At 38.8% G+C, this 72,089-nt stretch overlaps 1 non-coding gene and 1 pseudogene across 1 annotated transcript; one reads left to right on the top strand and one right to left on the bottom strand.

Moving 5' to 3' along the window:
- Positions 1-54,117: 54,117 nt before the first annotated feature.
- On the top strand, positions 54,118-59,515 carry LOC142846876 (glutamine synthetase-like; annotated as a pseudogene).
- Positions 59,516-62,352: 2,837 nt separating this feature from the next.
- Positions 62,353-62,456, bottom strand: LOC142847396 (U6 spliceosomal RNA). The gene has a single exon (XR_012910161.1). It is a non-coding gene; the product is annotated as a U6 spliceosomal RNA (small nuclear RNA).
- Between the last annotated feature and the right edge of the window lie 9,633 nt (positions 62,457-72,089).

Genomic DNA, 72,089 nt, shown 5'->3' with positions numbered 1-72,089 from the left:
GGATCTAAATCTAAATTTTTTAACATATGCATTAAACCCAAACATTTTACAGCGTATGTCAAACTTTTCCCAACATCTATAAGCAGTTATAAGTATCATTAGATCAATTGCAGTAAGAGCACAATGATATATACATTGTTGTTATCAAATACCACCAGTTCCAGTCTCTGAGCAACAGTGACAGGAACCCTAATCTTTCCCCTTCTTAAGTGAAGAAGCATTAATATTTTAATTAAAATGAGTTCTGTGTCCCAAAGATTAAAACTCTCTGATGTTTAGTCCGCATCTTAGTTTCAAAGCAAACCAGAATTCAAACTGCAGAGGCAGTTTAGCATTTGTGCTTTAGGGCAGGTGGGATTCCTGAGTGAGGTGAGCTGGATTCAGCTATCTGAAGCACATCCTGGCACTCATCTCAGGCGGGTCTCCCTGGACTCTCTAGGGGCAGAATTGACACCCTGCAGAGTGGTGCAGCAGCTTGTGTTATCAGTCACTCCTCTCCTTGGGGGCAGGAAAGGCCGGACCAAGGACCTCTCCCCAGTCTCCTCTGGAACTCCTCTGTGGGATGTCTCCAGCCTCGACAGCATCAGATCCAGCTTTTATTTTCTTTCTGTGAAAAAAGCATAAACATATCCTCGACCCCAAATATAAATAGGCCAGGTTTTTTCATAATGCATTGCAAGGGCTTTTCCACCTTGCCCTAGCAAAGGTTAGCTTGGTGCTATCACGCCAGATCCATTTGCATCAGGATCTGCTGGCAACTTTTATGAGTTGCTTTCAAGGAGCCTTGTTACGCTCCACAATTTCTTTTTTTTTATTAGCCATATATGCAGCTCTTCCATTGGAAAAGCCATTTGTAAAATTTAGCATAAAATCCTTTAAGGGATTTTTTTGCTATAACATTAGCAAAATACAGTTGTATGAATTGTAGCAATGATCTTGGAAAAGATTATTGTTTTTGCCTTTGAATTGAGCAAAGGCAATTGTCTAGGAATCAGTCTTAAAATTATCAATGAATCTATTATTTAGTATAAGAAGCATTGATCATAGTCAATATTTTGTAAAGCCATTTTCCAGCTTTTATCCTGCCCTTTTGTATGAGACAGGCCACTGTTTTAAATTAAGAGTTTAATATCTTAACTGGCAAAACTGAGAAGGTTTAGCCATAAACAGCATTTTTTATAAAACTCTTGTAGAATAAATTTTACATTTAATATATACACTTGTCATAGCTGAATTATAATTAATATACTGCATTTGTTGATTATTGTATACTTTACCTGTTGATTTATATTTTACCTGCTTGAATACCTGTTAGGCAGCTTGTTTAAGCTTTCTATTGGAAACTGTTTTTTGTAAGAATTTTACCTAGCAGCTCAAGGTCTTCCATAGAATATTATAACTAGGGCTTTAACCATTGGACATCCAACCAAAAGTTTGTAAGCTATCCTACTAAGTTTTAAGTCTGCCTTGCAGATAGGAAAATGGAAAAAGGAAGCATTTTTTTGACTAATAATGCTGGCCTCATTAGACACCAACATGTAGAAAAATGAAAATAAATCTATATCCATCTCCATGTACAAAACTTAAGTTTAAATGAGCCAAAGGCCTCAGCATATAAAAATTATGCTGAATCTCACAGAGAAAAATTTTTGAAGCACATTTTGCCACATCTCAAACATAGCCTCAGTGGCATAAACATTTGGAGAAACCATAAATCTCCTGAACTGAGAAACTTTTGTATAACAAGGCTATATAGTGGGAAAAGATCTTTATTTATCATAAATCCATTCCAAAAATATATGAAGAACTCAGGAAATTAGTTATTAAAAATTTTAATCCAAAAAATATTTGTTATAGACCTAAACTGAAAACTCTCAAATGAACTTAAAAATGACTGAGAGACACTCAAAAAACTTTCAAACATAACATCCTTTAGCCATCAGAGAAATGCAAAACAAAACTCTGAGATTTTATCTTATCCTTGTAAAAATGACCAAGATTAAAAATTATTGTTAACAATTTATGCTTAAGAAAATGTGGGTAAAGAAAAAACTCCATTGCTGGAAGTGCAAACCGACATAGCCATCTTTGGATCACACATCATATTGAAAAACCTGGATGAATCCAGACTCTCCCAGAAGGAAGAAAAGAATCAAAAATCCAGGGCTAGCCGCTTCAGCCCTAGGAACCAGCTGAAGACAAAGCCAGACCTTAACCTGGAAAAACAGGTTTTCCAGCTGCAATTCTCACAGTACTGCTTTAGGAACTAGGGGATTACAACCTTGGGAGTGGTCCCGAGGCAGGAGAGCTGTCCTCCTGCAACCACCACAGGATTTTTGGAATTTATGACCCTCCCGGACCACTGCGGTGTGGCCCCTTTCCTCAAAAAATTCTTTTTCCTGGTCATTGGGGGTCGAACTCCTCCCCCACCAACCAAGGCCACGTGTGCGACCTCAGCAAGGATGGTCTCCGGGCCCTTGCCATCCAGAGACCCAAGTGAGAGTCTCCCCAGCATTGAGGGACCCTCATTTTGTCTATTTTTTAAAATTAGGCAAATATCTACCTCAAAACTTAGCAATACCCCTTTTGGGCCTAAATACAAAGATGTTTGACCAAACCACAAGGACACGTGCTCAGCCATGCCCATAGCAGAACTACCCTATCATAGCCTAGAATCTGAAAATAACCCAGATGTACCTCTTTTACATCTAGGATAAATGAGACATCATCCTTTTAAATATCCATGAATACCACAAAATATCTTGGAGTAACTCCAAGCAAGCAGGACAGACGTTTTGGGTCCTGTCATCTCTGCCTATGAAGGCGGAAATGTTTTTATTTTTAACCATTATCATTTGTTAGAGTATAACTCTGGCCCTTGATAAAGTTAATTAAGAGGCCTGAGTCTCAGCATTCCACCTTGAAGCCACACCTAGCAGCAGGGAAGGACCTCAAGCTGAAACAATACGACTCCCACCCAAGAGCGGGCCGTACAGATGGAAAAACTTGTAGGATAAGAACTTTAAATCTTGAAAGATCCCCTACTTTCTTGCGAAAGCAGAAGAAACACAGCAAAAATGACAATTTTACTGAAAGCAGTTTACAGATTCAGTGTAAATGTCCATTAAAAATTATAGCAACATTCCTCACAGAATTTATACACAGATTTAATGTAAATGTTCATTAAAATTATAGCAAAACTTTTCACAGAACTCGAAAGAACAATATAGAACTCAAAAAAACAATCTCCAACCTTATACGAAAGAAATAAAAACTCAGGATAGCCTAAACAATTCTAAAAATCCTCTGAATATATTATAATCTTTGATTTTAAAACTTTCCTACAGAAACACAGTACTGAAATTAATCTACCTTAGATATAAACTTTTATACCTACAAACTAAAGATTTTTGACCAAGAAGCAAGATTTTTAAAATGGAAAAGAAGCATATTTACTGTCCTAAATGAAGCTGTAGCTTTTTGAGTCTAGATTCCTGTATAGCAAACCTGCCTGTCAGCTTTTGCTCCATATGGCAGGGGGTTAAAGACATAGGCTCTCTAGCCCTAGCAGCCAGCCTGCTTGGCAGGCGTAGCTGTGTGGATTGTACCCTAACTTCTCGCATCTCGAGGGACTCCCTTTTGAGTCCGCAAGCAAACACATAAAGCAAACATATGAATCTCTGTTTTTGACTCTTACTCCTCTCTCCCTGAGTGATTGATTAAATTCCTGTATAAATTTCTCTTCCCTTGAAAGTCCCATATCTTTTTGGACGACGGTGATCCTGCGCCTACCTTGTCCTGCAGATCTGTCCGAGTTCTACAGCCGCAGAACCTTCTGTTTTCTTCTTGTTGTCCCAGGACTGCGCGTTGTCGTCCGATAGTTGACCGTGCTCCGAGTCGCTGGTTCGGGCGCCACTGTCGATTGCCTTGGCGGGCCACTTAGTCTAGGGTTAGTAGCCCGCCTGGCAGGTCAGTTATTCCAGGGTCACGGAGAGGCACTACCTGGAAGATATGGGCTAGGAGACAGGAAGAAGGCCATGCAAAGTTTGTCAGAGCCTCCGTTTATTAGGGACGAGATACAACCTTTTATAGGGTAAGGAGTTGGGGGATGGGCACAGGGTTCTGGGCTCTTGCCGCGTGGTTCACGTTGGTCACATGGTCCTCGTTGGTCACGTAGGCAGGAGGTTATCTTCGGTCAAGTCACAGTAGGCCTGGAAGTTGCAACTAGGAGATGACACACCTAGTTCTCTAGATAATTTGGAATGCGGGGTGGGTTCCGCTAACAGATAGCTCTCATTAACAACCAATTTGGGTGTGGGGTAGGCTCTGTCAATAGAACCATTCTTAACACAATTAGGGGTGTGGGGTTCTCTGCAGACTCCCCAGGGTGATGGTTCCTGTAATGATTTTAGGAGGAAATTGGCTCCTGACAGAACCCGACATATTTTTTTAAGAATAACACCAAACATTTTCTAACAAAGCAAACTAAAAATTATAAAGAAAACTGTTATGCCCAGATCTGTAAAATCCCCCCAAAACTAACTTTAATATTTTTTTAAAAAAAAATGCTGCAAGATCCCCAGCAGCAGTAGGCAGCAGAAATTTTGTAGGTCCCAAATGGTGATAGCAGGCCATGTGGAGGCAGACAGGGGGCCCTGGGAGCAGCCAGTCCCAGGCAGAGATGGCTGCTGGTCTCTGAGCAATGGCTGGTCTCAGGCAGGGAGACACATGGCGGGTAGGCAGAAGAAGACAGAAACATGGATAGACACGACTTGCAGGGTGAGGTTGAATATTTATTCAGGGGGTTGTGGAAGGGAAAGGGTGAAGGGGGGACAGAGAGAGAGAGAGAGAGAGAGAGAGAGAGAGAGAGAGAGAGAAGAGGAGAAAGAGACAGAGAAGGGGGAAGCAGAGAAGTGGGGAGAGAGGCAGAAGCGAAGCTGCCTCTCTGAGAGGAAGATGGAAGAGAGAGCGAGCTCAGGCCAGAAACTAAAGATCAGCCTACCTCAGCGGATGGGGGAGGGAGTGAACGTGGCTTGTCTCTTAAAGAGACAGAAAACCGTAACACTAACAAGGAGACCAAGTTCCATACATAAAAGCAAAGAAACTTTATTTTATATAAGTTTTCAAACTCAGTCTCTCCATAAGTTCAATGTATTGGAATAATCAGAGAGCCCAGAGCTCAGTTAGAGTTAGTTTTTGTTAGTAGTAAAGGTGAGGGTGACAGATTTTTAAGGTTCACAACCCCCAATTGGCTAACATTTATATAGGGGTGTCATGGTGAGTGTTCTGGCAAGTGATACTATCCACAATGATTGGAACCATTTAAGCATTTCCTTTGGATGATCTGTTCTGGGTGGTGCTCAGGTAATAACAGTTTGTGGTTCTTCTTGCAACCAGGTATTGCTTCAGGTTAAACTACTGAGACTCAGGCCTCCATTAAACTTATCAATGGCTGAAGTGATAATGGTTGGAAGTCTAGAACTTCCTTTGTGTGGTCTGTTTCTATTTAGCTTATAATGGCTGGCTCCTACACTTCCCCCTTTACAAGCACTGATGACAGGACCCAATCTTGCATCCTGTTTGCCCATGGTTTTAAAAAGGTATTATTGGGATCTAAGAACTACTTAAGTTAATAAATCCATTAATTAACAACCCTTGCCTATTTTTCTGGTTTAGCAGTGGGCACTATAGGTAGTTATTTTGTCCCCCATGCCAGGGAGTTTCCCATTGTCTCAGCCTTTCAATCTATCCTGGGCAGGGAGCATGTGATGATGTGTTCCTTTCTGTAACTACTACAAGCTGACACTGGGGTGTTGTTATCAGGGTCCAAGCAGGCTGAGAGGCCAGTGAAAGGTAAAGAGGAAATTCAGGCAATGGGGCACTCATCAGACTCTGTTGAAGAGACATGGAGCATTCATATCAGCTTGACTGGTCCACATCAGCTTTCAGGAATTCAAGGCCTCGCAGCCATTCAGAGCAGGTTAGATGCTTAGATGCATCTGCCAGCCTAGAAGAAGCCTATTGGGATAAGTTTAAACTAGGAACAGAAATTAAAATTTATGTACTTAAAGAAAAATCCATTTTGTAGAAAAAGAGCAGATAACAGGTATCTGTAAATAGAAGGAATAGACTCTTACCTTTGAGTTCTAGCAAATGTACAGGTTTTGGTTAGAAGCATGTATGTTTTTCTGCTGTCCAGAGAACCATATACGGTTTGGAAAGTGATGCCTTTGGCCCAATGAACAACACCTTTTAGTTCATATATAAATGGCAACTAGAATAAATCTAAAATTTTGAGCTTATTATCCAAACAGTAAGTAGTCACTGCTTTATCAACTTATGATAACTATACCACAGAGGGGGGAAGAAATCAGAAACCTTTTCCATATTAACCTGTATTTACATCCTAAATCATTTTTAGACCCTCAAAGTTTATCAGATTTTATATTCTCAGAACTTAAAACATTTTTAAGTGATCTAGTTGCCTTAGAATGAGCTAACAAGTTAACTATAGCTTTGTGGAAAAATCTGGATACGTTTTACTTCTAAACTGACATTATAACTGCCCTAACCATCAATCCTATCAGAGATCCCAGAAGTATATGTAAAGTATACCTGAGCACAGACCAAGTAGTTTCTGAAACTATTAAAATGACAGGAACAAATATATTCATAAAAAAGAGAGATCCCTTAGGTGATTATTGAAATGAAAAGTAAACAAAGTCCTATTAGTCTCTATCAATGTTCATCAAACACTATCATTCCCTAGAAAACTATTCCTTCTTCCCTGCAGCTCTAACTTCATGGAAATAGCCTTTCTTTACCTATTAGTACGCTAATGGATTTCTATTGTCTCAGGACTTGGAAACACTCTAGAGAACTGTCAGAACAAGTCTGCATGCCTAACTTTCTTGGGATAAATAAGAACTCCAAGAGCAATAAAGAAACTTCCATCCATTCTCTCAGGAAAATCCCTTCAATTCCTGCCACATGAAAATGAGGACTCCTTTTCTTCCAGCATTTTCCAAGACTGGACAGGAATAAAAGTGTCTCCTCTAGGCAAGGAAGCCTCCATTCAGGGAGGTGCTTGGTGTCCTGCCTCAACTTGATCTCCTTGCTTTGTTGACTTCCTTGGGAGGACAGAGACTTTCTGAATAGAGACAGGGAAAGAGTGGTTGGGAGGGTAGTTGGGAGGTGAGACGAATGAATGGGAGGAGAGGAGGGAGGGGGAAATGTGATTCATTTGCAAAATAAATGAAAATGTTAAGAATACTAGAAAAAGCCCCTAAAGAAGACCAACAACCACGTGTGCAATAACAAGTGTGTTTTATTAATTCCAACGTTGGGGTGGAAAAGGGGGGACCTCTATAAAAGGTCATAAGATCCTTTTAAGTGGAGTTAGGGGAATTCCAAAGAGGAGGGACTAATCTGGGGATGATTGGTGGAGGAAAGATTAGTATGGGGGCTGATTGGTGGAATGTCCTAGTGGTTAGGGACCTTCCAACAGCAGAGTAGGGAACTCTTTAGCCTGCAGAAGTATCGGGGTGGGGTGGGACATCTGCTGAGCTAGCAGAGGGCTTTTGGGACCTGCTGATCAAGCAGAAGGGCTTATGGGTATGCTTGCTGCTGTTCACCCATAAGTTGTGGTTTTCATGAGACCTTCCTGCTCTGCTCTGTCCCAATTCTATTAAAATGTAACTAAGGTTAGTCTCTGTCTGCCACCTCCCCTACTTCCAGCCTTTTTAGAAAAAAAATTATAAAAATATTTAGTGTATCTCCTCTGCCAGTTGTTATGTCTGAGTTTCTGTGGGTACAGGCATGGTGAGACTGCCATTCATCTTTTGTAGGTGGATCTCAGGTTTGCCTTCTGCCTCAATTTGTAGACACAGAAATTCTAAGAGTTTTGTGATCTGCTTATCTGACTAAGAGTTTTGTCTCCCTTATCTTTTGTTCTAATGAGATCACTATGGGCTCCTAGAGAGCTCTGTGATGACAGCTAGTTGCTAAGGAACCAAATATTTGATTAGAGGATTGGAATTTTAATCCTCAACTTCTAACCTCCATGTAGGGAAGTGGGTCTGCTGCTTCCTGATCATGAACAGCCAACAATTTACCCTCCACCCTTGCTGAGGACTCAAGTTTCTGAAGGACAATGTCCTCTGAAAAAACTCCCTGCTCTATTCCATTTCTGTCACTTTGCCACAAACACTAACCTCAGCCTTTGTTATAACATTTATAATAAACCATTGAACATAAGTGGGTTCCTCTGTCCTCAGACTAACTCTTTCATTTTAATTAAATCATAGGAGAAAGACATTTACAACACAGATTTCAATCTACCATTTGTATCTGGCAGAAGAGAGGAGGAAATTTATGAAACAAAGACCTTATTCTGTGGGATGTGACCCTAATTTCAGGTACATAGTGCCAGAATTGAATTTAATTATAACATATACTTACAGCTATATATGTATCTGTATATATATTTTACTTTCTACACACACACACACACACACACACACACACACACACACACACACTGGTGGCTTTCTCTTACAGACTATTTTGTTCCTGTCATTGCCAAAGTGTTAGTTAATCAATAATCTCACTCCCTTGATAGATGATCACTTTCTGCATCTGTTTTACATTCTCCATCCTCCACAGTCCTCCATATCTCCCCTGATTTTCTTCATTAGGAATCTTCTTAATCAGTTTAAACCAGAAACAGCCTTTCATTTGCTGATTCTCATAATCATTTTTTATCTAATCACTGCAGCCTAATCCTTATCTGTGAGTCCTCATTTTCCCAGGCTGCATTCTGAGGACAACTTGGTTTTTCTCCCACATTGTTCCACTACTATGGACTCAAGGTCTGACCCAGGGACTAGACACTCTTCCTTTCTGTTTCTTAACAAATAGCATTACACAAGTTTTTCTTTGACATACATGATGGTAAGGTTATTTCCTGGAGCCAACAACAGTTCACTGTGCAGAAAGGCACTATTTGTGCTATTTGTGTGATTTCTGTTCAATTCTAGCCAATTTTAGTAGCTATAGACTACTTTATAAAGCTGATTTTTTAAGATTAAACTAATAAAGGCTCATTAGTTTATCTTGACAATTGGGAATGCCAAAATCAATGACTACTTAAACAGAATAAGTGGCACTTTAAATCACTTCAGGAACACTTCAAGTAAACCAGAATTGGGTCACAAGGTACATCCTAGAACCAAAACAAGCAGCATTGAAGATGGGTAAAACTTGGTGATAACTGACCTCCTGACTTGTACAGTCCATTGCCATTAACATGAAAGTATTCTTTCATTTATTCTTCTCCTCTGTGGTAACAATTCATTTTTTCATTGGTCATCCCCTGGTGTCATGTGATTTTTTTTTTTCCAAATTGAAGCACTTTCTCCAGGAGTATAGCATGAGGGTCAGGAGGCAGGCAAACTTCACACATCTAAAAAACTGAACCTTTCAAGATTCAGGCCATTATGGTTATGAAAGTAGTAAACAATTGCGGGAAGAGAAGATCTGACTATCCAAACTGTGTAACCGCCCAGCGGGTCAGTTATTCCAGGGTTGTAACCCGCCTGGCAGGTCAGTTATTCCAGGGTCCTGAAGAGGCACTATCTGAAAAGACATGGGCAGGAAAGAGGAAGGAGACCAAGCAGAGTTCTTGTCAAGGTCTCAGTTTATTAGCATAATGGCAGCAGCTTATATAACCCTTGGATGAAGAATTTGGCTTGGGATGGGGGCAGGGGCATGGTAAGGGAAGGAAGGGATCTTGCCGGGACAGGCAATGGTCACAAGTCATCAGTCAGGATGTCACGAGACGACACACCTAGTGTTCTCTATGCAAGCGGAATCGTTCCTTTTGTGATTCCAACCACAAACAGTTCTCTAGATAGTTGGAATGTGGGGCGGGTTCCACTAACAGATAGCTCTCAAGATAGTTGGGTGTGGGGTGGACTCCACCAACAAACAGTTCTCAATACAGTTGGGGTGTGGGGCTCTCCACAAACATCCCCAGGACAATAGTCCCTGCAATACTTTTTGATGAAATGGCTCCTGACAAAACTGTCTAGAGGAGATTTTTTTCAGACCTATTTAGTTGCCTTCAAGGTGTTCAAATTTGCAATTGCATTTGAGTCATTCCTACTTTTCTAACTAACCCCAGTAATAATTTATTGGTTCACAAAGTCTTTGGTGTAACCATTACTTTGGTCAGTTCTGGGTTGTGTCTCTCCAAAAACAGTCTGTCACATAGTATCTTGACTGAGTTTTGCTGTATTCTTAGTGTCTTTTTAAAACAGCTTCAGACAAGGACACAGAGAAAGGGAAAGAGGGAAAGACAGAGAGAGACAGAGAGACATAGACACACAGAGAGAGACAGAGAGAAACATAAGATTTTATTAAAAGCAATGCCTAAAAGAAGAGCCTGGACTCTGAGTGATATTCTAAAGACTCTGGGTTACTATTTGGAGTTTGTTTTCATAGGTTCAAAAGGAAATGATGTTGGGTGAGAAGAGATGGTTTCCTGTTTAGGCTTGAGTTAGGTAAGGCCTTGTTCATAGGGCATGGTGTTTTCCTTGGTGCATCTGATTTTGATCAAATACACTCCCATAGATGTAGTATATTTCATAGAGATTTTTCCCTAAAATTTTACACAGAGAGCACAGTTTGCTTTACTGAGCACACACGCAAAACTAGTTTTGTTATGGTTTCCATCTCTTTAAGATACAAGCCACACCCACTCCCAGCGACCCCTGCTCCTCCCTCCTCACCATCTTGGATCTCTTACTGTTCCTTCTTCGTGAGTGCATGTCTCCCTGCTTCTCTTCTTCTCTGTCTCTTTCCTCCTCTTCTTCTCTTCTCCCTCTTCCCCCCACTCTCTCTCTTCTTTAAGTAATAAATATCCAATTCTATTTCTGTACACTGTGTTTATGTGCCTTCTACCTGCAGCCTGCTCACACCCGCCCCACATGGCGGGACCAGCCTGTTCAGCCCCTAACCACTCAGGTGGCTCTCTTGGGACCCACTGCAAGCTGCTCCGGAAACCGGCAGCCTTCTCTGTCTGGGACTGGCTGCTCCTGGAGCCTGCTGCCTGTGGGTCTCTGTTTTGGGATTGGCTGCGTATTGCTGCTGGGAACCCGCCAGCATTTCCTGTATCTAGCTTCTTGGGAATCTGCCCTGGGGACCTTGGGTGGGCCACTCTGGAACTGCCCAGGGATTCTGCAGCATTTTTAAAAAGTCTAGTATTATATATACTAGTATTATATATATTTATATATATATATATATATATATATATATATATATATATATATATATATATATATATACTATAGAAGCAGTTAATACTTCTATTTTGTAAGGATCTGAGATCAGAAAAGTCAATTAACTTTTCTCAAATGTACACAGTAAGTTAATTTGAATGCAGATGTAACTTTTATATTAAAAATAGATTTTTTTTCATAAAATACATTGATTTTGGTTTCTCCTCACATGTCTCCTCCAAGATTTTTTGCATTTCTCCACGCACCCAAATCCACAACACTTCTTTCTCTCTCTCATTAGAATAAAAACAGATACCTAAAACAATGATAATAATAATAATAATAAATAAAAATAAACAAAATCAAACATACCAGAAAAAGTCAGCAAAGACATAAGAAGAACATACAAATTCTAAGGCACATCTTTTTGTATACACAGAAAACCCAATAAAGACAGATTCATAAATCATAAGAAATAAGCAAATGAGCTTCAAGGGTTTTCTTTTAAACAAAATGCCTAGACAAACATCATGAGACAAAAAAAGCCTCCAAAAATACCAGAATTTGTTTGTGTTGGTCATTTACTAATGGGAATAAGGCTCTCCCATGGCTTGTATACATAGTAAGACTCCATCAGAACCAGGCAATGGTAGCACACACCTTTAATCCTAGCACTTAAGAGACAGAGGCAGGTGGCTTTCAGTGAGTTTGAGGCCATCCTGGCCTAAAGAGCAATTTCCAGGACAGGCTTTAAAGCTACACAGAGAAGACTCACAAAAAAAAAAAAAACAAGAAGAAGAAAAAGAGGAGGAGGAGGAGGTGAGGGGAAGAAGAAGACTCTATCAGAAGACACTGATTTTTCTTGGTAAGAAGTCATGAGGATGGGGACATGTTTCTGTTGTGGGAGATGCGGGCCTGCTTTTCCTTCCACCCGGCTTCCGCAGGACTAGCTTTACACCAGAAATAACAACACACAAACTGTATTTTTTTAAATACTGTTTGGCCCATTATATCTAGCCTCTTCTCAGCTAACTCTCACACCTGGACTAGCCCATTTCTAATAATGTGTGTAGCACCCCAAGGTGCGCTTACTGGGAAGATTCTAGCCTACATCCATCCTGGGTTGGAGCTGCATTGCTTCTGCCCCTGAGAGGAGAGCTATGGAGTCTGAGCTCACTTCCTCTTCCTCCCAGCATTCTGTTCTGTTTACTCCACCCACCTATGTTCTAACCTATGAGGGCCAAGCAGTTTCTTTATTTTTTAACCAATGACCTTCCTCTATCATGTGTCTATTTCCCCTCTGAGCTCTGGCACCTCATCTGACCTGTACCTGCTGTTACAGTGTCTATAATTTTATATGTGCATAAGCTCTGTTGTGTCTAGAACGACTTATATCCCTGGTTTCATTAGAAGTGATTGCTAACTTTTAAATCATTCTCTGTACAGTAGTTGATTGTAGGTTCAAAAATAGCTAAATACTCAAGGATCAGTTGCCCGGAAATAATTAGACAAAGTTCAATGTAAGAACTAAATCCTCAGTTGAGACTAGAAAATGGAATAATTTTAATATCTGAAAGATTAAAGACAGAAATTTTCAGACAAAAGGAAATAACACCAAGAGACACTCTCTGAATAAACTCAGTGATTATAAATGTCCTGGCCAGCAGGATTGAACAGGGGCCCCTGGTAACACGGAAGAGAGGAATGGAGGGACAAGAGACATGAGAAATGACTTCGAGTCTGCTTTCTTATTAAGCTGCCAACTTTATTTTCCCTCAGGAGCTGTTATATAGCAAACAGGCAAGGGGGGAGTGTAGGATGCTGGAGACTTCTCTAGCTGAGAGAAAGAGAAAATAACTAACAAAGGAAATGCTAATTGCTTCTTAAGCCTGGGAACTGCAGGTATCACAGGGATATAAGATACTGCATTGATTTCCTAGGCCTGGAACCTTACTTAACTTGTGAATTTAAGATGGCTACAACCAAAATACAGATCTTTGATTCTGACATGTAAGAGCCCAGTTACAAGGCTTTCCTAATGGTTTGCTGAAATTCATGACTTATGCCTCACACCCATGAGTTTATTCTGATTTTAAACCAAGTCTTTCCACCTCTGAAGTTAGCAAGTACTCAAGTACTTTAATTGTTGTTGAATGGGAATCATAATGTGTATATTGCAGAGAAATTACTTCTGCACTTTTTTATCTTAGATAAAGAGCAAAAAGATGCCCTACTTGCCACAAATAAGCTATAACATTAGTGTCAGTGGCTTCTAGTTGCAGCTAACAACAATTTTTTTGTTTTGTTTTGTTTTAGCAACATGTCATTATTTTTAGTACATTATGAGATTTTAGCCTGAGGTTAAAAATGATAAAAGGTTAAAGATGTATAATTAAATTGAATATGATTTTAGGACGTAAGCAGCCTGTGGCTTCTACTGACTTCCCAGATTGTTTCACCACCAGGGGCATATAAAATAAATTCAAGCTGTTAACTGTTGTGGGAGCCCATTTGTTTATTCCCAGCTGCCCAGATGCTAAATAACCACACATAAATTAACTGCATTAATTAAATCCTGCTTGGCCTATTATCTCTAGCTTCTTATCAGCTAGATCTTACATTTTAACTTAATCCATTTTTTATTAATCTGTGTATCAACAGGTGGCTGTGGCTTGCCATCAAGGTTTTGGCTCGTCTGTCCCTGGCAGTGGCTACATGGCATCTCATGAATCTGCCTTCTTTCTCCCAGCATTTAGTTTAGATTTTCCTGCCTAGTTCTATTCTACCTTATCATAAGCCCAGACAGTTTCTTTACTTATTAACCCACAAAAGCAACACATATACAGAAGGACTTTCCATATTAGCTCACTCTGAAATAAGAAGAGAAAACAGAGAAACAGTTGTCTTCAGTATTCAGGGTCAGTAAACTATGAGGCAAGAGAAAAAAGATAATGACTCCTCTGGAACACCATTGATAAACACTAAATATGAGCAACATGCACGGCTGGGTATTTTCTTCAGTTTGATACCATTTCCCAACAGGAAAACATGGTTTGAACATAAAGAAGCTGTGTCAGCAAGGAAACACTTGTTGTAAAAGTCAATCTGAAGACAATGATAATGAAGGTGTTTCTTTTAATAATATAAAATAATATCTATTTAGAATATTTCAAATTGCACAGTGCCTATTAAAAAGTGAAGGCTGAGTCAATTTTGTACTGTAAGATTTTTCTTGAGTGGAAAAACAGACTGATCTTCTAGGTTTGGAAAATAAAAAAAAAACTAAGTGAAGTAGGTAAAGTGGGAATCTGATCACCAATCTAATTAAGTTACATATGTGCTTTAAACTTTTAATTTAAAACTCTTATAAGGAAGGTATTAATCTTCAAAACAACCTGAAGATGTGAGTGGACATTATTAATATTATTCTTTAGACTCTTGTCACAGATATTCAGTGAAGGCCTATTGGTGCAAAGGGTAAGAGAAAAACAGCAAATTGTTATCAAATTCTTTATTTTCTGTATACAAAGATCAGATTATTCCACAGGCAAAAACTTAAACACTAATATGATGTTTAGAAATATGTCTTTTTAAGGATCATGACAACAACCCATTTCATTTTCTGATATGACAATACAGCTCTTCTCTCTCAGCAGACAGCCATAGATACATGAACATTCCACAAAACAGGGTAAAAGGAATTTTGCAAATATGACTTAAGTTAGAGGCAGAAAAAAAAGAAGGTCTGGTTCTGGAGAGACAGTTTAGTTGATAAAGTACTTCTCCTGCAATAAAGAAAGCTGAATGTCATCCTCAGAACCCATATCTCAAAAGCTGGCCATAGTGTCTCATGCTTGTAACCCAACACTGGAGAGACAGACAGGAAGAAAACTCCTTGGACTCACACATCAGTCAGCAGAGACTACATGGTGAGTTCCTTGAGAGATTCCATTTGCTCAAAAAATGAAGATGGTGTCACCTGAAGTTACTTGATCTCCACACACAAACACACATGCACACATGAATGCAAACATATGTGTGTGTAAACATAAACATACACCACAGAGACAATGAAGTGGGATATCCCCCTATATGTTGTAAACATATTTTAATACCATTGGTTAAAAAAAAGCTATTTTGGCTGGTGGTTTAGCAGACCATAACCAGACTAGAAAAGCTATATAGAGAGAGTAGGTAGAATCAAAGAGATACCATGTACCTGCCAAAAGAGACAGATGCCATAAATTTACTGGCAGGCAACAGTCTCATGGTAATACATAGATTAATAGAAATGGGTTGATTTAAGATGTAAGAGTTAGTTAATTAGAAGCCTGAGCTAATAGGTAAAGCAGTTAATATAATTTCTGTGTGATTATTCAGGTCTGGGAAGCCAGAAACAAATGAACAATCTCCATTTACAAAATGGCACCCATTCTCTAGGGCAAGGATTCACATAAGACCTAAAAAAGCTTTAAAAAAAGAGAGAAAAAAGAGGCTACTAGACAACAAAAACAGGAGCCAAGCAGAGGTTTTTGACAGTTGCATTTTTTTAAGATAGGCTTTGTTTGCTGGCAGACAGCAGAGATGTGGCTCCTTTAAGAGAAGGCTTTCTCACTCAGCATTAGCAGCTAAAACTGCATGGGTTCTTTGAGGACTGGCTCTTGTGGAAAGTCCTATACTTAAATTAGGTTTGTGAGCAGAGTGCTATAAGTTGCTTAAAAACTGCATGGTTTCTTTGAGCACTGGCTCTTGTGGAAAGTCCTATACTTAAATGAGGTTTGTGAGCAGAGTGCTATAAGTTGCTTAATGGTAACATAGATCTGCTGCATCCCTGGAGCTGGAATAATGAGCTGGATCATAGATCTGGGAGTTGGCTGTAAAAGGCCAAAAGAGGGAGAGCCAGAATCCAGGGCTGCTGCGACTAAGCTGTTTACCATTTTAAAAGTGGTCCTGGTCAGAAAATAGTTACAGATACATGATAAGACATACTCAAACAAAAAAGACCTCTGAATGGGTCACAGTATTGCATAAATGTAGATGGGCTTATGAGAGAGAAGAAAGAGTATAGAAAGTCATAGATTATAGAAGTAGAGATAATTAAACATCAAAAATAATATAGTGAAAGCCATGTAAAGATGGAAAACACAAAGAGAGTCTGAATTATGTATATTATGTGTTTTCTTTAAATTTTTTGACTGTGAATGAGCTAAGTACAGAGAAACATTTCATTGTACAAGCTGTTAAGCTTAAACAAGACATATATTTTAAAGGTATCTTGGCTTCAAATTGAGTCTGAGGATATGTTACTTTGGAAAAGATGTTCTGCTTTTGTTTCTACAGAGGATTGGAACTTGTGGATTTCTTCCAGGCTAATATGATTTGATGGAACAAGACCCCCAAAGGTCTCCATGAACCCTAAAAATACTTCAATCAACAAACAGCAGGAAGCATTTTGGAGAAAACAATGCACAAAATTCCCCAAATCATTATCTATACATATTTTTTCATTTAAAGGGGTTTGACTATAAGAGATTCATAGTCATAGACAATTTCTAAAAAAAAATAATAAGGGCAATATGATACAGACATGAATACTTTGCATTGGTATGGATCTTGGTATATTGAATCAAATTTCAGTCAATCATTTGTCATACTGTCTGTATGTATTTCTGCTCTTGTTTATGGTATTGTTTGTGAAGCTCATTTAAAATTGTAATGCATAGTTAAGAAATACATATTAATAGTCATTTATAATAGTCAAACTTGTAGTAATGTTAATTATATTTTTAGATATACAAAGATATATTTCAGTTAGATAATTTTCAGCATTTCAAAGACCCACAGAACAGAGCATTTAAAAATTTTAAGACTTAGAGTTTTCTCAACAGTGAAACATATCTGCTTCTAGCAGCACCAATTAATTTAAAAATGTTGATGGGTGTTGAAGAAACTCATTATGGAATTTGCCTTCAATATGACAAGACTGGCCATTTGTGCAAGAAACTGCTCTTGCCTGGGATGATGTATAAACTGGACATGAAGGACCCACAGAGAAGTTACTGCTATACTTTCCAAAAGATGGAATGGTCCTTCAGGGTACCTGCTTCACAGTAGAAACTCACAGACATTTTGCAGGACACAGAAGACAGTGACTGACAAAGTGCCAATATATGTAAAACAGTCTTCAAAATTTCCTGATTCATGGAAACATCTACTAGATACTTTGTTCCTGTAGGATGAAGATGGAAGCCCCAATGTTATAGAAGAACTTTGAGTGACTGTCTTGGCAGCAAGCTCTCTATGTCAATTCTATAGTTTTGGAAGTTGCTTACAATATGTTTTCTGTTTATTTAGGTAATATTATATCCTTCTGAGGTCTTTGATGGAGTTTAAGACAGATAGTTATAGTTTTCCTTAGTTATGTTAGAAGATAGATTAGATATGAAACTTTAGACTCACAAAGAAATATTGTAATTGTAATTTTTACTTGATACCTGTTTTGTTACATGTAATTATATTAAATTTGAAACTTTCCTTTTTGTTTAGTTAGAAAAGGACAGATGATGTGGGATTCACCTCTATATACTGTGAATATGTTTTATTACCATTAGTTTATAAAGAAGTTACTGGGGCCTATGGCAGGGCAGAATATAGTCAGGCTGGAAGAGATATAGTTAGAGTAGGCAGAGTCAAATAAGCACCATGTAGCAGTTGAAGAAGACAGATGCCAGAACCTTACTAGTTAGCCACAACCTTATGGTAATACATAGATTGATAGAAATGGATTAATTTAAGATGTAAAATTTGGTTAATAAGAAGCTTGAGCTAATAGGTCAAGCAGTGTTGTAATTAATATAATTTCTATGTGATTATTCAGTCTGAGTAGCTGGAAATGAATGAGCAATCTCTGTTTACAAGACAATCCTAGCTGTACTCGGTGGATCCAGTTTTCCTTAAAATGTGAAACATTTTCTCTGGCCAAAGGCAGACTAATAATTTATGCCCAAGGAAAACAGGGCTAGAAAGGCAGCTCAATGGTTAAAGGCATACATTGGTCTTAAAGAAGTCTCAGTTCACTTAACCAGAATCCAAGTCAAACAACTCACTACAATTTATAAATCCAGCTTGTGGGGATCTGAGGCCCTCTTCTGGCATCTCCAGGCACAAGAACACACACACATACACATACATACAAACATGCATTCACATATACACTTTCAAAAATTATATATATAGTTTTAGCAGATAAGCGCCCTGGATCTAGGAGACAGAAGAGGAAGCTAGCATTTGGAGAAGACATGGTTGATAATATTACTGTGAATGTTGCCAGTGTTTGGGTCAGGATGAGAGATGAATGAGGAGGTGAAGGTCACAGGACTCAAAATCTGTTAGGAGGAGTGTGTTTCCTCTCTTTACTGTTGCATAGTATAATAAATATAGAAGGCAATAATGTAAGACATGCCTTTAAATGCTAAAGGAATATACTTCAAATATTTCTGTCACAAATCTCTGAGTTAGTGGCTGCTGAGGAAGGAGGGCCACTCCCTCTGTCTCTGCATAAGAAATTCTACCTGTACGTCAGGAGACATTTCTTTGCTCTGGTTGACTTTGTGCTTCTTTGTATTATACTCTGCTATGCTCTGATTGTCTGTAATTCTATAGTCATAAATTTGTATCTACATCAATTACACATTATATTACACTGGTTCAAATTTACCATTTTTTTTCTTTTTCATAAGGTCCTATGAAGTATGTAAAGAAAGGAGAGAAGACTATGTAAATCTAAATTGTGAAATTTTGATACCAGAAACAACATCTTGTTTCCTCAATGCCATTTAGTGTAAAAAATTCTGACATACAGAAATTTCTTGATTAAAACTTGATGAAGAAATGGATATCAACATCCACCATCCTTCCAAAGCTACCCGCATGGATACTGAACTGTTGATTGGCTATCATTCTACTACATCACAGATCAATGGAAGAGTCTATGGAATAAAGTCCAGATTTGTGTCTCTTCCTTATCAACTGCAGTTGAAACCACCAATAGACCCAGGAGCCGTTGGATGAGAAGAAAACAAGATTGTACTTTGTTATAAACCACAGAAAACCTAACTCAATGGACACATTTACAAACTTTTTGGTCAGTAAACATTACTGTTTTTAAGTTACTTTAACGTCAAAGCAATAGTCTGAATGTGAAAAATATAAAACAGCCTATGATATGGCCTGAATCTGGAGGCTAGCATGAGAAGTTCCTCTTGTGTTTGGTAGAGAGTTGATAGAAGTTGGTGAAAAGCCTGAATATAGTGCAGTTACATTGCTGTTTTAAATATATTATTGTGAAATTTTGAAATTTGCAAAGGAAGTCTTTCTCAAAATACAGGCTACCTGTGGTTAGATTCAAATCAAAACTCCTCAGAAATGGGAAGAAAGCTCAAACTACAATAAGGTACCATGAATACCTAGGACCTCTTTAGTGAGAATCACCACTCCCTTATGCACAATAGGGTACCATGAATACCAAGGACCTCTTTAGTGAGAATCTCCACTCCCTTATGCACAATAGGGTACCATGAATACCAAGGACCTCTTTAGTGAGAATCTCCACTCCCTTATGCACAATAGGGTACCATGAATACCAAGGACCTCTTTAGTGAGAATCTCCACTCCCTTATGAAAGCAGAGTGCAAGAATGGGTATCAGGTCATGCCAAGCCCATTCTCACAGACTGAGATGTAAAACTGGGATATCAGCTAGTGCCAAGCCCATTCTCACAGACTGAGCTGTAAAACTGGGATATCAGATAGTGTCAAGCCCATTCTCACAGACTGAGATGTAAAACCTAAACCTTAACTCGTTGGTGCAGACTTAAGAAAACTTGAATTTCACAAAGACCGTCAATATCACAGCAAACTTGTATACTCTGCCTTCCTTATTGCTAATATCTACAGTTTAATCTTCATTCACATATCTCCAGTAACAAAATTTAACAAAGAAAATAATTCTTTCATGACTCTATCTAGTTAGTACAAAGGGAGAAATCATCTTTAGACTTCTAAACTTCACATTAATAAATCTGTAAACTCCATGAGATGCACAAACATTATGAGTATATCATATTTCACTGAACTGCTTTTGTTCTGTTTGGTAGGTTTTTGTACCAATCTCCACAATTCTTGAGAGAAGCTGAAATCCCACTCATCCCTTAACAGATGTTTCCTAAACAAATTCCCCTTGAATTAACATATGGTTAGATATTTTTGTTCTTATGAGTCAGTTTAAACCTTCTTTTACATAGACATCCAAAGGGTACATATTCCAGAGTTTTCTCCAGGGACTGAACTACCACAATGGCTATTTTCAGGAAAATTTGGAAGGCAAGCAGAGACAGACATTGCTTGTGAGCAAGAAAAGATAATAATATTCAGCTGTTCAGTTGCACAGAGCATTATTTAAGCCCAAATGCTGCTTGCAGAGGGCAGCAAAAAGAAGATCTAGTTTGGTACATTATTCTCTTGTGGAGACATAAATTATTTTTATCCTTGTCTAAAATTCTTTTATTATTATTATTATTATTAAAAATTTCAACCTCCTCCCCTCCTTCCATTTCCCTCCCTCATTCCCCCACTTCCCGTCCCTCTCCCTCTCCAGTCCAAAGAACAGTCAGTGTTCCCTGCCCTGTGTGAAGTCCAAGGTCCTCCCCCCTCCATCCAGGTTTAGGAAGGTGAGCATCCAAACAGACTAGGCTCCCACAAAGCCAGTACATGCAGTAGGATCAAAACCCAGTGCCATTGTCCTGGGCTTCTCAGTCAGCATTCATTGTTCGCCACGTTCAGAGAGTCCGGTTTGATCACATGCTCCATCAGTCCTAGTTAAGGTGGCCTTGGTGAGCTCCTATTAGATCACTCCCAACGTCTCAGTGGGTGTGTGCTCCCCTCTCTGGTCCTGACTTCCTTGCTCATGTTCTCCCTGCTTCTGCTCCTCATTTGGACCTTGGGAGCTCAGTTCTGTGCTCCAATGTGGTTCTCCGTCTCTATATCTATCCATCGCCAGATGAAGGTTCTATGGTTTATGAAAGATATTCATCAGTGTGGCTGTAGGATAGGGCCATTTCAGGCTCCCTCTCATCAGCTGCCCAAGGAACTAGCTAGGGACATCTCCTTGGCCACCTGCGAACCCCTCTAGCGTCAAGTCTCTTGCCAACCCTAAAATGGCTCCCTTAATTAAGATATCTACTTCCCTGCTCCCATATCCATCCTTCCTCCATCCCAACCCTCCCATTCCCTCCAAGCTCTCCCCATCCTCCCCTTCTCAATTTTCTCTCCCATCTCCCCTTACCGCCACCCCACCCCTCCACCAAGTTCCCATTTTTTGCCTGGCCATCTTGTCTACTTCCAATATCTAGGAGGATAACTATATGTTTTTCTTTGGGTTCACCTTCTTATTTAGCTTCTTTAGTATCACGACTTACAGGATCAATGTCTTTTATTTATGGCTAGAATCCACTTATGAGTGAGTACAAACCATATTCATCTTTTTGGGTCTGGGTCACCTCACTCAGGATATCAGTGTTTCAAGATATCGTTGTTTTTTACCACTGAGTAGTACTCTAATGTGTATATATTCCACATTTTCTTTATCAGTTCTTCCACTGAGGGGCATCTAGGTTGTTTCCAGGTTCTGGCTATTACAAATAATGCTGCTATGAACAGAGTTGAGCAAATGCTTTTTTAGTATGATAGGGCATCTCTTGGGTATATTCCCAAGAGTGGTATCACTGGATCCTGGGGTAGGTTGATTCCGAATTTCCTGAGAAACAAAAACACTGATTTCCAAAGTGGTTGCACAAGTTTGCCTTCCCACCAGCAATGGATCAGTGTTCCCCTTACTCCATATCCTCCCCAGCATAAGCTATCATTGGTGTTTTTGATTTTATCCATTCTTACAGGTGTGAGATGGTATCTCAAAGTTGTTTTGTTTTGCATTCCCCTGATTGCTAAGGAGGTTGAGCATGACCTTTAGTGTCTTTTGGCCATTTGAACTTCTTCTATTGAGAATTCTCTGTTCAGTTCAGTACCCCATTTTTTATTGGGTTAATTAGCATTTTAAAGTCTAGTTTCTTGAGTTCTTTGTACATTTTGGAGATCAGACTTTTGTCAGTTGCGGGGTTGGTGAAGATCTTCTCCAAGTCAGTGGGTTGCCTTTTTGTCTTAATGACAGTGTCCTTTGCTTTACAGAAGCTTCTGTTTTAGGAGGTCCCCTTTATTCAATGTTGCCCTTATTGTCTGTGCTACTGGGATTATACGTAGGAAGTGGTCTCCTGTGCCCATGTATTGTAGACTACTTCCCACTTTCTCTTCTATCAGGTTCAACATGTTCAGTTTAATATTGAGGTCTTTAATCCATTTGGACTTAAGTTTTGTGCATGGTCATTGTTTATTTTTTCTTACCACTGACTATTACTCCATTGTGTAAATGTACCACATTTTTTATGCATTCTTTGGTTGGTCAGCATCTAGGTTGTTTCCAGGTTCTGGCTATTACAAATAATGCTGCTATAAACAAACATAGTTGAACAAATGTCCTTATAGTATGTTTGAGCATCTTTTGGGTATATGCCCAAGAATGGTATTTCTGAGTCTTTCAGTTGGTTGATTCCCAATTTTCTGAGAAAATGCAGTCGTTGTACAAATTTGCATTCCTATGAGCAATGGGACAGTATTCCCCTATTCTGCATCATCTCCAGCATAAGGTATTACTGATGTTTTTTATCTTGGCCATTTGTTGAAATAGGAGCAGCGGGGCTGTGTCCCACCACCCAGCCACCCTCACGGCTAGCTTTGTACCAGAAATAACAACACACAAACTGTATTCTTTTAAACACTGCCTGGCCCATTAGTTTCAGCTTCTTAACCCATTTCTAATAATCTATGTAGCACCACGAAGTGTGCTTACCAGGAAAGATCTTAACCTGCGTCTGTGTCTGGTAGGAGAATCATGGCGACTCCTTGACTCAGCTTCTTTCTCCCACCATTCTGTTCTGTTTACTCCACCTACCTAATTTTATGTTCTATTAAAGGGCCAAGGCAGTCTCTTTATTTAACCAATGAAATTAACACAAAACAGAAGACTCTAGCCCATCAGCCATTTTGACAGAAACACAGTCATTTTGATTTGCATTTCCATGATTGCTAAGTAGTTAGACATTTCCTTAAATGTCTTTCAGGCATTTATGATATGGGAAGTCCTTCTGTCTATGTGTTGCTTTTTTTTGGGGGGTTAATGAATAAAGAACTGCTTTGAGCCTATGAAAGGAAATAATAGAATTAGGCAGGGAATAGTAGGCTGTATGCTGGGAGAAAAAAGGGCAGAATCAGGGTGATGCCATGGAGACCTCCAGAGACAGACACTGGGAACTTTAGCTGGTAAGTCACAGCTTCATGGCAATATGAAAATTAATAGAAATGGGTTAAATTCAGATGTAAGGGTTAACCAATAAGAAGCTAGAGTTGATGGGCCAAACAGCAATTTAATTAATACAGTTTCTCTGTCATTATTTCAGGTTTAAGCTAGCCAGGGAGCTGGGAACCAACTAGTGGCCTCCTCCAACACATTTGAAATTCTCTTTTTATTGAATTTTATTGAGCTCTACATACTTCTCTGCTCCCCTTCTTGCCTCTCCCCTCCCCTTCATCCCTCTCTCAAAGCCCCCATGCTCCCAATTTACTCAGGAGTTCTTGTCTTTTTTCTATTTTCTACTTCTCATGTAGATTAGATCTATGTATGTCTCTCTTAGTGTCCTCTTTGTTTAAGTTCTCTGGGATTGTGATTTGTAAGCTTATTTTCTTTGCTTTATATTTAAAAACCACTTATGAGTGAGTACATGTGATACTTGTCTTTCTGTGTCTGGGTTGATTCACTCAAAATAATGTTTTCTAGCTCCATCCATTTTCCTGCAAAATTCATAATGTCGTTATTTTTTTCTGCTGTGTAGTACTCCATTGTGTAAATGTACCACAGTTTCCTTATCCATTCTTTGGTCGAGGTTCATTTAGGTCGTTTTCAGGTACTGGCAATGAGAAACAATGTTGCTATGAACATAGTTGAGCACATCTTTGTGGCACAATTGAGCATCCTTTGGATATATACCCAAAGTTCTATTATTGGGTCTTGAGGAAGGTTGTTTCCTAATTTTCTGAGAAATCACCACACTGACATACAAAGGGGCTGTACTAGCTTGCATTCCCACCAGCAATGCAGAAGGCTTTCCCTTTCCCCACAACCTCTCCAGGATAGGTTGTCATCAGTGTTTTTGATCTTGGCTATTTTACAGGTGTAAGATAGAATCTCAGAGTGGTTTTGATTTGCATTTCTCTGATATGTCCTACTTTTCATTTCTGATTTCGTTAATTTGGATGTTCTTCATCTGCCTTTTGCTTACGTTAGATAAATGTTTGATATCTTGTTGATTTTCTCAAAGAACCAACTCTTTGTTTCATTGATCTTTTGTACTGTTTTCTTTGTTTCTCCTTTACTGATTTTGGCTCTCAGTTTGATTATTTCCTGTCATCTATTCCACTTGCATGAGTCTGCTTGTTTTTGTTGTAGAGCTTTCAGATGTGCTGTTAAGTTTCTAGTGTGAGATTTCTCTAATTTCTTTATGTAGGCACTTAGTGTTATGAACTTTCATTTTAGCACTGCTTTCATAGTGTCCCATAGGTTTAGGTATGTTACCCTTTCATTTTTGTTGAATTTTAGGAAATCTTTCATTTCTATATTTCTTCCTTGACTTGGGATGATTTAATTGAGCACTGTTCAATTTCCATGAGTTTGTATGTTTTTTCCAATTACTATTGTTGTTAAATCCTAACTTTAAATCACAGTGATCCAATATGATAGAGGAGGTTATTGCAATTGTTTGTATCTGTTGAGGTTTGCTTTGTTAAGAGTATGTTGTCAATTTTGGAGAAGGTTCCATGAGGTGCTGAGAAGAAGGTATATTCTTTTGTGTTTGGGTGGAATGTTCAAATAGATGCCTATTAAGTTCATTTGAGTCATGACTTCTGTTAGTTCTCTTATTTCTCTGTTAAGTTTCTGTCTGTTTTACCTGTATATTGGGCAAAGTGGAGTGTTGAAGTCTCCTAGTAATAGTGTGTGGGGTTTGATGTGTCATTTCAGCTTTTGTAATTTTTTTTTTTTGCAAAAATGGGTGCTCTTGTATTTGGATAATAAACATTCAGAATTGAGACTTGATTGATAAATTTTTCCTGTGATGAGTTTAAAGTGTCCTTCTCTATCTCTTTTGATTGGTTTTTAACTTAAAGTCTATTTTGTTGGATATTATGATAGATACATCCACTTGTTTCTTGGGTCTATTTGACTGCAATTTTTCCCCATCCCTTAACTCTGGAATAATATCTTTCTTTGAGGGTGAGGTGTGTATGTGTGTGTTTTTTTTATACAGCAGAAGGATGGATCCTACTTTCATATCCATTTTGTTAGTCTATGCCTTTTTGATGGGGGAGTGTCATATATCAATCTGTTGATTTCATTGTTTAAGCAATAAAGAAACTGCTTGGCCCATTCTCTTCTAGGCTAATTCTCACACCTGGACAAATGACGCCCAGACGTGGGGCTAACTAAACCCACTTAAAAAACCTGAGAAGGCTTAAAAATAAGGGAGAGAGAGTTTAACACAGATTTTTGCTGTTTGTTGGTGGTGTGCTGTAGAGAGATTTCCTGATTTGGCAACAGCAGCAGAAAAAAAGCTGCGTTATCTTAAAGCGTGGCTTCCTGGGGCTGTGCCGCCAGTGCAAACTCTGGCTTTATGTTTGTGTTCCCGCTTGGGATCGGAAGGAGAGTGCTCTGAGACCTTGACGATGACTCAGAGCTCCCCGCCTGCTCCTGGGCAGAAGGCAGAATCAGGCTTAGGCAGGCGGAAGAGCATGGCGGATTCCTGCCGCCATACAGAGACGTGTTTTTAGACTGCGCAGTGCTCTGCCTGTCAGATTTGGATGTTACTTGGATGAAAAGAATTTCTGTGCTGCATGCTCAGTCTCAGAATTAAAGTGCTGAGTGCCGCTCCTACCTGGTAGCCCCAAGAGGCTTCCTGACTCAGCTTCAGCTGCAAAACCCTGCAGCTCATTAAGAGGTCCTGCCACGAAACACTTAAACAGTGTTGATGAAAAGCTGAACACATGCTTTTCGGTTTTCAGCCGTAGCAGGAAAAAAGCTGCCCGTTTAAAAATGCCGGCTTTCTGGGCCATCCTGCCAGGGCAAACTCTGACTGTTTGAGGCAGGAGGGCCGGCTACAGAGAGAGGACTTGAGTGTTGTCTGTTGTAGCTCGCTGGCTGGCAGGGACCTTGAAATGCTATAAACATGGCTGCAGCCTGTATATCCGCCACGAGGCTGGAAAGCTAAGAAATGGACTGGATCTAGCTGGCAAAGCCACGCCTTTAGTCCTACTGATATTGCTTGGCAAATTAAAGGCTCTTGTGGTCAGAAACAGAGAGAGATACAGTAAAGAGAGATTCAAAGACAGAGAAAATTTCTAAATGGTTTAAAGTGTGTTAAAAATATATGCAAGCTGAAAGTTGAAGTTCTTAAAGCAAAAAACAAAAAAAAGGAAGAGAGTTGTTGTGTGTGTTTAATCCCAACACTTGGGAGGCAGAGGGAGATAGACCTCTGTGACTTCAAGGTGTGGTGGCATACGCCTTTAATCCCAATGCCTGGGAGGCAGAGACAGGCGAATCTCTGAGAGTTCAAAGACAGCCTGGTCTACAGGGTTATTCCAGGTCAAAGATATGCGCTCAAAAAGCAAAAAGTTAACATAGGAATGTCACATCTTAGATTCTTAAGCGCCTAGTGATTTAAAGGCGTAAATCAAAAGTGCTCCTGGATAGTAAAAAATTGCAGATTCACAATAGGACAGATTCAGACCACTAAATGAGTCACACTGTTGGATGAATGTACGTAGGCTTGGGAGAGAGAAGAAAAAGAATATAGAGAATAAAGTTAATGGTTTAAAAAGAAAAAAGCAAAAGTAAAGTCTTTAAAGAGACAGAGTACAGATAGTTATAGATATAAATAAAAATAAGCCGCGTAAAGATGGAAAATTCACAGAGAGTCTGGATTATGTACATTGTGTTTTCTTTAAAATTTTTGACTGTAAAGGAGCTAAGTACAGACAGACATTTCATTATATGGGTTGCCCGGTGGAACCAGAATGGATATCATGAGGGTATGATTTCAGAATTTGGATCTAAGGATATGATACTTTGGAAAAGAGATTCTTCTTTTGTTTTCACAGAGGATGAGACTCTATTGATTTCTTCTATTCCGATTTGGTATGATGGACCACGTCCTCCTGAAGGGTTGCTGTGAACATCTTCAGAAAATTGCCTTGCTCAACTGCCAACTGAGATAAACCTGGCACACAGGTTACACCCTAAAATCATTAACGACGCCCCCATTCAGCAGGAAGCAGTTTGGAGAGAAAAAACTGCGCCCATGTTCCCAAATATAGTTTATAAATGTTCTTTTACATTTAAAGGGGGATATGATATAGACATGAATAATTTGCATTAGTATAGATTTTGCTTTATTGATAGAGATTTACGGTCAATTTTGTTATATGTATAAATGTTTCTGATGTAATTTTTACTTGATAACTGTTTTGTTATATGTAATTTTACTATGTTAAAGTTAAAGCCTTTCTTTTTTGTTTAAACAGAAAAAGGGGAAGTGATGGGGGAGTGTCATATATCAATCTGTTGATTTCATTGTTTAAGCAATAAAGAAACTGCTAGGCCCATTTGATAGGCCCACCCTTAGGTGGGTGGAGTAAACAGAACAGAACACTGGGAGGAAGAGGAAGTGAGGTCAGATTCGACAGCTCTCCTCTCCAGAGCAGACGTAAGAGAGACGCCATGCTACCTGCTCCAGGGAAGACGCACACCATGACCCAGCTCCGACCCAGGATGGACTTAGGCTAGAATCTTCCCGGTAAGCGCACCTAGGGGCGCTACACAGATGATTAGAAATGGGCTAGTCCAGGTGTGAGAATTAGCCTAGAAGAGAATGGGCCAAGCAGTGTTTAAAAGAATACAGTGTCCGTGTAATTATTTGGGGCATAAGCTAGCCGAGCCGGGCAAGCGGCTGGGGTTTTGGGGACACAGCCCTGCTGCCGCCCCATATTACTACACCTTTTCATAGATGAATTGAGTCCATTGATATTAAGAGATTCATAACCAGTATTGTTGGTTCCTGTTATGTTTTGGTGTTAATGTTTAAGTGTTTCCTTTGGGGTTTGTTGGTATGAAGTTATCTGTTGCCTATGATTTTTTTGGTAGGGGTGCAGTTAGCTTCCTTGGGTTGGAGTTTTACTTCTAGAACTTTCTGTAAGAGTGGGTTTGTGAATACGTGTTCTTTAAATTTGGTTTTGTCATGGATTATCTTGTTTTCTCCATCAATGGTGATTGAACACTTTGCTGGACTTGCTTCTGTGGTCCCTTAGTGTCTGTAACATATCTGTCGAGGACCTCTTGCCTTCATGTTTTCTATTGATAATTCAAGAATAAATCTGATAGTTCTGCCTTAATATGTCACTTGGCCCTTTTCCTTCTCAGTTCTTCATATTGTGCACTTTTTGTATTTTGATTATTATATGGCAAGAGGAGGTTATTTCTGTCTAATTTATTTGGTGTGCTGTCAGCGTCTTATACCTTCATAGGCATATTGGAAAGATTTTCTTCTATGATTTTGTTTAATATATTTTATGTGCCTTTGAGTTGGAGTTTTTTCTCCTTCTTCTATTCCTACTATTCTTAGGTTTGGTTTTTTCATGATGTCCCAGATTACATGGATTTAGGTTTGGTCTTTTTATGGTGTCCTAGATTTCCTGAATGTTTTTGGTTACAAATTTGTTGAACTTAACTTTTCTCTTGATAAATGGATCTATTTCCTCTACAATATTTCAACACTTGATATTTGGTCTTCCATCTCTTGTTTGGTTGGTTATACGTGCATTGATAGTTCCTGTTCATTTATCCAGATTTTCCATTTCCCAATTTTCGTCAGTTTGTGTTTTCTTTATTGCCTCTATTTCAGTTTTCAAGTCTTGAATTGTTTTCTTCACCTGTTTGCTTTTTCTTGTTTTTTTTTAATTTCGTTAAGAGATTTATTTATTTCTTCCAATTTTTTGTTTGTCTTTTCCTCCATTTTTTAAGAGACTTTTTCATTTTATCTTTAAGGATCTCCATCAGCTTCATAAAGTTATATGAAGGTTTAGGTTAGGATCGTTTTCCTCTATTTCTTCTGGGTTAATATGATTGTGTTTTCCTATATTACCACAGGGGCCTGGTATTACTATGTTGCTTTTTAGATTGTTGAATGAATTTTTGCATTGGAACCTACCCACCTCTTTCACCACTTGGTGCTGGCAGTGTTTTTGCCTTTTGGTTCATTTCTTGCAGTTTCTGTTTGTGTCTTAGGGAGCTGCTCTTATCATTATACTCTGTGCAGTCACTCACTGTGTTTCAAGAAGCTGATAAGGTCTCTCTTGGCTCACTCTCTTGGTTCACTGGTGCAGTTTCTGCCTGTAGTTCAGAGTACCTCTGAGGTCACAATGGATGCATAAGTTTGAAGGTGGAGTGGGCATTGTAGCTTACAGAGTCCAATCAATGGGGAGGTGCTGGAGCAGCCTACCTGCAGGAAGCTTTCCTTCTGAAAAACTAGTAAAGCTGAAGCATGTGGATGGAACCCAGTGTTTTGCCCTGGTACTGAGGGCCTAGAGAGTGGGGTGTTCAGCTGGTTGGTGGATCACTCACCTCTTGGTCCTTTGTCTGCAGTTGCAGCCTATGCTTCAGAGTTTCTCTGAGGTGACAAAGGATGGGTGTTTCAGGGGGCAAAGTGAGATTTGTAGCTTACATGGTCCACTGATGGGGGTGTGTTGCAGCAGCTTACCTGGATGAAGCTTGCCTGTTGGCTGGCTAGAGAAGCTGACACAGGTGAGGGAGGGGCTAGAGCTTCTCAGCCCCAAAATAATCACACAGAAACTATATTATTTGCAATACTGCTTGGCCAATAACTTAAGTATATTTTTGACCAACTCTTATATTCTAAAAGAAACCATCTCCATTAATCTGTGTATTGTCACATGGCTGTGACTTACTGGGTAATGTTTGATCCCCTGTGTCTTTCTCCATAGGGTTATATGGTGTCTCTCCAACCTCTCTCTCTCTCTCTCTCTCTCTCTCTCTCTATATATATATATATATATATATATATATATATATATATATATATATATATATATATATGATAGATAGATAGAAAGATAGATAGAAAGATAGATAGATAGATAGATAGATAGATCTTTCAGCCTGAGTGGCCAGGAAACAAATGAGCTTGTCTCCCCCCAACAAATTGGCACCATCAACAGATTGGCACCATGGCCAACTAAATCCACATAAAACCTGAAAGAGTTTGGGAAGGAATTCTAGACACAAAATCAGCAGAGTTTAAAACAGCTTCTTTTTCTGTTTCCTGGCAGTTTCTTTATGAGAGGTCTTCCTGATTCAGTGGTAGAAAAAAAAAACTTCATGGTTTCTAAATGGTGGGTTCCTGGTTCAACAGCAGCAAGGGCTCTGACACTTTTGTGAGGTCCAGCTAACAGAGCATTTAAATGAGGTTTGGGAGCACAGTGCTGCAACCTGTTTAATGGCAACACAGAGAAGCTGCAATCTGACCTTGGATCTGGGGCAGTGAGAATGGCTCTCAGAGGCAGCGAATATGTCTCTGCAATGTTGGACTGGGTGGAGCAAGCAGGCAGGGACATTTGGTCCTAGCTAAGCCTGCTTGGCATTTAAAATAAAAAAAAAGGCTTCTGGTCAGAAAATAATTACAGATACACAATAAAGACAGACTCAGATTTAAAAGACCTATAAATGAGTCACAGTGTTGGATAAATTTATGTAGGCTTGGGAGAGAAAAGAAAAAGAGTATAGCAAGTTATAAAAAGAAATAAATCATTTAAAAAATAAAACAAAGTTTTTAAAGAGACAGAGTACAGACAGTCATAGATTAAAAGAAGTAAAGAAAAGTAAGCCATGTATAAATGGAAAATTCACAGGGACTCTGGATTTTGTGTGTTATTGGATTTTCTTTGAATTTTCTGACTGCAGAGAAATATTTGATTCTGGAGGCTCATAAGATAAACCAATATAAAGGTATCTTGACTTCAAAATTTGGGTCTTAGAATTTGTTGCTTTGGAAAAGATGTTCTTTTGTTTCCACAGAGAATGAGAACATCTGGATTGCTTCTAGACTAATGTGGTTTTATGAACCATGATCCCCTGAATGGTTGCTCTGAACACCTGCAAAAACACTTTGCCTAACAAAAAGCAGAAAGCAGTTTTGAGAGAACTACACACTAATTCCCCAAATAATTATTTGTAAAAGTTGGTTTATATTTAAAGGGGGATATGCTATAGAGTTTAGCAATGGTATGGATCTTGATTTATTGATGCAAATTTAAGGTCACTTTTGTTATATATATTTCTGCTCTTGATTAAGGTATTGTGTTTGTGTAGCTCATTTAAAAATAAAATGTATAATTAAGAAATACAGGTTAATATATAATCATGTATAATAGTCAAACTAGTAGTCATGTTGGTTACATGTTTTCTAGATATACAGAGATGTATTTCACTGCTGTATGTATGACATATATCAGAAAAAGAAATTAAGCTATTTAAAAGAGTCTCATAAACTTTCATTCTGTATAGAAAGAAATGATAAACTATGCCATGCTTAGAGTAGGTATTCAACAAGTATTTACTGAATAAACAAATTAGTCAGTGTATGATGTCATTCTGGGAATAGTCTTCTAAGATAGGCAGAGTATGACTTTCAATGTTATGTGGGCCCTACTCCCCAGAACCTATGGAATGTGCCATATTAAATGGCAGATAAATGAAAGCTGAAGATTGACTGAAGGTTTTAAATACTGACCTTACAATACAGGCTCTTCTTCCAGAAAATATATTATAGGCCACCAGATCTTACAAGTCAAAGATGATAATAACAGTTTGACCTCAGAGACTGTAAATAAGAAAGAAGAAGCCAAGACAGTAAATTCCAGAGTTTTACAGTATGAGAAAGATCTAACTAGAAATTGCTAGCTTTGAAGATGTGAAATGTCCAAGAATCAAAAGATACTGCTTTTCACCAACAGTTATGAAAGATTAAGAAGTGGATTCTCATGAGAACTTGGAACTATAAGCAAGGTTTCAGGCCAATAATGCCCACTTTAGATGCCTGCTTTGGGCAGTAATTTCCATTTTCTACAAACTCAATACATTAACATGGACTTGCACATACATCATTGTATAGCATTTTTACTTTTTTTTCTTTCTATAGTTAGCATGGAGGTCTTGTTTTTTTTTTTCCTATGTACTCAAGACTGAAACAAATCTATGGAAAAGAATCATACTAAGTATTTTTTAATTAAATGAGAGTGATATGGAGTTTTCACCAATATTTTCAGAATTTCTTAAGCATTTGGTAGCAACTAAATATTCACAAATATCAGACATTCATTGCTCAAAAATATCAAAGTATCCTTGTTATTATTTCAATCACTTCATTGTCATGTTTGTATTTATGATCTATGCATTTTGTTTAACTTAACTGACTTGTAGATTTTCAAATTCCCCTTATTATTGAAGATAGAAAGAAATCAAGATAGAAATTTTTCCATGCCTTACCTCTCTTTAGCCTGAGTCCCATATGCCTTTTGTTTAACTCTGCCTAGCCTGCCTTTGTCCTCCCTAAGCCTAGTCAAGTGCTTCTGAACCACCTCTGTTAGTACTCATGCAAAGAGCACATGCTGCTCTTTCTGCTGGCCTGGGATAGTCTCTTGGGAAGAATTTACTCTCTCCTACTGAGTTTTGATCATCACATCATGGATGGGACACATTTTGTATGGCATGCTTGCATCATTACTACTTGACTATCCATAATCCATTAAGGAGCTTTTTTTTGTGCGCACTAAAGTGTATCTTTTCCTTTCTTTCCCTTTATAGCACCTTTATGTTTGTGACATGATCCTCAACTTTACGCTTATACTCTATCACCTGTTTGTGTCCCCAACCATTACAACAGCTATGCCAGTCAGCTCAATGTTGACAGTTATCAACAAAGGAGAGAAAGACTTCCTTCTTCCAGATCTTATTTTCCCTGTGACATTAAAAGTTGTCAATAGTGAATCTCAGGACTCTGTACTGAAGAGCTTCCAAAAGCTACCTTCCTTTCTGGAATGGCTGGGACAACAGGCAAACCCTCTGAATCTCAACTTTGCAGGACTCTCCTCTCTCCACCTTCATTCTAAAACTTCCTCTTGACAGTTCTTGCTTTCCACAGCTGCTATGTTCATTAAACCTTATAGCAATGCCTCACTTTAAAATACAATCAACTTTTACCTAATTAATAAGTCCTTATAGAAAACCTCCTCTGTTGAAGTTCCTTTTCCAGTGCCTGCCATTTCTACCTGTTAGTTCCTGAACCCACTGGCTACTTCTGTAGCCAACGTTCTGAAAGTAAGCTCTAATATTCAGATATAGTTTTTTTCTACAATCTCTAATTGTAGATTGTTTCTTCCTTCAACCAAACTTCCTTATAAGAAAGACCCATGATGTAAAACTAGTAAGTATGTCTCTAAATTTTAACTATGGAAAACAATTCAGTTGCAACCACCAAGGCTTTAGGTAGCAAGAAAATACATATATAACTGCAACATTTTATGTGTCATTAAACTTGCCTCTATAGATGTCTGATCTACAAAATATACAAAGATCTCAAGAAATTGGTCATGAAAAGAACAAATAATCCAATTAAAAAATGGAGTAAAGACATAAACAGAGAACTCTGAATGAAGGAATCTAAAATGGCTGAAAGACACTTTAAAAATGTTCAACATCCTTAGTCAGCAGAGAGGTGCAAGTCAAAGCAACTCTGAGATTCCATCTTACACCTGTAAGAATGGCCAAGGATCTAGCTGGGGACATCTCCATGGACACCTGGGTACACCTCTAGAGTCAAGTCTCTTGACAACCCTTTAATGGCTCCCTTAATTAAGATATATACTTCCCTGCTCCCATATCCACCCTTCCTCCATCCCAACCGTCCTATTCCCCCAAGCTCTCCCCATCCCCCCTTCTCGCTTTTTTCTCCCCATCTCCCCTTACTCCCACCCCACCCCCACCCCCAAGTTTCCAATTTTTGCCTGGCAATCTTGTCTCCTTCCAATATCCAGGAGGATAACTATATGTTTTTCTTTGGGTTCACCTTCTTATTTAGCTTCTATAGAATCATGGATTATAGGTTCAATGTCCTTTATTCATGGCTAGAATCCACTTATGAGTGAGTACATACCATATGAGGGAGCCTGAACTGGCCCTATCCTATAGCCATACTGATGAATATCTTGCATATTACCATAGAACCTTCATCTGGCGATGAATGAAGTTAGAGACAGAGACCCACATTGGAGCACTGGACTGAGCTCCCAAGGATCAAATGAGAAGCAGAAGGAGGGAGGACATGAGCAAGAAAGTCAGGACCACGAGGTGTGCACCCACCCACTGAGACGATGGAGCTGATCTAATGGGAGCTCACCAAGGCCAGCTGGACTGGGACTGAAAAAGCATGTGATCAAACCGGACTCTCTGAACGTATTGGACAAGGAGGGTTGACTGAGAAGCCAAAAACAATGGCACTGGGTTTTGTTCCTACTGCATTTACTGGCTCTATGGAAGCCTAGTCTGTAGGATGCTCACCTTCCTAGACCTGGATGGAGGGTGGAGGACCTTGGACTTCACACAGGGCAGGGAACCCTGACTGCTCTTTGGACTGGAGTGGGAAGGGGAGGGGAAGTAGGGGGAGGGGGAGGGAAATGGGAGGAGGGGAGATGGAAATTTTTAAGTTAAAATAAATAAATAAACTTTAAAAAAGGTAAAAAAAAAAAAAGAATGGCCAAAATCAAAAACACTGATGACAACTTATGCTGGAGATTTTGTGGGTAAAGGGGACCCTCCTGCATTGCTGGTGGGAGTGCAAGCTGGTAGAACCTCTTTTTATGTCAGTGTGGTGATTTCTCAGAAAATTGGGAAACAACCTTCCTCAAGACCCAATAATAGCACTTTGGGTATATATCCAAAGGATGCTCAATTGTGCCACAAGGACATGTGCTCGACTATGTTCATAGCAGTATTGTTGTCATAGCCAGAACCTGGAAAAAATCTAAATGCCCCTCAACTGAAGAATGGATAAGAAAACTGTGGTACATTATACAATGGAGTACCACACAGCAGAAAAAAATAACAACATCTTGAATTTTGCAGGAAAATGGATGGAGCTAGAAAACATTATTTTGAGTGAGGCAACCCAGACACAGAAAGACAAGTATCACATGTACTCACTTATAAATGGATTTTAAGCATAAAGCAAAGAAAACCAGCCTACAAACCACAATCCCATAGAACTTAAACAACAGTGAGGATGCTAAGAAAGACTTACATAGATCTAATCTACATGGGAAGTAGAAAAAGACAAGATCTCCTGAGTAAATTGGGAGAATGGGAATTTTGAGCAAGAGTGGAAGGGGAGAGGAGAGGCAGGGAGGGCAGCAGAGAAAAATGTAGAGCTCAATAAAAATCAATGAAAAAAAGAGCTGTTTTAAAATTATTTTAGTTTTCTGGCTTTCGAAAGATTCTAAACTGAATGTCATCAGAAACAATCTAGGGAATATGTGTCCTTCCTCTAAGAAATTTTTTTTGCTAGTTTTGTCTTAAAGAAACACTGCAATGTTATATGCTTTTTATACAAAACTCACAGAATATTTTTTCTTCAACTGTGTGCAAAATCAATATAAATATCAAAAATAAATACCATTCTTAGATAATATTTATATGGATTGATTGCACAGTTTGTCTTCTAGGAAGAGGCAACTCATAGCAAAGAAATTGCTAGCTTTTGCCATTCAGTTTGTTATTTTTACTTTAAGCTCTATGTTAGTCAGAATTTGCAGTTACATAATGATTTCATTTTAGTCATAAAAATAACTACATTTAAAAATAAAGACTTTAGAATAAAAAGAAAAATGTTCTTTAAGCACTTCAAACTGTAAATAAAAAAATTATCTAGACACATAAAATACAAGCAGAGGAAGAAGCAATTGTTCAAATAGTTTATTTACTAATTGCTATTTCAACATCCCATTTTCTTCCCCTTCTTCATTTCCTCAGTCCATGTAAACTACCATTTTATATTTACCTTATCACTATTTCTAAATTAGCTTTTAAAAATTGCCTTCACCGTGAGACTAAACTGAAAACACTAGCATAAAAATATTCTCAATAGAGTAAGTGGGGAGGGGAACAGAAATCCTTTACAAATCATACTTTATACAAATACATACAAAATAATAAAGAAAGAAATAGGTGTATATAAATAAAATTATGTATATATAAGAATATAAGTAAATGTGTGAGTTTATAAAGAATAAGTGCATACATTGAGAGAGTTTAAATATATTACAATGCTGGAAAAAAACATAGTTAAAACTGAATAGCAAAGAGCTGGTTGGTAGTGTCACAGGCCTTTAATTCTGGACCTCAGAAGACAGAAGAAGTTGTGTAGATCTCTAAATTGAGCCTATCCTGGTCTGCAGAGTGAGTTTCAGGACAGCCAGGGCTACTCAAAGAAGCCCTGCCTTGAAAACTCAAAAATAAAAAAAAATAAAAAAAAACCTGGATAGCAAGATTAATCTCCAGTGCAGGGATTACCGGCATGCACCACCTACTTAGTTCAGAAATTCACAATGAGAAGTAGAAATTATCATACTGTGTTACCATAAAGAAAATGAACAAACCCAACATGGAGTCACACAGGTAATTTCCCCAAATTTCACAAAGCCAAACTGAAGAGCATTCCCATAAACAGATGTTTGTGTAAAAATAACAAGAGACTTGAGAATTATCAGAAAGCGTCATTGGCATCCTGTATCTGAATGGATGAAGGGGATGTTCCTAAGAAAAATTATGGGGAAAGGTGGATGTTAGGAAATAGAACATTTACTTCACACACACACACACACACACACACACACACACACACACACACACACACACACGGTGGTCCTTAACATTGTTAAAATAAATATATATTGATTTTACAAGGGCAAATTAAGACTTTCAAATTCATTTAACATGTAGAATGTTCTCATATCCTTACTGCTGTCTGATGTTTATTCTACCTATTATGGATAAGACTGCATGACTTTGAGAAAAATTGACACCTTCCCTTTTTATCAAAATAATGTCAGAAATGCTGCCCAAAATTCAGACCTAATTTCAAGGTATTTCCACTCATCAAATTCTCCATCTTTTTTGCTTGGAAACCTCTCCCAGACGCCCAGCTTGTTCTATGAAGGAAAACTGCAAGTTCTGCCAAGCATAGCTCCTACCTGCAGTTCTGGGTTTATAAAGTAAATTAGTAAACACTTTCACAGGAAGTCATCAAATGCCATCAGAAAAACAATTACAAAGGACATCCTCTGCAAAACAGAAACATAGAAAATATTTTGAAAGCCAATAGTTCCTCAAATATTAAAATTTTCCTACTTAGAGGGCATAAATCACATCTTATTTTTCTTCTTCATTTACACAGGTTTGGTTTTGCCCTGATTCTCACAATCCTTCATTTTCTGTACATTGAGACATAAGTATAAAGATTACCTTATTTTTCCTATTTCATGTTATACAGTCACACAGCTCTGCTAAAATCCTTACACATTTCCCCATAATTCACTTAATTATCATTCACTTGAAATGTCAGAAAAAAAATCCCACAGTATTTTTTTCCTCAGGGAGCAAAGCTGAAATCATTTTTCTTCTCCTAGAGGAAGAGAGCACACGGCACGTGGGATGTAGAGCCAGACTCCCGATTAATCTCAACTCTGCCACTTTCTAACTCTCACAGCCTGACCAAACTTTTTTGTTTTTGTCTTCAGAGACAGGGTTTCTCTGTGTAGTCATGGTTGTTCTGGAACTCACTCCGTAGACCACCACCTGACTTCTAAGCCTCAGTTTCTCCCATCGGGGACAATTCCTACTTAACAGAACTGTTGGGAAGATCTGGAAACAACTGGGATAAAGAAATCCCACTCTATGAAGCTGGGAAACCCCTTCTCCACTCATCCCACCTGCTGGAAATGAAAAGTAAATTCATGTTTATTCAAATTATAGAACTTTGAAATCCAGCAGTTCTGTGTTCTGACATCACTAACAGAAGTTTTCAATCATTTTTTGTTTTATTGTCCTATGTTTTATGTTTCTTTGAGATCCTCTTGCTTCCATCTCCATAGTTTTGGGATTAAAGGCCTTTGACAACCACACCTATCCCCCAAATTTATTCTTGAGATGCAAGAATTTGAAAGACTGGGAAAGCAGAAGACCAACACCCCAGCTTCCATGGTGGTCTTCTTGAGAGGTCTCAGGATCCAGGCATAACAGAATTAATGTTGATTAACCTGTGTTTTTACAAAGAGAAGTAATGGTCCCAATTCACTACCTTTCCTGAAGTGCACGCAATGATTCACACGGACAGATGTGTGGGTATAAGAGCCTAACAAACAATCAAAAGGCAGGTTGGTGCCCAGTTGCGACCTAAGTGAATGTGGAAAGATGCACTCTAAGATCCTACTGAAACCTTGTAGGCTGCTTGAGCTACTTTGTTTTTACAGACTTAGAAAAAGTTTGTCTAATCCCTCAATATAACAGAAATTCACTGCTTGAGAGAAAGTGGACATTAAAGTGATTTAACTGTAAAAGTTAAAGAAAAATATCTTAGAAGATGATGTGGTTGGGAAATATGGTTTGTGGACACTGAGCCTTCAGACCAGTGATGATTACTGTGTCTTTTTTTGTCTTGAGTTTGACATTTTGGTCCAGCGTAGGGAGAAGAGGTACCCTTAGAAGTCAGAATGAGAAAACAATGAGCATAAAAGTGAAAGAGTAACAGTGAGAAAAGATATGCTCCTCAAAAAGAAGGGAATGAAAGGAAATCCCAGAGAAGAAAGCTAGAGCCTTAGACAGGACTCATAGTGAGCAGCTGCTAAAGACAAAGAAGCAAGGAGACAAAAGGGGCCTACACATTGAAGAGACTACTAAAGAATCAATACAACGTTCTGTCATGAAAGGCAACACCACAGAGAACTTTAAATGAGAGTGGTCAGAAAACTGGAGGTTCAAGGTAGGTCAAATATCAATGCCTCAGGTCTTCAAAGTGTATTTTGACACCCTAGCTTAGGTGATGAGATAGTAAAGAACTAACAGCCTTGTACCTCATATCAGCACAAGCCAAGGGCTGACAGATGTTTTTTAAAAATGACAGGACCAGTAATAAAAGCATAAAATAAAAAAGTATAAGCCCCAAATAAATGGGAACAAACCGTTATTGCCTTTGTCAGCAGCAAGGGGTTAACTTTTAACAATGACTTTTTGCCTTATAGCTAACACCTCTGTCAAGAGCCAAAGGTTAACTTTTAATGATAACCTCCTGCCCCTTGTGAGTAATAACTGCTGTGGACCAAAGAACTTTTAATAAAGGCTTGTGCAAGACCCCTATCCCATAAGATTTAACAAAATGCTTCTACTAGTTTTGGCTTCACATTGTTTCATATCCTTCCCTGCGGTGGAAAACTGGCTGTGCCAGAAAAGTTGTAAAGTTCTATATAAGTGCTATTACCTGGGAAGGAAATCTGCAGGTCTCTATAAACACCATTTTAGCTGAAACCTTGTTATCAAAACTTGTGATCTTACTATGCAGTATGTCTCTAAGCTTTAATCTCAAAATTGTAAAAATCCTTTTGTCCATACCTAATGCTTGCTTCCTGCTATAAAAAAGGGAAAAGGGGAGCCACAAGCCACCCCTATTGCCACAGTTTCAGAAGCACAAACTTTGGTTGTGGACTCAGCTATCTGAGACCCTTTTTGTCCTCTGAGGTAATTTGGGGGAGGGGGAACAGAATAGTTTGCTTCTGACTTCATATACTCTGGTGGTCAGGATGACCCCAGACCCAATAAAAAGCACCCAATTAAACTTAGGTAACCAAAGAATAAATACTATTTAAGTATATGTCTCATTCTGGGTAAACAATAAAAGCTATAAGTAGATCCAAGAACATGAAAATAATATGAAATCAAAATTGAAATTAACATCTTGTATTTTTGTTTGCTAGCTATAGTGACACCAGGCAGTATGCTATGTACCTAACAAACATCGTTTGTTTGCTCCTTATAACCATCAGTCCAACCAGGAGTCTTATTCTATTTGGTTTGTTTCTTCTCTGATGAATCCTTACAGATTCTGCAAGGGTGATGATAGAGCTCTTGTTTAAGCTCTTCATTAGCTACTGCAGTTATTTCAGGATGTTGGTGGTAAAAACAAAAATGATCCATCCTCTTGTATGGCACTTCTAATTGATTGTAAATCTCTTAGTCCTTCAGCAAAAGAATTTTGCTCACATAACAAGGTAAATACCCACAATGAACTAGTGGTGTAGGAGGGTCTTCTGTCTATGTGTTACTTTCATTGGTTAAATAAAGAAGCTACTTTGGCCTTTTGACTAGCCAGACCTTAGGTGGGTGGAGTAGACAGAACAGAATTCTGGGAGAAAGAAGCAGAGTCAGGCAGACGCCATGGCTCTCCTCTCTGAGATGGATGGTGGTTAGACTCATGCCAGCAAGCCACAGTCAAGTGGTGATACAATTTAATGGAGATGGGTTTAACAAATGTGTAAGAGTTAGCCAATAAGAGGTTAGAACTAATGGGCCAGGCAGTGTTTAAATTAATAAAATTTGTGTGTTGTTATTTCAGGGTATAAACTAGTGGGGTGCCGGGAATTCAGCCCACTCCCCCATTACTACAGATTGGCATCCAATGTGTCCAATTAAATCCACTTAAAAACCTGAGAGAGCTTAATTTTAAACACAGAAAAAACACAGTTTAACACAGCTTTTTGCCGTTTGCTGCTGGGGTGCCACAGAAAAATTTTCCTGACTCAGCAGCCTCAGCAGGAAAAAAGCTGTGCCATTTTAAAATGCAGCCCCACGTTGAGCACCAAAAGAGGGGGAAGTGGTGCAGGAGAATTGTCTGTATCCTGTCAATCATATTTTAAATAAATGCTGATAAAGGCAGGAAGTATAGGCGGGAAAAACAGACAGGAAGTAGATGTGGAGCAAAGAGAACTGGAGTATTCTGGGAAGCAGGAAGCTCTTCCTGCAGTCCATCGCAGATCACCAAAGAAGCAATATGTGACCTACCCTGCTGTGAAAGGTACCAAGCCATATGGCTAGCATAGATAAGAACAATGGGTTAATATAAGTTACAAGAGCTAATAAGAAGCCTGAGCTATTGGGCCAATCAGTTTATAACCTAATGTGGACTTTCTGTGTGATTTTCTTTGGGACCTTGCTGACTGTGGGGTACCTGGCAGGACAGAAACCCCAACAAGCCAGACTTCATGTTACAAATTAGCACCAAATGACAATTTTGGGGAATCATTAAACCACATTGGAGGCCCAATCTTGGAAGCTTAAGGATGTGTACTGTCAAGTTTTATGCCAATTGGTCAGAAGCTAGAGTCATTGGAGAGGAGAGAGCCTCAGTTGAGGAAAAAAATTCCTTAATAAATTATGGTTATAAGCAGGTCTGTGGGGCATTTTCTTAATTAGTGGTTAATAGGGGAAGGCCCAGTCCATTATGGATGGGGACATCCCTAGACTGGTGGTATGGGGCTCCATATGAAAGCAGGTTGAGTGATCCATGAAGAGTCAGCCAGTAAGCAGTACTTCTTTATGGTCTTTGAATCAGTCCCTGCCTCCAGGTTCCTGTTCTGTTTGAATTCCTGTCTTGACCTCCTCTGAAGATGAACAGTGATATGGAAGTATAAATCAAATAAGCCCTTTCCTTCCCTACCTGGTTTTTGACTGGTGTTTCATTACAACAATAAAAACCCTAAGATAGGCTGTGTTGATAAACACAGACCTCACAATTTTCATGGCACACTTAAGTAGTCAACTTTGATAAACCTTTAAATACAACTTTTATAGGAAGTGGATTCCTCATAACAGTGCTGAGGGAAACAATGAAAGAGGCTGGAATTAAATAACAGAGAAACCAAGGTAATTTCCTAGTGGCCCCATCTACTAAGATTTTATTTTGAATAAACAAATATTTCTTGATTTTTAATGAGTTTTTTATACAATATATTCTAATCATGGTTCTGCTCCCTCATCTCCTCCCAGATCTTTTCACTCTCCCCACATGTTAATCTCCATACTTTCTTTCTCACTCTCTCTCTTTAGAAAATACAGGCAAAATAAAGAATAAAAAATCATGAAAAACACACAAAGAAACATACAGAAACACACACACATAGACACACAGAGAAAGAGAAAGAAACAACACACAAATAAAACTCACTTAAACACAAAATTTGAAACCAGGATGGCAAACAAAAGACAAGGTAAAAAATAATTCATCCAAATTACCTCCAAAAATATCCTTGCATTCATTTGTGTTGACATCTACAGCTGGACATGGAGTCTGCCCTTAAGTGTGGCTTCTATTCCCAGTAAGACTCTATTGGAGATAATAATTTTTCCTCTGCAAATATTTGTTAATTGGATATACATTCTTGGTTAGGAACTGGAGCACATGTCCACTTCTCCATCTCATCACTGGGACCCTGCATGGCTTGGACCTGTGCAGGCCCTACATATGCTGCCACAGTCTGTGTGACTTCTTATATGGGTCAGTCCTGTTGTGTCTGGAGGACACTGTTTCCTTGGTGTCAACTATCCTCTCTGGCTCTTACAGTCATCATATCTCCTTTTCTACATAGCTTCCTGGGCCATGGGGAGAAGGACTCAATGATGACATCCCAGTAAAACCTGAGTGTTCTAAGGTCTCTCACTCTGCACATTACACAGTTGTGAATCTATGTATTACTTTCCATCTCCTGCAGAAGAAAGCTTCTCTGATAATCAGCAGGACCCTGATCTATAGGTACAGCAGAATGACATTAGGAGTCATTTTATTGCTATGCTCCTTTAGCAGAACAATAGTATTTGGCTTTTCTCTGTGTTCATGGTGTATATAGTCTCAGGTTCTTAGCTACCCAAGCAGTGCCAGGCATGGGTTTCATCTCATGGAGTGGGCCTTACTTATATCCATTCATCTTAACTTTTCTTGGTTGCAGCAGTTCTTACTAACTCACAGTCACTGTATAAACTAATCAAGACAGAAAATATCTACAATTTGTAGATTATGTACATTATATTATCATTAATCATTTACAAAAATAGAAGTATCAGTGAATCAATAAAAGTATCAAGTAATCTAAACATTTTTAGCATTTTAAAAATTTATCTGAAGTTGAATGTGTTCTTAGCTTTGTCCTACCTTGAGACCAGAAATGCTAGAAATGGGTGCTAGATATTCCTCTGACTTCATTTTCTTCCCCTTCCAGAAGTATGAAGATTCACTCAATGTCCATATTCTTATGTGATTTTAGAGATTCAACTCTTGAGAGGAGAACATTCCAAGGATGAGCAGGCTTAGAGGCCATGAGTGTGAACCTCAGCTCCTGTTTTCCTGGTAAGACTAGAAAGGGAAACTTCACAATTTCCATTCTTAAAACTGAAATACTCTATGAAAAGATGGGGGTAAACAGGGCTTCACTGAGGTCCATTAAGCAACAATTTTTTCTCTAGAACAAAAGAATGGATTCTGAGTTCTACATCTGGCCCTGGGTGGAGACATGATCTTTCAATTTGCTTCAAAGCATTATTTGTCTCTTCCCTTAAAAGTTAATACTGCCAGGCTTCTGGATCAACTGGTAAGAATTTTTTTTCCAGACATGCTAAGAAACTAGGGAGAATAATTTATTTATTTATTTATTTTAATTATTTATTAAATATTTCTGCCTCCTCCCCGCCACTGCCTCCCATTTCCCTCCCCCGGCCAAGTCCCCCTCCTTCATCAGCCCAAAGAGCAATCAGGGTTCCCTGTTCTGTGGGAAGTTCAAGGACTACCCACCTCCATCCAGGTCTAGTAAGGTGAGCATCCAAACTGCCTAGGTTCCCACAAAGCCAGTACATGCAGTAGGATCAAAAACCCATTACCATTGTTCTTGAGTTCTCAGTAGTCCTCATTGTCTGCTATATTCAGCGAGTCTGATTTTATCCCATGCTTTTTCAGACCCAGGCCAGCTGTCCTTGGTGAGTTCCCGATAGATCATCCCCATTGTCTCAGTGTGTGGGTGCACCCCTCGCAGTCCTGAGTTCCTTGCTCATGCTCTCTCTCCTTTTGCTCCTGATTTGGACCTTGGGGTTGTAGTCTGGTGCTCCAATGTGGGTCTCTGTCTCAGTCTCCTTTCATCGCCTGATGAAGGTTAATATTCAGGAAGATGCTATATAGGGAGAATAATTATTCCCTCCATTGGATGATCTACGTGCATTCTCTCAGGGCTTTCTCCACACAGGACCACTAAGTCAAACTTCTTTTCTGAGTTCTAATAGAAAAGTAGAATTCTTCCTTCCCTTATTTCTGTCTCTTTTTCAGATGCTGGCAAAAGCTTATGATGCTTTCTGTGACGCTTCAAGCCCTCTCACTCTGCCTTTCTGTCATGCCACTGCTTCCTCCATTGCTAGACATCCCCGATTTTTTAGAGCAAAAACTTAAAAATCTGTGACTCTCTTCTCCATCTCTGTCCCTAGAGGTGCTGAGAGCTGCAACTTGCCTGAAATGCTACTTTTGTCAAACTCTAATAAGATGAATAAGCTTCCTCCAAACTCTATTTTTAATTTTTTTATTAATGGGACTAAGAATCCTCAAAAGAATCCTGTTTCCCAAATGACATTACTTTTTTGACATTTCTTATATTTTTGTGATAAAGTTTATACATCTGCTGCTGTGGAGTTTTACACAAGCTCTTCTTATTTAAACTGCACTCTGTTGCTTTACATCCAATCTCCACTTATGAGTGAGTATATACTGTGTTTGTCTTTCTGGATCTGGGTTACCTTACTCGGGATGTCTTTTACATCTGAATACTTCAATGTGTAAATGTGCCACATTTTCTTTATCGATTCTTTGGTTGAGAAGCATCTAGATTGTTTCCAAGTTCTGGCAACTATGAGTAATGAGCTGTTATGAACATAGCTGATCAAGTTTTCTCATGGTATGATTGAGTATCCTTTAGGTATATGCTCAAAATTGGTATCCCTAGTTCTTGAAATAGACTGATCCCCATTTTCTGTGAAACCACCATACTAATTTGCAAAGTGGATGTACAAGTGTGAATTCCCACCAGCAGTGAAGGAGTGTTCCCTTGACTCCACATGCTCTCCAACATAAGCTGTCCTCAGTAATTTTGATCTTAGCCATTGTGGCAAGTATAAGATTGTATCTCAGAGTCATTTTGATTTGCATTTCCCTGATGATTAATGAACCAGACTACATTCCACAGCTCCATAGAAACTAGGTAACAAGGAAGAACCAAAGAGGGACATATGGATAGCCCTGGGAAGAGAAATTAAAGGATATCTCCTGGGTAAATTGGGGATGGGAGAAAATGGAATTGTTGAGGGAGGAGAGGGACAGATTTGGAGAGCAATGAAAGAGAGATCTTCATAGAGAGAGCCACTATGAGGTTAGGGAGAAACCTAGTGCTAGGGAAATTCCCAAGAATTCACAAGGATGATCCCCGCTAAGATTCCTAGCAAGACTGGAGAGGGTGACCAAACTGGCCTTTGTTGTAATGAAATTGGTGAAGACTCCAGAAATCATCATTGAGACTCCATTCAGGAACTGATGGAACCAGATGCAGAGATTCACAAGTACTAGGTTGAGCTCTGAGAATCAATTGAGGAGAGGAAGGAGGTAACATGTGAATAAGAAAAGTCAACATCATGATAGAGAAATCTACATTGACAGCTGAACCAAGTTCATGGAAACTCATGAAGTATAGATCAACAGTTTTGGGAGCCTCTATTGGGACTGAACTATGCCCTCCATATGTGGGAGACAGTGGTGAAGTTTGGACTACGTGAGGGGCCCCTGGCAGTAGGACCAAGATCTATCCCTGGTGCATGGACTAGTTTTTTGGAGCCCATTCCCTTTGGTGGGTTGCCATGCTCAGCCTTAATTCAGGAGGGAGGTATTTTGTCCTGCTACAACTTAATGTGCCAGACTTTGTTGACTCCACATGGAAGTCCTTAACCATTGGGAGAAGTGGATGTGGAGGTGGGTTGAAGGAGAGGGGAAGAGAAAAGGAGGAAGCATGGGAGTGAGAACTGTGGATGGAATGCAAAATAATAAAAAAATAAATAAAATAAAAAGTAGGAGTGTACTCTTTTTTTTGAAGTTTTGTATTTCTGTGCTATTTTTGTTCATTTTTTTCTTTTTAACTCTTTAACATATTCACACATGCTTATTTTGATTCTTCATCAGTTACACATAAACACACACAAATAATGAGATCTTAGTCCTAAGTACTTCAGGAAGCCATTCCTGGAGCGGATTTCAGTTTGGCTTCTTTTATCTGTGCAGCCCATCTTGTCCTTACTTTCCCAACTTCTTATCATTGCCTTTTTCAGTTTCCTAGGCCCTCACCATCTTTATCTCTTAGGAATAATCTGGTTTTTTTTTCTGATTTTATGTCTTCATTAGATCACAAAGAAACAGCTTCTAGTCCAACATTTAGCCAGATGTTCACAAGGCTCTTCTTGAGAAGGGGCCCTTTTTCTCAGAAAAATATTCCAGGTTGGTTTTATGGTTTGCGCTGTGCAGTTTGTTTTTGTTTTGTTTCATTACTTTTGGGGTTAGGGTTTTTATGATTTCAAACTTTTTAAGGAACTTGATTTACATAAGTAGCTATTAAATAATTCACTATGAATCACATTTTTTTTTTAATTCAGGGCCTGATGTGTCTTTCTTCTATAACTCTTCTTACACTGCCTTCAGTGTACAAAGAAACTTTTTAATTCCTTATAATCTTATGATGCTATAGAATATTGTAACCCAACATGGGCAAAAATTATTCTTTGGTGATTTCCAGGCTGTTCACTCTTTCCCTTTTTGATGAGACTAGATGGAATCTTAAATTTTCTCATAATGTTAAAACTTTCCTGCCAGTTCTTATCTGTGTCTGTGCAAAAGAGGAAATATGTACAAATAATTTAGGCACATATATATTAAATATAAGAAACAAAAATATCCCTGTTAGTATATTTAGAACCATACCCCCAAATATTGCCTTGTATAGCAATATAAATAGTAATATACTAGCATTTATTCTAATAAAAAGTGTTTTAGCTTTTCACCTTTCACTATATAAAATTAAAATATGTCTTTGAATTTTTACTTTTTTTACTTGACTCAAGTTTGTTTCTTTTTTAACTTTTATTGATTCTTTGCAGATTTCACATCATGCATCTCATTCCACTCATCTCCCTGTCCCCCCTCATCTGCCCTCTACTCTTGCAAGTTCCCCACAACAAAGCAAATTAAAAAAAAAAAAAAAAACAAAGCAAGCAAACAAAGCAAAACAAACTAAACAAAAACTTAAAGGAGAAGAATCTCTTCATGGAATCGGTAAGATGATTCAGTGTGCCATACAGCTCACTCTTTAGCTCCCTCATCATCACCTGCAAGTGTTCCTTGCCATAAGTTATCAGTCTGGCTTATAGCCTCTGGTCTCTGCTTCACCACTGTCAATGGGCTCTCACTGCGGCTCCTCTAAGATATCCATTTGCTGTCCTGTGTCGTAGTAATCCTGCAGCTTTGGATCTGTCGTTCTGTCTCCTTCACATGCTTCAACAGCTTATAGATGAGGTAGTTGCTGAGTTAGCCCAACTCATAGCCCTGGTTCCGGGCCTGGGAGATAGCTGGGCTGGTGAATCCATCAGCTCACTGCCCCATCTGCATCACTGCCTTTGCCATCCCACTCAACATAGTCTGCAAAAAGGAGCACGGACAGTTCTCTTGCAGCAGACCTGGCCCTGACGACATCATGGTCCTAGGTGTCAGGACTCACATAGGCCTGACCCCGACTATAGCACAGCCTTCAGACACCAACATGGTCACAGATTTTAGCTTAGACCCTGGGCATCCATGTGGCATTTGATGGCACTATGTGATCAACACAGATCCTGGGTGTGATAGGACCACAGACCATTCCAGGTGTGGTAGAACCATAGAACCAAACATGGTCCTCAACAACAGTGTGGTCCAGATGTCACTATGGCCCCAGATGGCAGTTCAGGCCACTCAGATACTTTTTGTTACTGTGGCAGCATGGGCCAGGTGCATCAACATAGCCCCAGAAGGTGGCCCAGACTGTGGGTGCAGGAGCCACAACCATCAACTCATGCCTCCTGGACTGCTTCAGGATCGTGGAACAAGATTGGCTCTTGGCAATAACTGAGGCCAGAGATCACTTGAACTCTAGTAGCAAGCAGATCATTCACATTAGTCTATAGTAAGGAGCAGCGGGCTGCATTCTCACCGCACGGCTACCTGGCTAGTTTATTCCTGAAATAATTACACGGAAACTGTATTCTTTTAAACACTGCCTGGCCCATTATATCTAGCCTCTTCTTGGCTAACTCTTACATATTCTTTTAACCCATATCTAATAATCTGTATCACCACTTGACTGTGGCTTACTGGCATGAGTTTAACCAGTGTCCATCTTGGGTCAGAGCTTGAACTTGCCTAAAGGTGAGATGATCCTTCGGGGTTCCTGTTTCATGAAAGAGTTTACGAGACATTCTGCAGGATACAAAAGAAAATGACCGAACTGTCTTTGAAATTCCCTGCTTCATGGAAAAGTCTGCTGGACACTATGGGCCTGAAGGCCAAAGATGGATGCCCCAACAGTACAGAAAATCTTTGGGTGACTCTCCAGGCAGTGAGATGTCTCTGTCATTTCTAGAGTTTTGGAAGTTGCTTACTTCTCGTTTACTTAGGTAATATTATATCCTTCTGGAGTTTTTGATGGAGTTGAAAAATAGATAGTTACAGTTATAGTTTCCTTTATTATGATAAAAGATAAAATAGATATAAATACTGTAATTGTAATTCTTGCTTGATACCTGCTGTATGTAATTTTACTGTGTTAAAACCTTTCTTTTTGTTTAAACAGAAAAGGGGAAATTGTATAGGAGGTCCTTCTGTATTTGTGTTGCTTTTATTGGTTATTAAAGTAACTAGGCCAACTACCTTGGCCTAGTTGATAGGGCAGATCTCAGGTAGATGGTAATGACAGAACAGAATTCTGTGAAGAAGGCCAGAGTAGCAGATACCATGAATCTCTGGTCTGAGATGGACATAGGCTAGAATCTTGCCAGTAAGCCACAGTCACGTGATGATACACAGATTTGATAGAAATGGGTTAATCAAGATGTGAGAGTTAGCCAATAAGAGGCTAGAGCTAATGGGCCAGGCAGTAATTTAATTAATACAATTTCTGTGTGATTCTTTCAGGTATAAGCTAGCCAGGTGGGACAAAACAAAGGACCCAGTCTCCTCCTACTACATCTTGGGTTGGAGTTTTCCTTCTAGTATTTTGTATAGAACTGGGTTTGTGGCTAGGTATTGGTGAAATCTAATTTTGTCATGGAATATCTTGTTTTGTCTTTCTATGGTGATTGAAAGTTTTGCTGGGTATATAGTCTGGGCTAGCATCCATTGTCTTTTAATGTCTGAATAACACCTTCTGGCTTTCATTGTCTACAATGAGAAGTCAGGTGTAATTCTGATAGGTCTACCTTTATATGTTACTTGGCCTTTTTCCTTTGCAGCTCTTAATATTCTTTCTTTACTCTGTATCTTTAGTGTTTTGATTATTATGTGGCAAGAGGACTTTTTTTGGATCTAGTCTATTTGGTGTTTTGTAAGCTTCTTGTATATTCATAGGCATATCTTTCTTTAGGTTGGGAAAGTTTTCTTCTCTGATTTTGGTAAATATATTTTCTGTGCTTCTGAGTTGAACTTTTTCTCCTTCTTCTATACCTATTATTCTTAGATTTGGCCTTTTCATGGTGTCTCATATTTCCTGAATATTTTAGGTTAAGCTTCTGTTAGATTTAATGCTTTCTCTAACTGATGAGTCTATTTCCTCTATTGTATCTTCAGCGCTTGAGATTCTCTCTTCCATCTCTTGTATTCTGCTGTTCATGCTTGCATTTGTGATTCCAGATCATTTTCTCATTATTTCTATTTTTATACTTCGATCAGCTTGTGTTTTCTTTATTGTCTCTATTTCAGTTTTCAAATCTTGAATAGTTTCATATGTTTGATTTATTTTTCTTGGTTGTATTTGAGGGATTTGCTGGTGTCTTTCAATTTTTTGTTTGTGTTTTCCTCCATTTCTTTCAGGGAATTTCTCATTTCCTCTTTAAGAGTTTCAAACATTATTTTGAAGTTATTTTTTAGGTCATTTTCTTCTGCTTCATCTATATTTGGTTGTTCAGGTCTTACTCTTGTAGAGTATTTAGGTTTTACTGGTGTTGTGTTGCTCTTTGTGGTATTGCATGTGTTCTTACCTTTTCTGTCAGGGACTGAAAGCCCCAACATAGAAAACTATTTTCCCTAACTGGACTGGTACAGAGGCATGAAACATAACCAGACACAGCTTATACCATCATCATGGAAGGGCATCTCAGGCTTCTCCCCATCCTGTAGATCTCCACTACATTTGTTATACAAAACATCTTTTATTCCTCAGGTAACCCAAGGTGGATACCTCATTAATATTCTCTTTCCAGGGAATATGGGGCTAGGGAAACACTTGCAACTTAGTCATCAGCTTCAGCAAACCCCTCTCCCCAGGCGATCTACATTTTTAACAAAAGAGATAGGAGCAGCACACTTGGCTTTTGTTAGGGTAGTAACAGCCAGTCTGCAGGGCTATACAACTACCTCAGGCAGGGCCTATGGCTTCAGAGCCTGGCTACCACACCATACAGAAATATGGATCTACACTTTTCTACTCATCTTTTGTTCTAATAGATGTGGTTGGGGCTGTCTGAGATTATGTTGAATAATCTTCTAGGTGCCAATGAATCCAAAGCTTAGATGGGTATTCCTCATGGTACAGTCAGTGACACAGTTCTAGCTATCCTATTGGTTACTCTGTGTTCCTGGAGGTAGCTCAGCAATCCTGTGCTTTGCTCTGCTTCCTTGGAGTTTGCTCTCTGAGGTCTACTTTGGCCTAGGTTACTGGCTTTGACCTGTTTTTGTAAATCCTAGTCTGGATCCTTTACTACAGAAGTCCCTGGCTTGGAGTTGGTTTTGCAAATGTTTCTGGATCTAGTCTACTACCTTGGAGTTTCCAGACTCAGGTACGCCCAGAACTGCAGAGGACCTGGCTCAGGTTTACTCCCTCAGAGGTCCCAGACTCATGCTTAGACCAGCAGAAATTCTAGGTTTCTGCCTATTCCCTTTGATGTTCCAGACCAATGCCTGGACCCATAGAGGTTCTGGCTCAGGCCTACTCCCTCTGAGGTCCCAGACTCATGCCTGGCTCTGCAGAGATCTCTGGTTTCTGCCTACTCCTTTGGAGGTCCCAGATTAATGCCCAAACTGGCAGAGGTCCTGTCTCAGTCCTAGTTCCTGGGAGGTCCTAAACACAGGCCCAGACTGACAGTGGTCCTGGCTTAGGTCTACTCCCTTGAAGATCTCTCAGCAGTCACTGGCTCTGGTCCATATTTTAGTTTATTATTTTCTCTTAGAAATCTATTTGTTTTCAAGAGAGAGACAGAAAGTGGATAGATAAATATGAGAAAGGAGATAGAGAGGATCTGACTGTAGAATGAGGTAAAATAGAAAGAGAACATATTATATGAAAAAATATATATTTTCCATAAAAGAAAAATTTATCTATCTTAGCATTTGTTTCCTTAGCAATATGGAACCTAAGCACATTTAATTTATAGTAATGTGTAGGAAACACTTTACTATATATTGATCATGAGTTATATGGTGCAACCTACTGCTCCACTATGCAAATGAAGCTGCAACATCTGCAGTTAGAAGGGATCTCTGTAAATTACTGGACATGAATAAGTATCCTACTACAATTCAAAAAAGCTTTTTAATTAAAAATGCCAATAATTTTAAAGTCTATACAAGCAGTTACACTAATACCAATATTAGCATCAAGATGAGTCATCATAATTTATTATTGTTATTCTTCAGATGTGATTTACAGTATTGTGTAGGAAGAATTATAAAACTGCCTAAGACTCTATATTCTAAATAAAGGAAGGAGAAAGAAGAGTGTATGTATCTAATATTAATAATACAGGGATTTCTCTTATACTTTACTCATCTAATATGCACTTAGCACTATGAAATAGGTATTATAACCCACAATTAAAATACAGGGCTATAGAGTCTCAGATACATTCAGTAATTTACCTAAAAATTATAGAGAAAACACATGAAAAATACTGGTTTGAATTCAGAATTAACTGATTTTTAATTTATTAATCTTTCTACTAAATCATATTTTCCTTCATTTTGAAAACATTGCAACTTTATTTTTTAAAATTGCAGTAACATCCCTTTTACTTTTTCATTTTGATTTATAATAAATTTATATGCATCTAACTTTTTCATTACATTTTAAGTGGTATTATGTTTACAGTAAAAAAAAACTTTTTTATTTACCTTTTTAGAATCTCATACATGAGTACTGTGTTGACATTCTTTCCAGTCACTCCTACTTCTTCCCTTGTTTCCTTATTTCCTCACCACTTCTCAAATTCATGACTTTTTCTTCTTTAATTATGTATGTATATATAATTTAACTTAGTAAATCTGTTTAGTGTTGTTCTAGCTGTGTATGTGTTTAAGGCTGACCACTTGGTGTTGGATAGCCCTGGAGAAGACTGATTCCCCTTCTCTTAACAGCCATTAACTTCCTGTAGCTCTTCATATGGGGTGGAGACCTGTAGTAATATGGGTGGCGGGGCTGTGTCCCCAGCACCCCAGCCGCCTGCTAGCTCATGCCCCAAAATAACAACACACAAACTTTATTCATTTAAACACTGCTTGGCCCATTTCTATCTAGCCTCTTCTAAGCTAATTCTCACATATTAATTTAACCCATTTCTAATCATCTGTGTAGCGCCCCTAGGTGCGCTTTCGGGGAAGATTCTAGCCTATGTCCGTCCTGGGTCGGAGCTTCATTGCGTCTGCCTCAGAGAGCAGAGCATGGCGTCTCTTCTGAGGCATCTGCTCCCAAGAGGAGAGCTGTGGAGTCTGAGCTCACTTCCTTTTCCTCCCAGCGTTCTGTTCTGTTTACTCCTCCCACCTATCTTCTAACCAATGAGGGCCAAGCAGTTTCTTTTTAAATGACCTTCCTCCATTAGAGACCTGTAAGATTCCCTGACTTATATTGACATGTCCACTGGTGTTGTCACTGCATGGGTATTATTTAAGTGTCTGTAGAGGTTCCATGGGTAAAGGCACCAGTTAGGAACAGAAGACATTATCCTTAGCAGATGTCCTCTTCTGGCTTTTGCCATCATTCTGCTCCTTCTTCTATGATGTTTCCTGACTCTTATGTGTAGGGACTGTGTTGTAGATATATTACATGGGCTTTGGCATCCCATGTTCAATTGTTCTCTGCATTTTTACCAGTTGTAGGTTTTTGCAAATGTCTTTACTAGGAAAAAAAAAGAAGGTGCATCTTTGATGGCGGTAAGAGCAACATTTGGCTGTGGAAAGAGTCTTTAGAATGCAGTTATTAGTTATGCTGTCTTAGAAAAGGGCAGTTGTAGTTTCTCATCGAGGCTCCATGATCTATCTAAGCATAAATAGCACCAAGCATACCCTTCTATTGATCAGGCCTTAAGTTCAATTGGATAGTTGTTGATTACTCAAAAGATGTAGGTGCCACTATTGCTACCTTGGGGATATCTTGCTGTGCTGGTCATTGTGACTCATCAGTGTTAAAGATGGATAACACTTTTAATTGCTTTTCTTCTTTGGAAGCTTGCATAGTACCTTTGAATATTATGAGAGCTAGCATAATACCTTTGAATACTTTGAGAGCTAGTCTCCATCTAGGAGGCTTGCAGGTCAGTTTCAGTTTGATTCTTCCAAGTTTGAAGTGTGTACTGTTTCTATCAACCGTAAAGTTCTGAGAGGTAGCCAAGGGTGACATCAACAGCCTATATTGTTTTGCCAGTTACATGTTTGATAGGAAATTAGTATCTAGAATATGCAAAGAACCAATAAAACAAGTGACATATTTAAAAAGGGCTTATGGGTCTGAGCAGAGAGTTAACAAAAGAAGGAATAATAATCTATAAAGTATTGAATAGTTTTAGCAATTTGGGCAATATGAATTAATACTTTGAGATATTGCCTTACTACTATCATATTATGCATTTCTTTTGTTATGTCTAACTGTTTTGTAGATAAAAAGCATTTATTAATAGCCAGTCAGCTATCTCTGTTGACTTTAATCTTCTGAAGACTTTAATGTATCTATTGTGGGCAACTACTGGGGATATCGCTACACCAAAGACTCCTGATTGTACAGACACATGGGGACAATATAGCTTGTGATACTCTGAAGTATCTATATTAGCTTTCTCTTTCATTCCATATTTTACCACACCAGGTTGTTAGATAGTTCTTCAGACCAATGAATTTCCACAATGGAAAGGATTTCTAGACGCAAGGAAATGTATACAAATGATACAAAATAAACAACATGGAAGGTCTTTTATTTCTCTGGGAAAGGAGATTACTAGCAATTCCTAACTGAGAAAAGTCAGTATCTGTGTATTTGGTGGGGTTTTTTTGAAGCAAATTTACTGATTTTATTTGTAGTAAAGTTAATTGAATATATGACCTAATGAATCCATGTTTATTTTTAGCATAGAATCAGAACAAACTATTATAAACCTAATAACTCTTAATTGTAGTAATAATGACCTTTAAGTATATCTACTGGAGGATTCGCCTATCATATATTCCAAAATATGATCATATGAGAAAAAATAAAATTTTCATCATTGTTCACTTTGTCTCTCAGGTGAACTTATGTAATTTCAATAAAATAAGATCTGAACCTCCAAGGCAATAAAGAAATAGCTCAACAATAAACATTAAAACGAATGATTTCTTTTTCATTTACCTCTCCAGTGCAAGCACAAATATATCAGTTTCTACCTAATCTCTTCAGAGACTGAAATCATCAGTGAAGTCTTGGAGAAAAGACATACATAGTCTTTTAAAGTGAGCCATTTTCCCATTATGTTAACATGCTGCAGCTCACAAACAATTTACCTTGGGCTACTGTTGTAATAGGGGGCGGCGGTGGGGCTGCGTCCCCAAACACCCCAGCCGCCTGCCCTGCCCGGCTAGTTTTACCCGAAATAATTACACAGACACTGTATTCATTTAAACACTGCTCTGGCCCATTCCTATCTAGCCTCTTCTAGGCTAATTCTCACATCCCGATCAACCCATCTCTAATAATCTGTGAGCACCGGTCTTACCGGGAAGATTCTAGCCTAAGTCCATCCTGGGTCGGAGCTGGGGCATGGCGTCTCTCCTGAGGCGTCTGCTCCGGAGAGCAGAGCTGTGGAGTCTGACCTCACTTCCTCTTCCTCCTGGCATTCTGTTCTGTCTACTCCTCCCACCTATCTTCTAACCAATGAAATGGGCCGAGGCAGTTCCTTTATTGCTTAGCCAATGAAATCAATTGATATATGACACTCCCACATCAGGCTACTGTTAAACTGAAACAAAACATTTAAAGTAAAAAATTATCATTATGCATGAAGTAAAAACATGTCCTCTGAAAATCAAAATGGTAAAATAAAAGCACTGGTTCTAATTGTACCAAGGCTATGATTTGATCCAAAAGGTAAGTTGCCTAAGGCAGTATGAAAATAGAAGATTTGAGTACTATGTACAGTGGATCTTCAGCTAGTGAAAAATAAATACTGAATTCCTATTGAGCAAATATATGGTCAGTAGCTGCAGGGAAGATTCCAATTTCCAAAGGAAGTAATTTCCTTCACTATGTAAATGATTGCCAAGATGCTACATTAAGCAAACCTATCAGGAAAAAGAAGTTGTATAGGGCTCCTATTTCTTTCTTGATGTCACTGTCTCTGGCTCTTTATCTTCATATTGGTATACTTTAAATAACACACAAGGGCTAGGCCTGTTGCTGCAATGTAAAAGGGAAAAGATAAATAGATAGGGGTCCTTATCCTCTTTGCAGCATTTTGAAGCTAGGAAATAGAGAGAAGAGAGGAAAGGAAGCTAGCATTTGCTTTGAGCAGAAAGCAGTCCTGTACATTATTAGGAGTGCTGTTCCACATTCAGAGCTCTATCGTTTAAATTCTGTTACTTCCAGTTTCTAGGTCTGCCACCTTGTGTGAAGTACTTGGTGCTTCAGTTTCCTTACATGTAGGGTGGAGTAATAATGAAACCCTAGAGTTAATAAAGATAAGCTTATGAAGTAATCCCTGGTTAAATATGATGTGCTGTCTCTAACCACTATAAGTTGAATATTGGATTTATTTGCTTTTTCCATTTCATTTGCTCATTGTGATAATTGTTTTACTATACAGATGAGAAAATTGATGGACCCAAAATCCAAACTTCTTGCCAAATGATAAGTAGTAAGTGATGAAATTAAATCTAATTGAAATGTTTATATTTTTCTACACATGCCTATTTATTTTACAGTATCTATATAGGATTTTACCATGTTTCAAGGTATACAGGTATTAAACCTTTTATAGAGAATTAACCAAGCTTCTCTAAATTCAGAGAGGTTCTATGGAATTGATTCATATAATTATAGAAGCTGAGAAGTCTTGAGTTAGAGACCTGGGTAAGTTAATATTTAATGTCATGATCAAGTCTAAGGATCATCACTAGGAAACCAGGTGTTGTGTCATTTCAAAAGCCATCAGCATGTGACAGAAAGATTCAATGCATCAGTGTCTAGTGCAGACAAGGAAAAAGGCCAAGCTTTTGGTTGAACCACTTCTGAAAGCAGGATTCACAGCTGTAGCGGGTACAGCCTTTTGTTATATTCAGATCTTCAGTTGACATGATGAAGGCCACCTTCTCTGTATGCTGTGAATATGTTTTATTACCATTGCTTAATAAAGAAGCTATTTTGGTTCTATAGCAGTGTAGAACAGAGCAAGGTGAAAATTCAAAGCAGAGATAAAGGAGAAAAGAAGGCAGAATCAGGGAGATACAGTGTAGCTACCAAATGAGACAGATACTTAATGGAACCTTACAGGTTCCATTCAGCGATACACAAATTAGTGCAGATGGGTTGATTTAAGATGTAAGAGTTACTTAATAAGAAGCCTAAATTATTGGCCAAGCAGTGTTTTAATTGATATAGTTTCTGTGTGATTGTTTTGCGTATGGGCAGTCTCTTCATGCGCACTCACATGTGTGAGGACCATCTGTTTGACTTAGTCTATCAGTTCAAATGTTGATCTCATCCAATAATATCATCAAACAACATATCCAGAATAAGATTTGTCCAGAGGTCTATAAGTACTCTAACCCAGTCAAATTGGTGTACAAAATTCACCAATCCACATTCTTACAAAGACAAACTAAAGCTCTTAAGACATTGTGTAGTAAGATTTTTTTCCCTTCTATTAAAAATGGGTTTCACAGATTCTTATCAGCTCTCTGGAAACTATAAACTGACTTGATCCTGTGGATGCAACTTCAATTATATTCTTTACTGTAATCAACAATAGTTTATTAGGTGAGAGCCGAGAATAGGAGTAGAGCACACCATCTGATTCCCACACGGATCTCGTCTCCGCTCTCTTTGCTTTGCTCTCGTGGCCTGTCCCCCACATCCATTATCCTGCCAGCAACTGCTCAGAACACATTCCACCACCGCCACCTCAGCAAGTTCCCACCTAACAAAAGCATCAAGCAAATGTATATGTCCCTGCCCCAGGGTGAAAAAGTTCAGGCCATGTATATCTGGGTTGATGGTACCAGCGAAGGATTGCATTGCAAGACCAGCACCGTGGACTGTGAGCCCAAGTGTGTAGAAGAACTATCTGAGTGGCATTTTGATGGATATAGCACCTTTCAGTCTGAGGGCTCCAACAGTGATATGTATCTCAGCCCTGCTGCAATGTTTTAGGACCCCTTCCACACAGAGCCCAACAAGTTGGTGTTCTGCAGTTTTCAAGTATAACCGGAAGCCTTCAGAGACAAATTTAAGACACACATGTAAATGGATAATGAACAAGGTAAGCAACCAGCACCCCTGGTTTGGAATGGAACAGGAATATACTCTCATGGGAAAATATGGACACCCTTTCGGTTGGCCTCCCAATGGCTTCCCTGGGCCCCAAGGTTCATACTACTGTGGTGTATGAGCAGAAAGCCTATGGCAGGGATATCGTGGAGGCTCACTACCTGGCCTACTTGTATGCTGGAGTCAAGATTACAGGAACAAACGCTGAGGTCATGCCTGCCCAGTGGGAATTCCAAATAGGACCCTGTGAAGGAATCCTCACGAGAGATCATCTCTGGGTGGCCTGTTTCATCTTGCACCATGTATGTGAAGACTTTGGGGTGATAGCAACCTTTGATCCCAAGCCCATTTCTGGGAACTGGAATGGTGCTGGCTGCCATACCAACTTTAGCACCAAAGCCATGCGGGAGGAGAACCGTCTGAAGTACATTGAGGAGGCCATTGAGAAACTAAACAAGAGGCACAGGTACCACATTCGGGCCTAGAATCCCTAAAGGGGCCTAGACAATGCCCTGCATCTGACTGGATTCCATGATCCTCGAATATCAATGACGTTTCTGCTGGCGTTGCCAACCGCAGTGCCAGCATTCATATTCCCCAGACTGTCCGCCAGGAGAAGAGCTACTTTGAAGACCATCGCCCTTCTGCCAATTGTGACCCCTTTGCTGTGACAGAAGTCATTGTCTGTACTTGCCTTCTCAACAAAACTGGCGAGGAGCCCTTCCAATACAAGAACTAAGTGGACTAGATTTTGAGTGATCTTGAGCCCTTCCTAATCATTCCTCTCCAACTCTTCCCTGTCCCAGTTGTCCCCACTCTAACTCAAAGGATGGATTATCAAGGTATTTTTGTTCTTCATATACAGTTAATCTTGTTTTTATTGGTCAGAATAGAGGGGTCAAGTTCTTAACTTCTACATACCCAACCCTCAATTTTTCTATCTAGCTTTTTATTGGAGGAGGGAGGAAGGGAAAGTAATCACTGCTTCATCTCATCAGGAATGCTAGTTAGATTTTCTAGATATATAGAGATATATTTCAGTTAGATAGGCATTCTTCATATCTTTCAAAGACTGCAGAATATGACATTTTAAATGTTTTAATAACTTAGGGTTTTTCATGACAATGAGACACATCTGCTCCTGGCAGCACCAATCTACTTCAAGAGGAAGATGGGCATCGAAGAGGATCCTTATGAAGTTTGGTAGCCATTTGGGCAAGAAACTGCTCTTGCCTGGACTGTTGCATAAACTGGACACAGAGAACCCTCAGAGAGAGGACTGCTGAACTTGCCTGAAGGTGAGATGATCTTTTGGGGTTCCTGATTTATGAAAGAGTCTGTGAGACATTCTGCAGGATACAGCAGATAGTGACTGAACTGCCTTTGGAATTTCCTGCTTTATGGAAATATCTGCTGGATACTGTGGGTTTGAAGGCTGAAGATAGATGCCCCAATGCTTCAGAAGAACTTTGTGTGACTGTCCAGGCAGCAAGATGTCTCTGTCATTTCTAGAGTTTTGGAAGTTGCTTATTTCTTGTTTAATTAGGTAATATTATATCCTTCTGGAGTCTTTAATGGAGTTGAAGAATGGTTAGTTATAGTTATAGTTTTCCCTAGTTATGATAAAAGATAAAATAGATATAAATACTGTAACTGTAATTCTTACTTTATAACTGTTTTGCTATATGTAATTTTACTATGTTAAAATGAAAGCTTTCTTTTTTGCTTAAACAGAAAAAGGGGAAATGATGGAGGAAGGTCATTGGTTAATTAATAAATAAACTGCTTGGCCTGATAGGTCAGAACATAGGTGGGTGGAGTAGACAAAACATAATGCTGGGAAGAAGGGAAGTGAGGCAAATGCTATAGCTCTCCTCTCTAAAATTGACGCAGGTTAAAATCCTTCTTAGTAAGCCACCACCACGTTGTGCTACACTCATTATTAGAAATGGGTCAATCAAAATGTGAGAGTTACCTAGTAAGAGGCCAGAGCTAATGGGCCAAGCAGTGTTTAAAAGAATACAATTTGTGTGTTTTTATTTCGGGTGTAAAGCCAGACTTGCGGGAGCTGAGCGGGAAGCGGCCCGCAGCTCCTTCTACAGCAATTGAATCTTGTAAGTTTAAGGCCAGCTTGGTCTTCATAGCAAGTTTTAGGCCAGTTAGGGTCATAAAGTAAGAACTTCTCTTTGAGAGTTTGAATGTAGTTGTACCCCATAATCTAGTAGGGAGTGGCAATATTAGGAGTTGTGGCTTTATTGGAGAAAGAATGTCACTGTGGAGGTGGTCTTTGAGGTTTCTTATGATAAGGATACTGCTAAATGAGTCAGATGACTGCCTGTTGCTTGCAATATGTAAGAAATCTGTTACTTCTCCAGTACCATGTCTGCCGGCTTTCTACCATGCTCTCTGCCATGATGATAATGGACTGATCCTCAGAAACTGTAAGTGAGCCACTTCAATTAAATATTCTTTTTCATAAGAGTCACTGCATTCATGCTGTCCCTTAACAGGAATAAAAGTCCTAAGATATTTCAGGGAGGAGCTGCCTGTTCATCATGGCTGCCCAGAACCAAAATAACCACACAGAAACTATATTGATTAAAACACTGCTTGGCCCATTAGCTCTAACTTCTTATTGGCTAACTCTTATATCTTAATTTAACCAATCTTTATTAATTTGTGCATCACCACAAAGTCGTGGCCTACCAGCAAATTTTCAGCACTTCTGTCTCTGGTGGCTGCAGCTCCATGGCATCTCCTGACTCTGCCCTTCTTCCTTCCAGAATTTAATTCCATCTTCCCTTCCTAAGTTCTGCCCTATCAACAGGCCAAGGTGGTTTCTTTAGTCATTAATGGTAATTACAGCACACAGAGGAGACCCCCACATCACTAAGACATTTCCCCACTCACATTAAATGAATAAATATAGGAAAATAATACCAATCCTCTTGCTTTTCATGCTCTAAGATGTAACTAATTACAGATCATCTTAAGATGTGACTACTTGACATAGGCTCCCCCTGCACAGATTGGAGGGAGTTTCCTGACTGTAAAGCACTAGTATCTAGGCCACAGACCCCTGGTCACACTCCAATGGCCCTCCCCCACCCATTGGATCCCCAGCAACTGGTCAGCAGAGGCACCTGAAGGCACAGGATCCATCTGTCCTGATTGGTGGAAGATATAAGCAACTGGTCTCACAGCTGAAAAGCCCCAACTCTAGGCCCTAGATTCTGGGACATATACCATGCCACCCCCCACACCCATCACAGCCCCAGCAGCCAGTCACCAGAGGTTTCCAGAGGCCGAGGTACCACCGACACTGATTAGAGGAAGAACAGTCCTAAATCACAGACACCGTCTGAAACAATTTAGGAAGACTGACCACCAGAGGCATGTGCACCACCTGTCCTGATTGGAGGAAGAAAAATGCCTGTATTAGAATTACCCCAAACCTAGATAGGTAGATTGTTGTGCTCAAATTATAACCCCGAGAGAGACCACCAGAGAGTCCCAGACTATAGTAAGCAAGGTTTATTTAGTGTAACATGGACTAGTTCAGAACTCACCTCTAACCCCTGATACAGTGAGGTAGAGAGGAATTAGAGCTCCTCTGTGGGGTAAGCTTTTTTTTTTTAAGACAAATACTTAAAAATATGGAACGCTTCACGAATTTGCGTGTCATCCTTGCACAGGGGCCATGCTAATCTTCGCACAATTACTAAAATTGGGGTAAGCTTTTAAAGGTGTAACAATAAAGAGGCCTTTTGAAGCTACTTTGGCATGGGCACAAGGTCTTTTGCTCTGTCCCATCCTGCTGTTTAAGCTAGTTCTTTGTTCTTAGAGCAAGGCCATCCTGTTCCTGAGTCAGGCCATCTTTATCAGCCTGTACCAGGTGGTCAGCCGTAATTTCTCAGATGGGAGGTAGGAAGGCCACTATCTCTCTGAGAACAAGGTAGTCTGGGTTTCTATTTTGAAAACATTCTGCTAGGAAATTTCTTTTTACCTCTTTGAGAATAAGGGGTGAGAGTCTGATAGTCCCCACTCCTCTCTACCTCACTGCAGCAGGGGTTGGAAACAAGTTCCAAACTAGTTCATATTATGCTAAGTAAACCTTGCTTAATATAGTCTGGGCCTCTCTGGTGGTCTCTCTGGGGGTTTTAATCTGGGCACAACAGATGACTGATGTGGGATTTCCCTCTGTATGCTATGATTACCATTAATGAATAAAGAACTTCTTTGAGCCTATCGCAGAGCAGGGCAAGACAGTACAGAGTTAGGTGGGGGAAACTAAACAGAATTCTGCGAGAAAGGAGGCAAAATCAGAGAGAAGCCATGTAGCCCCACTAGAGCAAGACAAAACTTTACCTGGTAAACCACAACCATGTGGCGATACACAGATTAATATAAAATTGTTAAATTCATATATAAGAGTTACCCAATAAGAAGCTAGAGCTAATAGGCCAAGCAGTGGTTTAATTAATTACTTCTGTGTGAGTATTTCAGTCCTGGGCTGCCGTGACAAACAAGGGCCCTCCCCTCAACATATGTCACAGTAAAAATATATTCAGTAACATAAAGAGCAATATGGCACCACCAGAAACAAATGGTTCTACAACAGCAAAACCTGAACATCCCAAAACAGATGAGGAAGAAGAAAAAGACATTAAAAATAAATTTATGAAGATGATAGAGGCCCTAAAAGAGGAAATAAAAAAAATTCTTTTAAAGGAAAGGAGAGAAAGACAAACAAAAAATTGGAAGATATTAATAAATCCCTTAAAGAAATTCAAGAAAAAACAATCAAGCAGGTGAAGGCAACAGTTGAAGACTTAAAAATTGACATAGAGGCTATAAAGAACACACAACCTGAGGGAATGCTGAAAATGGGAAATCCGAGTAAACATTCAGGGACTAAAGATTCAAGTATAACCAACAGAATGCAAAAGATGGAAGAGAAAATCTGAGGTGTTGAAGATACGATAGAGGAAATAGATTCATCAGTCAAAGAAACATTAATTCCAACAAAATCTTAAAACAAACATCCGAGAAGTCTGGGACACCTTGAAGAGATCAAATGTAAAATAGTAGGGATTGAAGAAGAATACTAGATCAAAGGCACAGAAAATATATTTAAAAATATCATAGAAGAAATTTATCCATACTTAAAGAGTTATACCTATGAAGATATAAGAAACTTACAGAATTCCAAATAGAATGGGCCCCCAAAAAGTCTTCTCATCACATAATAATCAAACACTAAACATACAGAATAAAAAAATAATATTAAGGGACTGCATAGCAAAAAGACCAAGTAAGATATAAAGGCAGAACCTATCAGAATAACACCTGATTTCTCTATGGAGATTCTGAAAGCCAGAAGGTCGTGGACAGACATTTTGCAGACGCTAACAGACCATAGATCCCAAATCAGACTACTATAGTCAGCAAAACTATCAATCACCATAGATAGACAAAATAAGATATTCCATGACAAATGCAGATTTAAACAATACTTATCCACAAATCCAGCTCTACAGAAATCACTAGAACAAAAATTCCAACTCAAGAAACTTAGCTGCATCCACAAAAACATGGGTAATAGATTATCTCACACCAGCAAAACACATAAAATGGAAAAACACACATATTACAAAGAACAACAACAACAAAACAGAAAAAAAAACAGGAATTTACAATCACTGGTCACTAATATCCCTTAATGTCAATGGATTTAATTCACCTATAAAAGGCACAGGCTAACAGAATGAATATGAAAACAGGATCCATCCTTCTGCTGCATGCAAGAACATAACTCATCCTCAAAGACAGGCATTTTCTCAGAATATAGGATTAGAAAATAATTTTCTAATTAAGTGGACCTAAGAAACAAGCTTGAGTAGCTATCCTAATGTCTACCAAAATAGACACCAAATTAAAAGAGATATAAAAAAACAGTTTAAATTCATCACAGGGTAAAATCATCAAGATGAAGTCTCAATTCTGAACATTTATTCTTCATATATAAGGGTACCAGAATTTATAAAAGAAATATTACTAAAGCTGAAATCATAATCAGTCCCACACACAAAAAGTAGGAGACTTCAACTCCCCACTCTCAGCAATGGACACATCTACTAGACAGAAACTGAACAGAGAAATAGGAAAACTAACATATGCTATTACTCAAATGGTCTGAATAGACAACTATAGAACATTTGATCCAAATACAAAAGAATATACCTTATTCTCAGCACCACATAGAACCTTCTCTAAAACTGACCACATACTCAGTCTCAAAGTAAAACCCAATCGATACAAAAACAATTGGAATAACCCCCTATATTATACTAGATCTCCATGACTTAAAATTAGAATACAACAACAACACAAATTGCAGAAAGCCTACAAACTCATGGAAACTGAATAGTGCTCAAATGAATCTCCACTGGATCACATAAGATGGAAAAAATTAAATACTTCCTAGAATTTAGTGAAAATGAATGTATAAAATACAGAACTTATGGGACACAATGAAAGCAGTGCTAAGAGGAAAGCTCATAGCACTAAGTGCCTAGTTTGGAGAAATATCACATGAGTGACTTAACAGCACACATGAAAGCTTTAGAAGAAAAGGATGCAAACTCACTAAGGAAGAAGAGATGACAAAACAATCAATCTGAAGGCTGAAATCAATAAAAAATTAAAAAGATAACAATACAAAGAATCAATGAAACCGAGAGGGTTCAAGAAAATAACAAGAGAGACAAACCCTTATCCAAACTAACCAAAAAACAGAGAGAATATCCAAATTAACAAAATCAAAAATGAAAAGGAGAACATAACAGACAATGAGGAAATTCAGAGACAATATCAGGTCATACATTAAAACCTGTACTCCACAAAATTGGAAAATCTAAAAGAAATGGAAACTTTTCTGGATAGGCACCACATACCAAAATTAAATCAAGACAAGACATACAATTTAAATAGACTTATGCCCCTAAGGAAATAGAAGGAGTCATTAAAAGTTTTCCAATTAAAACAAAGCCCAGGAACAGATGGTTTCAGTGCTGAATCCTACCAGAATTAAAAAGAAGAGCTAATATCAATACAGCTCAAATTGTTCCACGCAATAGAAACAGAAGGAACATTGCCAAACTCATTTTATGATATTACAGTTACCCTGATGACCAAACCACGCAAAGATGCAATAAAGAAAGAGAATTACAGATCAATATCCGTGATATTGATACAAAAATACACAATAAAATACTGATAAATGAAATCCAAGAACACACCAGAAAATCATCCAATATGATCCAGAGATGCAGGGATAGTTCAATGTGAGAAAATCTGTCAATGTAATCAATATATAAATAAACTGAAAGAAAAAGCATTTGACAAATTGCAACAGCCCTTCATGTTAAAGGTATTGGAGAAATCAGGGATACAAAGAACACATCTAAATACAATAAGAATAATCTACAGAAAACCAACAACCAACATCATACTAAATGTGGAGAAACTCAAAGCAATTACACTAAAATCAGAAAGAAGACAAGGCTGTCCCCTTTTCCATATCTATTCGATATAGTACTGGAAGTTCTAGCTACAGCAAGAAGACAACAAAGTAACATCAAGGGTATACAAACTGGAAAGGAAGAAGTCAAACTTTCGCTGTTGGCAGATGATACAATACATAAGTAATCCAAAAACTTCTACAGGCGACTTCTACAGGTGATAAATAAAAAACCTTCAGTAAGGTGGCAGGATACAAGATTAACTCAAAAAAAATCAATAGACCTCCTATATACAAATGATAAATAGGATGATAAAAAAAATCAGAGAAACATCACCCTTTGCAATAGCCACAAATAATATAAAATAACTTGTGGTAACTCTAATCAAAGGAAAGAGCTGTATAACAACAAGTTTAAGTTTTTGAGGAAAGAAATTGAAGATATCTCTAATGTTCATAGACAAGTAGAATCAACATAGTAAAAATTACAATATTACCCAAAGCAATCTACCAATTAAATGCAATCACCACCAAAATCCCAACACAATTCTTCACAGACCTCAAAAGTACAATACTCAACTTCATATAGAAAAACAAAAAAACCAAAATAGTGTAGTGATATCTCATTTGTATTTTAATAAATAAAGCTTACCTGAAGTTCAGAGAGTAGAACAGCAACACTGATCAGCCTTACAGAGCAGGCAGTGATGACACACACCTTTAATCCCAGTAACCACAATAGTTTGCTGTAGAAACTGAGCAGTAGTGGTACACACCTTCAATCCCAGAACTAGAGAGGAAAAGAGACAGCAGGAGACAGCTCTCACAGACAGTCTTATTCTGAGATTCTTGGAGGCAGGATCACCATTTTGGACAGAGGTAAGAGCCAGTGGTTGGCTGTTTTTCTTTTCTAATCTTCAGGTTTAACCCCAATTTCTACTTCTGGGTGTTTATTAATCATGCTACAGGATAGCTGAAACAATTATATACAATAAAGGAACTTCCAAAAGCATCTCTGAAATCAAACTCTACTATAGACCTATAGTAATAAAACAGCTTAGTATTGGTATAAAAAAGACATATGTATCAATGGAATCAAATTGAAAATTGTGACATTAATTCACACACCTATAGACACCTTATTTTTGACAAAGAAACCAAAATTTTACAAAGGAGAAAAGAAACCATCAAGTAGTCCTAGCATAACTGGAGGTCAACAGGTAGAAAAATGTAAATAGATGCATATCTATTGCCATGCACAGAACTCAAGTCAAGGTGGATCAAAGTCCTCAACATAAATCTAGTTACACTGAACCCAATAGAAGAGGAAGTGGGAAAGCAACCTTGAACGTATTGACACAGGATACCATTTCCTAACTATAATACCAGTAGCACAGACACTGAGAGCAGCCATTAATAAATGGGACCTCCTAAAACTGATATGCTTTTCTGTAAGGCAAAGGACATAGTAAATGAGATAAAACTGCACCCTACATAATGGGAAAATATTTTTACCAACCCCACATATGCCCAAGGACTGATATATATATTCATGAAACCAGACACCAAAAATACCAAATAATCCAACTAAAAACTGGGGTACAGATCTAAACATAGAATTCTCAACAGAAGAGTCTCAAATGACCAAGATACAATTAAGGAATTGCTCAAAACCCCCAGTCACCAGGGAAATGTAAATCAAAGCATCTCTGAGACTCCATCTTACATCTGTAAAAATGTCTAAGACCAAAAACATTGATACGGCTTATGTTGGAGAAGATGTGGAGTAAAGGAGACACCACTTCACTGCTGCTCAGAGTCCAAACTTGTACAGCCAGTTTGAAAATCAGTATGGCGTTTTCTAAAAAAAAAAAAAAAAAAAAAAATCGGAATGAATCTATCTCAAGATGCAGCAATACCACTCTTGGGCATATAGCCAAAGGATGTTCAATCATACCACAGGGACACTTACTCAACTATGTTCATAGCAGCATTATTTGTAATAGGAAGAATCTGGGAAGAACCTAGATGACCTTCACCTAAACAATGGATAAAGAAAATGTGGTAAATTTACACAATGGCTTATTACTCAGCTGTAAAAAACAATGACATCATAAAATTTGCAGACAAAGGATAAAACTAGAAAAAAATATCCTGAGTGAGGTAATTCCACCTAGAAAGTCAAACATGGTATGATAAGTAGATATTAGAAGTAAAGAAAGGATAATAAGGTTACAATCCACTATCATATAGAATAAGGACCCTAAGAGGGTCAGGCATGAATCACCCTGAGAAGGGGAAAACTCTTGGATAAACTGGAAGTGAAAGGAAGAAGGGGCGGGGATGGGGAATGAGAACATGAGGGAACAGGGTGGTCGAGTTGGAGGAGAGATGGAGAGGAAGAAAAGTGGAAGAGTTATCTTGATAGAGGGACCCATTATGGGGTTAAGAAGAAACTTGGTGCTAAGGAACTTCCGAGGAAGTCACAAGGATACTCCCCCCCAAAAAAAACTCCTAGCAATAGTGGAAAAGGTGCATGAACCAGCCTTCTCTGGTGATCCCATTGTTGACTATCCTAATTGACATCATAGAAAGTTCATCCAGCAACTGGTAGACCCAGATACAGAGATCCACAGCCAAGTACTGGTCTCAGCTTCTGCAGTCTAGTCACACAATGATGGGTCAAGATCATGATGATGAAACCCACAGAGTTGAGCCAAACTAGTAGGAGCTCATGTACTCAAACAGCTAGGGAGCCTGTATGAGACTTAACTAGGCCCTCTAAATGTTAGTGACGGTTGTGTGGCTTGGTCTGTCTGTAGGGCCCCTAGCAGTCTGATCCTGCCTCAACTTGATATGCCAGGCTTAGTTGACTCCTCCTGGTAGGCCTTACCCTCTCTGAGGAGTGAATAAGAGTTGGGGGAAGTAGGGGAAGTGGGATAAGGGGTGGGAGGGGAAACTGTGGTTTGAATGTAAAATGAATGAAAATGTAAAATAAAAAAAGATTTGAATACTTGCTTCCAGATAACTGTGAGGTGTACTGAAATTATGACTAGTACACAAACTCAGATTTTCTTCTTACCCTTGATCCAAAATATATATCATCTGTCAGTTTATTTATACCTCAGTTCGTCCCCTCATGAACACTGACAGGGTACATTCACTCCCAAGCACTTGTTGGTTCAGTATTTGTCTATGTTGTGCCTTTCATGATCCACTTGTAGTCTTTGGGAAGAACAAATGCAAAGATTCTGAATGTATGAAAACCTACTTCCTAGATTTACTTCCTAGTAGAAGAATAGATGCATTAATTGAAAATGCCCAGTGGTAAAGGCAGTGTAAGGATATTTGATGAAAGAAGGACATTGGTTAATTAATAAAGAAACTGCTTGGCCCTAATAGGTTAGAACATAGGTGGGTGGAGTAACAGAACAGAATGCTGGGAGGAAGAGGAAGTGAGCTCATATGCCATGCTCCCCTCTCCAGGGCAGACGCGATGCAGCCAGCCATCTAGTCAGACATGATGAACCTTTCCCGGTAAGACTGGTGCTACACAGATTATTAGAGATGGGTTGATTGGGATATGAAAATTAGCCAGTAAGGGCGAGAGCTAATGGGCCAAGCAGTGTTTAAAAGAATACAGTTTGTGTGTTGTTATTTTGGGGTATAAGCTAGCCAGACGGCCAGGAGCCAGGCTGTGGGAAGAGGCCCGGAGTTCTTATTAGAGAATGGTGCCCAACGTGGTAGTAGCAATTTCTTGGGTCTGCTCTACTTGCTAGAGGAAAGCAAGCACTCTCATCTAAGATAGGCTTCCTGACTCAGCTTTAGCTGCAAAACCCTGCAGCTCTTAAGAGGTCCTGCCACGAAACACTTAAATGGGGTTGATAAAAGCTGACTGAATGTTTTTTTGTTTTCAGCCGGAGCAGGAAAAAAGTTGTGCTGTTTTAAAATGCTGGTTTTCTGGGTCGTCCTGCCAGGGCAAACTCTGACTCAGACTCAAGAAGGTAGTCTGACTGAATGTGGTCTGTGAGCAGAATGCTGCAGTTTGCTTGCTGGCAGGGACCTTAAAACGCCATAGAGTTTTGGCGGTAAACATGGCTATAAACGGTACCTCCGCCATGGGCTGGTAAGCTAAGGAATGGGCTGGATCTAGCTGCCAAAGCCATGGCTTTAATCCTACCAATATTGCTCCATAATTTAAAGGCTCATGTGTTCAGAAAAAGAGAGAGAGATATAGTAAAGAGAGATTCAAAAACAAAGAAAACCACTAAATGATTTACAGTGTGTTGAAAATATATGCAGACTAAAAATTAAAGTTCTTAAAGTAAAAAAAAAAGGAAGAAAGAGAGTAGTTGGGTGTGGTAGGACACACCTTTAATCCCAACACTTGGAAGGCAGAAGGAGATTGACCTCTGTGACTTCAAGGTGTGGTAGTACACACCTTTAATCCCAATGCCTGGGAGGCAGAGACAGGTGGATCTCTGAGAGTTCAAGGACAGCCTGGTCTTCAGAGTTATTCCAGGACAAAGATATACAGAAAACCTGTCTCAAAAAGTAAAAATAAACAAAATAGAGTTAAAATGAAGCCATACAAAGATGGAAAATAAACAGAGAATTTTGATACTGTATGCTATTATGCTCTATTTGAATTGTTTGAATGCTGAGGAAGGAGCAACAGCTGCTAAAAAATATTTGTCTATAAATGCTGCTGAACTAATCCTTCATAGATATTTTGAAAATACCTTGACTTCAGAATTTGGATCTAAGGATATGATACTTTGGAAAAGAGATTCTTCTTTTGTTTTCACAGAGGATGAAACCCTGTGGATTGCTTCTATCCCAATATGGTATGATTGACCAAACCCTCCTGAAAGGTTGCTGTGAACACTCTCAAAAAAATTACTTCACTCAATTGACGACTGAGATGAACCTAGGACACAGGTTCATCTGAAATATCTGATTAACAGAGCCCCCATACAGCAGGAAGCAGTTTGGAGAGAAATATTTGTGCCCATATTCCCAAATATTGTTTATAAATATTCTTTTACATTTAAAGGGGGAGATTATATAGGTATGAATAATTTGCATTGATATGAATCTTGGTTTATTGATATTAATTTAAGGTCAATTTTGTTATATGTATATGTATTCTGCTCTTGATTAAGGTATTGTGATTGTTTAGTTCATTTAAAAATGTAATATATACAGGTTGTTAATAGATAATCATAATAGTAAAGTTTGTAGTCATGTTAGTTAAGATTTTCTAGATGTACATAGATATATTTTAGATAGGCATTCTTCATATCTTTCAAAGACTGCAGAATATGACATTTTAAATGTTTTAATAACTTAGGGTTTTTCATGACAATGAGACACTCTGCTCCTGGCAGCACCAATCTACTTCAAGAAGAAGATGGGCATCGAAGAGGATCCTTATGAAGTTTGATAGCCATTTGAGCAAGAAACTGCTCTTGCCTGGACTGTTGCATAAACTGGACACAAAGAACCTGCAGAGAGATGACTGCTGAACTTGCCTGAAGGTGAGATGATCTTTTGGGGTTCCTGATTCATGAAAGAGTCTGTGAGACATTCTGCAGGACACAGCAGATAGTGACTGAACTGCCTTTGAAATTTCCTGCTTCATGAAAATGTCTGCTGGAAACTATGGGCCTGTAGGCCAAAGATGGATGCCCCAATGGTATATAGGAACTTTGGGTGACTGTCCAGGCAGCAAGATGTCTCTGTCACTTCTAAAGTTTTGGAAGTTTCTTACCTGTTTACTTTGGTAATATTATATCCTTCTGGAGTCTCTGATGCAGTTGAAGAATATATAGTTATAGTTTCCCTTAGTTATGATTAAAGATA

The sequence above is a fragment of the Microtus pennsylvanicus genome, chromosome 3 (genome assembly GCF_037038515.1).
Source record: "Microtus pennsylvanicus isolate mMicPen1 chromosome 3, mMicPen1.hap1, whole genome shotgun sequence".
In the NCBI taxonomy this organism is placed as follows: Eukaryota; Metazoa; Chordata; class Mammalia; order Rodentia; family Cricetidae; genus Microtus; species Microtus pennsylvanicus.
This window is presented reverse-complemented; position numbering and strand designations above follow the sequence as displayed.